This window comes from Drepanopeziza brunnea (genome assembly GCF_022702325.1).
Source record: "Drepanopeziza brunnea f. sp. 'multigermtubi' strain 214-2 chromosome Unknown ctg7, whole genome shotgun sequence".
NCBI classification, from domain to species: Eukaryota; Fungi; Ascomycota; class Leotiomycetes; order Helotiales; family Drepanopezizaceae; genus Drepanopeziza; species Drepanopeziza brunnea.
The window spans coordinates 2,609,604-2,677,149 of NW_027094070.1; the positions used below are offsets into that span (position 1 = coordinate 2,609,604).

The following is a 67,546-nucleotide window of genomic DNA, read 5'->3' on the forward strand; positions in this document are numbered from 1 at the left end:
TTTTCGATTAACGCGCGAGCGTCTTATAAATTTAAAAGCTTAATAAAGCTTTTAAACTTCTATCGAGTTAAATTCTTAATAAGACTATTAGCGTGCATTTTTTTAGTAAGGAGATATTGAACTTGAAAGCTCTTTTTAAAGTGTTCTTAGCGCAGCTATATATTATAAATATCGACGTAGCGAAGCTTAATAGAAATACGCTTCTTTTTACTAGTTATAAGCTTGATTGTTTATTAATTATTATAATAGATTACCTAAGGCGCCGCAAATCGAAGGTGCAGCTTTTTAAAAAATCGTTAAAGCGCCATGATCTTTTTTATTATAAGGGCCATGCTAAAAAGCTTCGCTTTAATAGATAATATAGTAACTGTATCTTGCTTTAAAGCTTTTTAAAAGATCGCACCTTCGAATAAAAATATAATATATTCTTAAAAAGATCGCTTTGTCTCTTCGTTATCGGCGTAAAAAGCGTTAAAAGCTATTATTAACTCCGACTTGCTAAACTAGCTGTATTAAATACCTTTAAAGCGCGAGCTAAATAAGTATCGCAAATATTAATTTATAACTCGGAAATGCTTTACGCTTAAATTAATATTAAAATAAAAGAGTTAAAAGGCTGCAAAAGCTATATTTAAGCGTAGCATGATCGCTATATATAATACGAATTTAATCTTCTTTTAATACTTTTTCACTTGCTTTCGCGAAGCTATTTTTTTATTCTTAATTAAATTATAAAACGGTAATAAAGTCGCTAAGCAGCGTCCGTTTATAAGTTCGAATTTCTTAGCTATTTTTTTAATATAAGCGTCGTATATAAGCGTTAGCGTTCTTCGCTAACGATCTCGAGCGACTTTCATATTAAAAAACTATTTAATATCTTTTATCGCTTCGATCTTATACGCTTTATTAAAACTGTTAATAATCTTTTATGCAATAGAAAAATTAAAGTAATAATATATAATTTAAATATCGTTTACGTAAAACGCTATAAAGACCGTCTTATTTAAATTCGTAAAAATACACGGTTCTTTATCGAGTAATATAAGCTTCAATTTGTCGAGTGTACTTATAAAGTCGAAATATTATAAAGCTAGCGAGTCTTTAAATCTATATAAAGCTTTATCGACTTTTACGAGCATACTTTTTTGCTTAAAACCGTTAAAGAGATAATACGTAATTAAGACGCTGTTCGTATATTTTATAGCGTTAATAAAAGCGTTAACGACATCGAATTGTTTTACTTTTAAATCAAATTCGGCTGCTATAGCTATTATAATCTTAAAAGATCTAGCTGCTAGCGTAGCCGCGTAAATTAAATAAATAATAGATTCGTTTTAAAAGTTACTTTTAATAATAATCTTCGATCTAAACTTTACGATCTCTTCGGACGAGCTAGTCTTATATATAAACACTTATTTAAAAAGTATAAGTTTTAATTTAGCTTCGCTCTCGGGAATCACTTTTTAATAATTCCTTTTTTCTAGATTATTTAGCTTTATAAAAGCTTCGTCTTTAAATTCTTTGCTATATAAGTATCGTTATAATTCTTTTTAATAAGTAAAAAGTTTTAAATGTTTTCGTTCTTACGAGTTAAGTTGTTTTAATAATAGCTTAAACGAAGTAGCAGCTATTATAATAACGTATAATATTTCGTAATCTTTGCTATCTTCGCGCACGAGTTCGTTATTAGCTTAAAAAGTTAATATAAAATCTAAAACGCGCGAATAGCGGTTCGAATTAGCGCGAAAATTATTTAAAAGAAGCTTATTAATACTTGCGTATATCTTCGCGCGTTTTTTAATGCGGCTATTAATAAGTAAGTGCTTTTTATTAAAGTCGGAATTTTATTTAAAGTATTTATAATCTAATTTCTTAATATTAATGCTCGCTTTAAAAAGGTCTAAAAGCTTTTCTTTAATTATTCGGTTTAAATCTCCGCCGGTTATTAACGTAAAAGCTCTTATTGGTCGGCTTATAGCTTAGCTTTCCGGGCCTCGGCTTTAAATAATAACTTAAAAGTATAATTTGCGCGCTCTTTTATTAAAGCTAGGTTTTTGCTTATCTACGATGCTCTTCTTTGCTTTTAGCAGTTTTAAAGCACCTTCGCCTTTGCTTTTAATTAAAGAGCTAGCGAAACGTTTAACGGTATAGTTCGAATCGTTAAGATTTATTAGATCGTCTCGTAAAGCAATTGCTTTTAATATAAACGTATTTATAAAGTCTTTAATTAAAGTTAAAGCTTTTAACGTTTATGCATCGCTCGAATTAAATAAGATCGCATTTTTTAAGCTTTAATTAGATTTTTTTAAATCAACTTTTATAAAGTTTAACGGTTAATTACTTTTTATATTAATTGCATTCGTCTCTTTTAAGCGATCCTTTACAACGTTTTTTATATTAAATAAAGCGTCTTTTATTTGACTAAAGTCTTTAATATTTTTTAATTTAATAACGATGCTTTTAATCTCGTTAATCGATTAGCCGATCGATTTTTTTTCGTTTTTAAAATAAAATTAAGTTTTATCAAACGTTACGTTGCGTATAACAATCACTTTATAAAGTATAAAAATATAAATTTTATATATATTAAAAGCTATATATCTAATTAAGTAGCTTATATATCTTTTCGATATAATCTTAAAAGCTCTTTTATTGCGAAAAGCTTTTCGGTCTTTAATTATTAAGTACGCACGAGCGCTATACGCAATCAAACCGCTATAATCTAATCTTAAATCGGTGTCGATTCGTATAAAGATCGTTAGATCGTACCACTTAAAATATTGCTTAAACTAAAATTATAATATTTTATTCGGACTTTTTATAAAGCTCTTCGCTTTCGGTGTTATATTATAAAAGTAAATAGCGGCTAATATAATCTTAAGCCAAAGCTTTTTTAAAAGCCTTGCTTTTATTTTTATTTTGATAGACCGTTTTATCACTTCTTTTTTAGCCCTTTTAGCTCCTTTATTAAGTTCGTAATTAAAAGATAATAAGAGCTTTAATTCGATTTTAACCTTCTTCGCTTATCTTTAATATTCGATAAAGCCGATTACGTTAATTGCGATTATCGAAGAATCGTTATTATAACGCATAATAGCTATTAAAAGACCGTATTTGCGTTTCGTTTATATTTTAAATTCTTTTAGCACCTTTATAACAGTTAATTATAACTTGTCTTTTAATATAAAGCCGAATAGCTTTTTATTATATTTATTTTTAATTATTAATAACTATTTGCTTTCGTTAAAACCGTTAAAGAAGTCAAATAGATTTTAAGCGATTTTATAAAATAGCTTAGCTGCTTTATTATTTAACGTGCGGCGAAATATGATTTATTAAGCGTGCGTAATAATATATGCTTTATATTTAACTTTAATAATTCTTTTAAGTCTTATTTTTTTAGCGTTATAAGCTAGCGCTTCGAGCGCTTTTTTACTTAAATAACTTGTTTATAAATGCTAAAATATCAATAAATCTTTTCTTAAAGCTCGAAAGACATTGCTTTTTTAAAATTTATAGCGTATTTACAAGCGCTTTTAAATTATAAAGAACATTATTAAGCAAAGAAAGCTACGAATCAATTAAAGTAAAGAATAATTAAATAGCTTATATTTAAAAAACGTAAAGTTGAATTTCCTTTTTAACTTTTTTAATACAACGCTTTTCTTAACTTTCTCGTAACGGAAAGTTGCGTTATATTTAAAGTATTATACGCTAGCCTTGCTTAAAAAAGCTTTTGAAATGATATTGATATTAAACCTTTTAATAATAGCGACGTTTTTTAATTTTAAATCTTTCGTTTTAGCTTTATTTAATTCGTTTAAAGCTTTTTTAAAGACTTTAATACTTCGCTCGACGATTAAAAGATTATTCGTTTTAGCTTCGATAAAGTCGATTAAGCGAAAGCGTTAAATTAACTTTAGCTTTAAAAAATTCTTATCGTTAATAAAATAAGTAGCGCCGTAATTATCGAAAAAAGTGCTATTAAATAGCTAATGCTTATTATTAGCCGTGCTATAAAAACCGTTAAAAGCAAGATTATCGAGCGTGCTAAAAAGCTCGAGATCGATAATAGCTATTAATACTTTTTTAAAGTATTTTAATTTATCGCTATTATTCGATTGATTTTCTTTGCTTTTTAAAACGATCTTATCGATTTAAATTTATACTTAACCTTCTTTCGTAATCTCTTTTCGAAGCGCTTTAAACTTAAGCTTTTAAAGCCTTTTCTTTATAGCGACGATATTATTTCGATTCGGCTTTGCGAATCCACTTTCGTTAAGATCGTTAAAGCAATAGCGAAAGATCTTGCATTTGATTGCGTTTTAATAATAGTTTTTCTTTTTAAAGCATAAGCACTTAAAACCTTTAGCAAGTCTTTTAAAGCTATCGAAGCGTTTACCGGACTGCTTAAAAGCAATATCGTTAGCTTTATCACTTTCGAAAATACTACGAGTAGTTTAATCTTCGAAAGTAGCGAATACGTTAAAAAGATTAAAGTTCGGATTGCTAGTCTTCTTTTCGATTTAGCTTTTGTATTAATTAAAGTAATTATAAAAGGTGCGCTTTTAAAGCAATAATAGCTCGTCGTTTCGAATAACTTTTGCGAGCTTTAACGACGCTTAAATTAATAATTATTTTTCGCTAATAGCTTTTAAAAATGCTTTTATTACAAGTATATTCGTCGTTTCATAAAAGTTGTTTATTTTCGTTAACTTATAAATAGCTTAATGTTTTTTAATTTATACCGCTAAAAAGACGCTCTTTTGCTTAACTGCTTATAAGGATTTATTATAATTTCGTGCTATCGATAGCTTAAAGCTCGAATCAAATAGACGGCATATTTCTTAAAGCTTTTTTATTAAGAATTAAATAAAAGTATTATCTTTTTTTAAAGCCGTTAAAATCGCTTTCTCGAGAATAAAGCTCTTAACCGTCTTTTTGATTCAGTTTATAATTTGATTGCTTTTATTATTTAAAACCTTTTAATTATTTATAGCGAAGTTGTATTTTTTTATATTATCGTTATACGCTTTTCGAACGTTTTCGAATTTAACGTTTTTTAGTTTTAAAAGTCTATTAAAATCGTTTGCAAAAGCTTTTAAATGCAATTCTTTTTAAGCCTTTCGTTAGCGGTCTTATTCTTAAAACTATTCGTTATTAAGCTCCGTTATTATCTTTATAGCAAACTTCGTTTTTAATTTAATCTGCTCGATAAAAAAAGCAAATTCTTTTACGTTAATATAAAGAAATGCGTATTGTTTTATGCTAAAGCGCTTAATAAAGTATTTGTAATTCGTAATCCATTTTAAAAAGTCGTTACGACTTATAAAGTTCGTTTTATTAATTAAGAAAACCTCTTTTACTTTATCGTTTATTATTATAATAATTGACTTTATAACTAGAGCTTTTGAAAATTAGTTAAAGTTCTTAAGAGTAATAGGTATTAGTTATAAGGAATAAATATAATTGAAAAAGGACAGATTGCAAAATGAAAGTTATAGCAAAATAGCGTTAAAATGACTTGCAAAATCCGCTTTCGATTAATTCGAAAGTTGTTAAAGACTAATTAAATAGCTCGTGAGTGCGAATATAGCTTTTAATTATAATGCTTACTAATATTAAAATCAAAAAAAGATTTTATAAATTGAATAAAGCTTGGTATATTCTATTTAAAAAGCTCGTTAAGATCTATATACATATACCTAAGAGCTCTAGTATGCCAAAGGCGCTATTAAGCGAGGTCATATGACATATCATATATAGCTTGGGTGAAACCATGCCTATTCCGCACAACAAAGTGCTATAGCTTTAGTTTAAGTAATATTTTAAATAATACGATCCGGCGATCTTTATACGGATCGATATCGATTTAAAACCAGATTATAGCGGTTTGGTTGCGTATAGCGCTCGTGCGTACTTAATAATTAAAAACCAAGAAGCTTTTCGTAATAAAAAAGCTTTTAAAGTTAAATCGAAAGGATATATAAGCTACTTGGTTAAATATATAGCTTTTAATATATATAAGGTTTATATTTTTATGCTTGATAAAATGACTATTATATATAACGTAACGTTCGATAAAACTCGATTTTATCTTAAAAACAAAGAAAAATCGGTCGGCTAATCGATTAGCGAGATTAAAAGCATCGTTATTAAATTAAAAGATATTAAGGACTTTAATTAAATAAAGGACGCTTTGCTTAATATAAAAAAAGTTGCAAAAGATCGCTTAAAAGAGACGAATGCAGCTGATATAAAAGGTAAGCAGCCGTTAAACCTTATAAAGGTTAAGCTAAAGAGATCTAATCAAAGCTTAAAGAATACGACTTTATTTAATCCGAGCGATATATAAACGTTAAAAGCTTTAATTTTAATTAAAGACTCGATAAATACGTCTTTATTAAAAGCAATTGCTTTACGAAACGATTTATTAGACTTTAACGATTCGAATTATATTGCTAAACGTTTCGCTAGTTTTTTAGCTAAAAGCAAAAGCGAAGGTGCCTTAAGACTGCTAAAAGCAAAGAAAAGTATCGTAAACGAATAAAAACTTGGCTTTAATAAAAGAGCGCGCAAATCATACTTTTAAATTGTTATTTAAAGCCGAGGCTCGGAAAGCTAAGCTATAAGCCGATTAACGAGAGCTTTTACGTTAATAATCGGCGGAGATTTAAACCGAATAATCAAAAAGGAACTTTTAGATCTTTTTAAAGCGAGCATTAATAATAAGAAATTAAATTATAAACACTTTAGATAAGATTTCGACTTTAATAAAAAGCACTCACTTATTAATAGCCGCATTAAAAAACGCGCGAAAATATACGCAAGTATTAATAAGCTTTTTTTAAATAATTCTCGCGTCGATTCGAACTGCTATTCGCGCGTTTTAAATTTTATATCGACTTTCTAAGCTAATAACGAACCCGTGCGCGAAGATAACAAAGATTACAAAACATTATACGCTATTATAATAGCTGCTACTTCGTTTAAGCTATTATTAAAATAGCTTAACTCGTAAGAACGAAAACATTTAAAACTTTTTACTTATTAGAAAAAGCTATAACGGCATTTATATAGCAAAGAGTTTATAAACGAAGCTTTTATAAAGCTAAATAATCTAAAAAAAAAGAATTACTAAAGAATGATTTTCGAGAGCGAAGCTAAATTAAAACTTATACTTTTTAAATAAGTATTTATATATAAGACTAGCTCGTCCGAAAAGATCGTAAAGTTTAAATCGAAAATTATTATTAAAGATAACCTTTAAAACGAATCTATTATTTATTTAATTTACGCTGCTACGCTAATAGCTAGATCTTTTAAAATTATAATAGCTATAGCAGTAAAATTTAATTTAAAAATAAAACAGTTCGACGTCGTTAACGCTTTTATTAACGCCTTAAGACATATAAATAGCGTTTTAATTACGTATTATCTTTTTAACGGTTTTAAGCAAAAAGGTATGCTTGTAAAAGTCGATAAAGCTTTATATAAACTTAAAGATTCGCTAGCTTTATAATATTTCGATTTTATAAGCATACTCGATAAATTAAAGCTTACGCTACTTAATAAAGAACCGTATATTTTTACGAATCTAAATAAAACGATCTTTATAGCGTTTTATATAAACGATATTCAAGTTATATATTATCACTTTAACTTTTTTAAAGCGTAAGAGATTATTAACGGTCTTAATAAAGCGTATAAGATCGAAGCGATAAAAGATATTAAATAGTTTTTTAATATAAAAGTCGTCCGCGACCGTTAGCGAAAAACGCTAACGCTTATATACGACGCTTATATTAAAAAAATAGCTAAGAAATTCGAACTTACGGACGGACGCTGCTTAGCAACTCTATTATTATTTTATAATTTAATTAAGAATAAAAGGATAGCTTCGCGAAAGCAAGTGAAAAAGTATTAAGAAAAAGTTGAATCCGTGCTATATATAGCGATTATGCTACGCTTAAATATAGCTTTTATAGCTTCTTAACTCTTTCATTTTAATACTAATTCAAGCGCGGAGCATCTTCGAATTATAAATTAATATTTGCGATATTTATTTAGCTCGCGCTTTAAAAGTATTTAATATAATTAATTTAGCAAGTCGGAGCTAATAATAGCCTTTAACGCTTCTTACGCCGATGACGAAAAGATAAAGCGATTTTTTTAAAAGTATATTATGTTTTTATTCGAAAGTGCGATCTTTTAAAAAGCTTTAAAGCAAAATATAATTATTATATCATTTATTAAAGCGAAGCTTTTTAGCATAGCTCTTACGGTAAAAGAGATTATAGCGCTTTAACGATTTTTTAAAGAGCTGCACTTTCGATTCGCGGCGCTTTAAATAATCTATTATAATAATTAATAAATAATTAAGCTTATAACTAATAAAAAGGAGCGTATCTTTATTAAGCTTCGCTACGTCGATATTTATAATATATAATTGCGCTAAAAGCACTTCAAAAAGAGCTTTTAAGTTTAATATCTTTTTATTAACAAGATGCACGCTAATAATCTTATTAAAAACTTAATTCGATAAAAATTTAAAAGCTTTATTAAGCTTTTAAATTTATAAGACGCTCGCGCGTCCGTCGAAAAGCTTTAATAGCACGTATATGCTATTTACTTATTACATTTTTTTTTTTTTTCATTTGCACGTAATTTAAAAAAAAACATTTATTTAGCAATCTTAATTATTATTTTACTTTATTTTATATGCTTTTACTTTTCGCTTTTTATAATAAAAGATTAATTAAAGCTCTTAGCAATCTTTTTACTTTAGCTCGGCGCTTCGCAAAAGTTATAGCAATAGCGGGCGCCGCTGCGAGAGCGGCAAGCGCAATAATTAGCGCAAAAAAAGCGACGATAATAAGTGCGACGAAAGCGACGAGAGCTGCGAAAGCGACGAGAGCAATAAAAGCGGCTAGCGCAAGCGCAAGAGCTGCTATAGCAGCAGATTAAAGCTTTTGCATAAAGTCCGAAAAGAAGTTTTGATTAAAAAAAGCTATTTAAATTAGTTTATTTCGAAAATCAAAAAGCTTGACTTACGAAAAAGTAATATGCTCGAAGCGCTTCGTATCACCGGACTACGGTTCGCTATTACAAGACTATTTAATCTAATAAAGGCTATATTTAAATTAAAAGTCTTAAAAGCAAAAGCAAAACCTGCAAGGCTATCGAGATTACTTTTAAAACCTTTATTTTTATTTGCTAAACCGCTTAGACTGTTAGCAATACTTTTTAAAAAGGCAGCATCTAAAGCGAGCTATTATCGCATAGCATTTCGAAGATTTCGGCGAACTCTTTATATAGTACTATTGTTTTTAACGCTTACGAAGTTTTCGAAAGCGGTATTAGCAGCGGCAAAAGCAGCGGTGCAATTGCTATAGCTACTTTTAATATATCGGAGATAGCGAATAGCGCTCGTATCGCAATTATAACAATCTTTATTAAACTTCGATATAATCTTATTATTAATGCATTTAATGCATTTTAAAGCCTTAACGATCGTTAGCATAAGCAAGCGCTTAGTAAAAAGGTTTAAAAGAAAAGGCGAAGGTTCGAAGATAAAAGTGCGAAGTATAGCAGCCGCCGTAGCTATAGCAGCAGTAATAATTAAAGCAGATAAAGGATTCTTTTAATAATTAGCATAGAAATATTAATCTATTAAAAGCACTTACTTTTAAACGGCCTCGGCCGCGCTTAACGATTTTATTAAATTAAGTTACTTGCTTAAAAGGCATTATATAGATAAATAAAAGTTAAGTATTTATTATAATAAAAAAAGACGCGCTTTTACTTATATAGCAACGCAATAAAAACGGCGTTAAAGATCTCCGTTACGTAATAAGACCGATTTAAAAAAGAATTGCATTCTTAATTAACACTTAATCAATAATAACAACCGCTATTTATTTGTTTTGGATTGCGATGACAATCTCTTTTATTTATATCGAGTTTAAAAAGCTTAGTCACTCATTTTTTTTTTCTTTTTTATTTGCTTATAGCTTAGCAGCTACTTTGCTAACTTAAAGGGTATATTATGCGGAATAAGCATGGTTTCACTTAAGCTATATATAATATATTATATGACCTCGCTTAATAGCGCTCTTAGCACACTAGAGCTTCCAAGTACATATACATAAATCTTAACGAGCTTCTTAGATAGAATATACCAAGCTTTATTTAATCTATAGAATCTCCTCTTGATCTTAGTGCTGGTAAGCACTACATCTAGCGAAAGGAAAAAAAAATAACATTACCACCCTTTTATTATATTATCATTCTTATCGGTCGCGGACGCCCAATCACTAAAACATTTCATATCTATCATCATTTATCATCACATTACGACGTCATCATCATCATCATCATCATCATCATTATTATCATCATCATTATCATTATCATCATCATCTTCTTCTTCTTCTTCTTCATCTTCTTCTTCTTTCTTTAAACAACAAAGAACTCAGCCCAGCTCAGCTCAGCCAAGCTGCCCTACCCTGCCCTGCCCTGCCCTACCCTGCCAGTAACATAAACAGATAGATAGATACCTCTACCAAAGAGTGCCATGCTAGGCTGAGCTAGGCTGGCGAAGATGCCTACACGCCTACCCACCTACCTACCTACCTATGCATGCATGCAAAGGGGGAGAGCAAAGCAGAGCAATCTCCTACGGAGTAGCGGTAAGCTAGCGAGCTACCCTGGGAGCGAGGAGGGTGTGGGTGCCTACACCACGTGGGAATTTTTCTTTTCCCAATTGTCGGGCGCAGTTACTAGAGGGAAGGGAGGTACAGGGAAGGGTAGGAAGGGGAAGAAGAAGACTACCCTCCGTACTCCGTAATGCTGAATGAGAATTGCTTGCTAGAAAGCTGCTGCCCTCATGAATGAATGACCGCGAAATGTTCTGACTATTGCTTCGATCATAAACGATGCTGTCACCGATATATGGATGCCGTCGTGTCTAGGCAGAGAATACCTAGTGTGCACGCATACCTTTATGTGCAACGTCACCCGCACGTGGAGACCGCACGCGTGCTCTCTCTCGTATCGACACGAGACGATTCAGAGAATAAACGGAAGACGTATAAGGTCGTCGCATCGATGCCCTCCGGAAGTTGAATCCAGAGATGGCAGCAAAGACTCGCTGCGAGTAAGTTGTGTCCAAGGAAGACGTCATGTTGCTAGATCAACACTTTAACCAACCGAAGTTTCTTTTACAGTTAAGAGCAAAAAGATGAGGATAAAACCAAAGGTGAAGGATAATTATGAATTTCTAATAGGAAAAGCACGAGCCATTACAGCATCTCTATGTACATCGCTGTCGTCAACATGAGGGGGAACCTTAACCGAGGTCGCCCATCTACTTCATGAAACCGGCCTTTCCATCTCCATCCGCATCCTTCATGGGATTTATCTTGTCCATCAAGCTCGGCTTCTCCTTGGCAGCGCCAACGGTAGTCCCGGTGGCAGCCGAACCAGTGTTGTGATGGCGAGACCCGTGCGTGGAGGAAGAGACTCCTCCCTCAGAATCGGTCATCCCGGTGGAAGCTGAACTAGTGTTATGATGGCGAGACCCGTGCGTGGAGGAAGAGACTCCTCCCTCGGGCTCGGTCAAGGAAGTAGTACCATGAGCACCAGCACCACCGAGGGTACCTCCCACCGAGCGAGGCTCACCTCCGAATGCATCGGTGCGCTCCTCACGGCCAGAAAGAGATCCGCCCTGGCTTCGGAACTCGTCCATGGTGACCGCGGGAAGAGCAGTGGCTGTGTGATGCTTGGCCTCGTTCTGGTGGACCTCGTGGACGGGGATGGTGGTGTGGACCACAGAGGGTTGGATAGTCTCCTTCTGGATCACGGGTTGAATGGTCTAGAAACGGGTGTTAGAAAAGATCTTGACGTAGGGATAGGCTAAGTTGAGGCAACATGGGGAAGTCTTACTTCATGGACGTGGTGGTGGACGTGCTCGCCCGCCACGGTGGCGTTGGCAGAAGAGCTGTGCTGCGTCTCGCCGACGGTTCGGGTATCTCTGAACTGGGCTTGCTCGGCCGCGAGGCGCTCCTTGACGTGATCGTCATTGCCATGCTTGAAGCTGCGGTGCTCGACACCGGCCATCTGGTGGGTGTGTTGCTCGGGGAGAACTTGCTTGTCCAGGATAGGCTGGACGGAGGTGTGGTGATGGTCCTGGTGCACCTCACGGTCGACAGCCTTTTGGACTTCCTCGTGTTGCGTGCGGGTTACATGCTCCTGAGTCACGGCCGCGTTGACAGTCTATCACGGCGTCTGCGTCAACGATGAAGGGTCTAACGGAGAAGATGAAAGGCAAACTCACCTCGTGGACGGTGGTGTCATGCTTGCCATCCTTTGACAGGAAGCTCCCGACTGCAGCCTTTGCCTTCTCCATGTTGGTAGATGGGGGTATATGTGAGTGGTAGGTTCGGGGAGGTTGAAGATTGAAGTTTTGGTTGGAGGTTGAAGCTTGGGTTGGAGGTTGAAGTTTAAGCAAGATTGAGTATAAAGCAGCAAACAGAGCTGAGGAGGAGAAGGATGGTGATGAAGATGTAGAAAACAAGTGACATCTCTCGACATAATATAGCAACTGAAGCTAGCTAGCTAGCTAAGCTCAGCGTAGCTTAGCTTAGCTTAGCTTTGATCATTACGTCGGTCGTCTTTCGTCATCGAGAGAGAGGAAGGAGAAAGAAGAAGGTTCAAACAGAGAAAAGCAGAGAACACAGCAGGATCTTTCCCGGCCGGCTGCTGGCATGTGCTTGGTATGCGGTTTCGTTCGTTCGCTCCTTCGTTCCTGGCGTCTCGGGCTGGAAACGGCATAAGGCAAGTGGCGGGGAGAATCATGGGGTAACCGCCCGAGCCTACATTCCTTGTTTTGACAGCAGAAGTGGCCAGCCAGGGGCGCCAGGCCGGCCATGGAATGATCCCACTCCACTTCACCATCGAACCCGCTTACCCAAACATCATCTCTCCACGAGACGACTCGTGGCTGTCCCGATGACATCGATGTGCATTGGGCAGCAGCAGCAGCATGAGCTCGCCTAAATTGAGCAGAACCGTCACTACCGTACATGATGCGCAAAGTAAACAAAAAACAAACGTGTCTCACCTTTTGGCTGGCGGTATACAATCATGAGACAAAGCCCGCGCCGAGAGACGACACCGCTCCCGGATAGACGCCACAGCCGCCCGCCGAGAATGAGGTGCGATGTGAATGATGGCTTGATCGGTCGGATCGGATCAGATCAGCGGGTAGCAATCGTGGATGATGACGATTGTAGGGATTTCAATCCGTCTCGGGGAGCTTTCAGAGCACGCAGAGGTGGACGAGAGGGACGAGAGGGACGAGAGGGACGAGAGACTTTTCCACGACACCGGATGCGGTGCGTCAGTTCAGTCTGAGTAGAGAGGCCGCGGGAGGCCAGACTACGGTAGGTTGACGATGATGACTAGGTGGACGGACTAGCTGGACTAGCTTGACTAGGTCTGGGGACGGCGGGATGTGCCTAGACCGACGACGATCAGTGGGGACGAATCGCCAACCGTGTTCCCAGCCACACCATCACAGGTCGGTCGGTCGGTCGGTCGGTCGGTCGGTCGGTCGGTAGATTCTGGTATTGAGCTGATCGAGATAGAATCGAATCGAGAAATAGAGCATACATAGGTCGGACAGGACGCGCGAGTGAATGGGTAAATCCCCCCGTGATCATAGAGATTCTTGATCGAAGATCAAAAAGATATTCACCCAGCTGCGGAGCCCATGAATTTCTGAATTTCTATCGAGATTCCTCTCTCCGATCCTGCGAGGCAAGCAAGCCACCAGGTCAGAGCATCCGGTAGGCGGCGGCACGGCCTCATGCGATCAATAATGCCATCACAGACCGCCCACAAATGGCCGTGGGCTCAGGCAGAGACAGCCACTCAATTTAACTGCGGATGTGATTATAATGGCTGATGAGATTGTTGCTGTCGAAATGGTCGCTTGTGTCCTTGATGTGGATTATTATTATTGTTGTTGTTGTTGCTGTCGTTATTATTGTTGCTATCGTGTACAGAGTAGTTTGACATCCCCAGCTCTCGCTCTCGGGCTCTCCCCTGTGCGGATCTCAACTTAACCCTCCCCACTCCACTCCACTCTACTGGCAAGGGAACCCACATCCCTAACCCCCGCCATGGCATCTTTCCTCAGGGGTCTCTTTTCGAGCAAGTCGACTACCGGTACTACCGGTACATCAACCTCAACATCAACATCTGCATCGTCACCACCACCACCCACCAACAACAGCCGGGTCCAGGGCCACGCCTACGACTCGGCCGTCGCATTAGATCCGCCCGTCCGCGGATCCTTTCCGGTGGCCGGCAATGGTCCCAACGTGCTCGACGACATCCAGAAAACCCGGGCTCGAAGAGACTCGCGAAGATACCCCCGGCAATCCATCGTGGTCGTCCCCACCCCCCGACCAGAGATCCGAAGTGAGGGACCGCGAACGACAACGCACAATGATGGTCCTACCGCCGTCGACGGAGAGAAGAGGGCGAAAAGGATGAGTTGGACGGGCGGAATGGGCAGGGCACGCTTGGAGTCCGCGACAGGGTCACCGTCGAGTCTTCTCAGGCGCCGCAGCGACAGCAAAGGCACAAACAAGAACAAAAACTGCAGCAGCAGAAGCAGCAAACGGGCCAGCAGACCCGGCTTGTTCCGCGCGCCCTCCGAAGAGCCCCCTCCGGTGCCTCCCCTCCCGACTGCAATGGCCATTGAAAATGCGGTGCAAGCATACAAGCTGGAGAAGGGCATCACGGATGGCACGACACGGCACGACCGACATGGCTCGCACACCACCCACCAGTCTTATCTGGATGTCCTGGAAGCACATTCCTCTACTACGCGGAGGCATCGGCCTTCTCGAGAGCATTCTCATCAGAGGACACGCGATGGAGGAGCAGACCAGAACCAGAACCAGAACCAGAACCAGAACCAGAACCAGAACCAGAACCAGAACCAGAACCAGAACCGGAGCCGGAGCCGGAGCCGGAGCCGGAACCTCGACGGATCCGGATCTGAGACGGCTCCCCTTCGTCTGGGTGGCAGCTCTCCACCACCACCAGTACGACCAGCACGACAGCTCCATCATCCGCGGAAAGTCCCAACGCTCTCGGCCCCACCCAAGGACCGTGCCTCGTCGGGATTAGGGCTCGGAATCGGACCCGGACTTGGTCTGGGCCTGGGCCTGGGCTTGGAATCCCATCCACCGGGTCGCGAGGGCCCGAGTGACGACATGATGGCTCTCCGACCCCGCCACCACCACCATCAACAGGGTGCTAGCAGGGGTAAACCCACTCGTTATGCGTCATCCGCATCATCATTTCCACGTGTACCTCCACTTTCCCCTCCACTTTCGCCTCCACTTCCATTGGCACTTCGACCTGTACTTCCCCTTTCTCCCCGCCTTCCACTCCCCCGTGCCCTCTCCCATCCCCACACGACCGACCTCGTCGTCGACGACCACGCCGCCGCCGCCGCCGCCGCCGCCGACGACGACGACGTCAACAACCATCTCATCATGCGTGAGTCGATTCGCCGGCTCATCAGGTCCAAGTCGTTGTCCTCTAAGGCTCGACACCGGGATCGCATGGCCAAGGAGCCCCCGCCTGCGGCTCCAGCCGTCCCGAGCGCCGATGCACCTGCACCTGCACCGGTACCTGCATCTACATCTGCACCTACCCCAACCCCAACCCCGGCCCCGGCCCCGGCCCCGGGCCCGGCTGCCAAAGCCCAAGATCCTCCTCCTCAACCACTCCCCCCCGCGACGCCCTCCGCGCCCGAGGTCAATGGCAAGGCGACGACGAGTCCAGAAGACACCGCCGCGACCACCACTGCCACTACCACCAGCGGCCATGGGCACACCAAGTCAAAGACTGGATCTGTAAGCTATTTCACCTCCCCCAGCATCTGCAGACGTCCGTTATCCCAGCGTTCGATGGAGCATGTACACTCTGCTGTGCGCTCGCGTCTACGCTCTTCCACAGCTACCAAAGCCAACAAGCGACAGGGAATGGTCATTGCGAACTCGAGCACCCCGGTCGACCTCGACGGCGTGGTAGACTTGACCAATACGGTCGACCTGGATGTCACTGAAACAATGATGCCGGGTACGACATTCATGTCCTCTTCTATACAACCTCCCAGGCGTCTCGCCTGTGCTAACGCGCGCTCCTAGCTGTCACCCACGAGCATATCACTCCCGTTCAGAAAAGCATCCGAGAGGAACGCATCTACCGCGAGATCCATACGCACGAAGTCCGCCATCGCATTCTCCCCGTCCTCGATACCCAATTCCTGCCCACCAAACATTACATCGTAAGTGCAGATGGAAAGACTCTGCTCGAGATTCCCGAGCCGGAAGTATACAAACATAAAGTCACAAATGCCATGAACGATACCTGGTCGCTGTCCAAGAAGGCCCCGCCCTCCCGGCCCCGGGGCGCCTCTCTGGCTGCCACGCAGCCGCCCAACTACGTTGCCCTCGTTGCAGACGAAGCAGCCGACAGTCCAGTCCTGGGCCTTGCTCGCGGCGAGCCCGGCCGACCCCCGGCGAGTTCGAAGGCCGCCAAGTTACGAACAGTCAACATGTCCACCGAGCCCATCCTCACCAGCAAGAAAGAGTATGTGACGGCGGAAGGGATTCCCCGCACGGAGTACGTTTGGCACCATCCGCCCGTCTATAAGGATGCCATTGGCCGCGAGCAGCCGGTGTATGCTGGCGCCGGACTCGGGGACGTCACCTCCCCCCACAACCGTTACCACGACGCCCCGGGCACCACGTTCAAGCCTCAGGACGGCGAGGATATGCTTTTCCGGGAAGGAGGATATTGGTCCAAGGGTGCGCTGCCTGGTCTTCCGGAGAGGGCAACTACGTATAAGGATGGTGTGAGCCGGTATGGGCAGGTAGACGAGTTGACGGATGGTGTTAATGGGCTGCAGATGTGAAGTATAACGTTAACTACCCCGCGATTATGTCCTGTATTGATCCCATCCATAGTTAGAGAGATGATAGTGATTTCCCGTCTCTTCCGGGCGGTTCGTATCCATGTACAAATACGTAACACCCCTTTCCATATGATTGTTTCTGCCGCGCTTGCATTTATGATGATTGCGCATGGCTGGTTCATGGTTCTTGCGTGGAATGAATTCTAAAACAACGAAAGCCGCGACTCCCTGCTGAAGTGACACCGGGGGCGTTGTGTCGCAGCCAGTGTCAGTACCCTTATGCTAACTGACTGCGCTCTGGGCCTGGGCCAGGCAGATCCCCGGCGGCAATCGCGAGCAGGCGAGCAAAGATAAAAGGTGAAAAGTTGAATCGAGGCACTGACCTGACCTGACCTGACGTAGCCAGGTGCTGGCTCAAATGTAATACGGCGGGGGACGAGGGACGAGGTTGATTTGGCGATGCGGTTCGCGGTTGGTGACGGTGCAGCAGCGGTGTTTGGATACGAGCACGAATAAAGGAGTCTTGTTTGATTAGACGGTAGAGAAAGGGAGGATCAGGTGGGTAATTATTGACTGACTGGGCTTAGGAAGGGAAAGAAGAGGAGAGGAGAGGAGAGGAGAGGAGAGGAGAGGAGAGGAGAGGAGAGGAGAGGAGAGGAGAGGAGAGCAGTGCAGAACAGAGCAATGGCTAGCTATAGTACGCTTGGAGGAGTCAGAGGATAAGGTAGAACCGCGAGCAAAAGAAGCATGCCAGGCAGGCATGATGACTGACCAGACGGATGCATCAGAAGGTGAATTTCAAGAATTGGACTTCATATCCACTAGGAAAGGTATATTCGGAAAATAAGAATAACTTGGGCAACACCAAAATCTTGCTTGATACACAATAAAGCTGCTTTTATTTCCCTTCCCAACCCTGATTCCCAACTCCTGAGCGCCATTTCCCACCCCCCTTCGCTTGTGCCCCCTTCGCTTTTGCCTTCATGGGGCCAGGACCAAGGCCAAAAGGGCCATGCGAGTATACAGTCCGTATCTCATCTATTCAAGTTAACCAGGATCCACGCGTGTCACGAGAGCGAGAGGACATACCTGTCTGAAATACGCCGCCCGTTGATCGAAATCAACCTCCTCTGCGATTTCATTGTTGCGTGGCAGCGGGTGCATCACAATCATCTGGGGCTTTGCACTCCTCAGAGTCCGGTTGTCGATAACATAGCTATCCTTCAACAGCTCGTACTCCTTTAGATCAGCGAAGCGCTCCTTCTGTACGCGAGTGCAGTACAAGACATCGCTGCGGGCGATGATCTCGGGCGTCAGCTCGGTGGCTTCCACAATCAGTTGTCCACGCTTCTCCATGATAACCTTTCGGATCTCAGCAGGAATGGACAACGCCTTGGCGGAAACGAGCTGGATAGTGACGTCGTAGTACTGGAGTAACTTGATGAGAGAGTGCACGGTACGGCCGTATTTCAGATCACCCGTGAAAGTGATCGTCAGGCCGGTAACGGTTCCAAGCTCCTCGCGAATTGTGAAGAGATCCAAGAAGGCCTGTGTTGGGTGCTCCTTCGATCCGTTGCCGCCGTTGATAACGGGGACTGGGGAGAATTTCCTCGCGACATCGACGCTGCTTTCATCAGGATGGCGAAGGACGATGCCGTCTCCGTAACAGGCCAAGGTACGAATAGAGTCAGCGAGAGATTCGCCCTTTGTGGTGCTGGAGTGCGAAGTTGTGATGGCCACTGTGCGGCCACCCAGACGCTGCATTGCGGCGTCGAAGGAGGCTGATGTGCGGGTTGAGGGTTCGTAGAACATGGTCATGAGGACACGGCCCTTGAGAACTGACAGCACACCTTCACGCTGAACACCGAGGCGCATCTCTTGTGCCACAGTGAAGAGAAGATGGAGATCCTGGCGAGTAAAGTGGTCTACGGATAAGACGTGTTGATTCTTGAAAGGCGAAGAACCAAGCAGATGTTGAAGGGTGGGGGCGAGCGTAGGTTGGAGATAGAGAGGGGTCTCTAGGTCCTCTACCATAGCAGAGCTGCTCTTGTAATGTTGCCGATGAACATTGGCTCCGTCGAGGAACCGTGCTCTGTTCGCAGCACTGGCGGGTGTGCCGAGCTCGGCAAGTCCATGTCCGTAAGAGCTCTCTGAGCTTGGATCCAGAACAGGTGAGCCGGGGAGGGCCTTGACCAGAGCATCAATGGAACTAATCTCCATATCGAAGCGACGAGCAATTGCCTCGATCAAAATCTTGGCGTTCTTGACGTTAGTAACAAGAGGAGTTTGGTAGTCGACAGCCATTCGTCTTGTGCGGTATCCCTTACTCATGTAGTTGGCCGGACGCCGGTAGCGGTTACTAGATGGACAGTTGATATACAAATCGATCATGTTGTTAGCAAGATGCTGCGTCAGTGAGTACTCCGATTTTTGGTCATCGGTGTCCTCCGCGCCCAGGATTTCTAGGTACTGGACAGGGACATTGTGCTCTTGCAGAAAATCAGCAGTTCCAGCAGTGGCGAAGAGCTTGTAACCCATCTTCTGGAGCTTGAATACAGATGGTAACATCTCCTTTTTGTCCTTGTAAGCACCGATAGAGAGGAGGATGTTTCGCTTGGGTAGCTTGAATCCGGTAGAGATCAGAGCCTTGAGATACGCTTCGTACTTGTCGATACCGAAACATGCGACTTCTCCAGTGGAAGCCATCTCGACACCCAACACGGGATCGGCTCCAGACAAGCGAGAGAAACTGAATTGAGGAACCTTGCAGGCAACCGTGTTGGGAGGAAGGGTCGTAGGAGGGTATTCGGCGAATGGAACACCCATGATAGCCTGCGCGTATTGTTATTCATGGCGCAATCAAGAAAATTTCAGGAGAGAATTGTGTACCTTGGTCGCCATAGCGATGACTGTAGGACCCGAGACAGTCAGTAATTGCCAGCTTGGGGGTCATGTTGGGAGGTGGATTATATATTACGTACGATCGACACCCATTACCTTCGAAACAAATGGGAAAGACCTTGAGGCTCGAACATTACACTCGATGACCTTGATATCGTTATCCTTGGCAATGAATTGGATGTTGAAAGGGCCAGTGACATTCAAAGCATCCCCGATCTTGCGGGTGGCTTCTTCAATCCGGCGGATGGTGGTAAGCTCAAGATCTTGGGGAGGCAAGATGAGGGTAGCGTCGCCGGAATGAACACCGGCATTTTCGACGTGTTCTGAGATGAAATGGCCCACCATTTTCTACAATAAATTAGTCCGCGTATGATTCAAACAACGGGAGGCTGTAAAGTCCAGGTTTAGACAGCGAAAAAAGTGCCAGCCACATATCGGTGCCAGCCACATATCGGCGGGAAGTTGGTAACTGCACGCACGCGACATCAAGGACTCTCTTTAGTCTATTCGCTGAGACGAGGGCCAGAGTGCCACGACAGTCCAAGTACATGACTAATAGGAGAAGCAATTTTAAGAAAGGAGCAGTTATGTGACGGCCCCTAGCAATCATCCTTGGAAGGGAGACTTGCGTGACTGCGTGAAAGCAGATAACTTAGGCAAGGCTGGTGCGGTCCGTCCAGGGACGGGTTCGGTGGAAAGGGAGGGGGAAGAGGGAAAAAAAGATACTCACCCCGCGATTCGCAACAGCGTCCATCTCAATCTCCTTGGCGTTCTCGATGTACTTGGTAATGACAACTGGGTGCTCGCGAGAGACTTCAGCAGCCTGCTGGAGATATGACTCCAAATCCGCCTCGGAGTATACGGTATTCATCGCAGCACCGGAAAGCACGTATGACGGACGTACGAGCACTGGATAGGAAACTTTGTCGCAAAATTCCTTCGCCTCCTCAAAGCTAGTCAACTCCTTCCAGGTTGGCTGATCCACCCCAACTGCGAAAAATCTGTTCAGTATACTAATAACCAGAGTTCAGTACGGGGGTTTGAACATACTTCGATCCAGCATTCTGGAAAATTTGTATCTATTCTCGGCAGTGTCAATCATTTCAGGTGAGGTACCGAGGATCTTGACATTAAGACGGTGAAGAGGCAAGGCGATGTTGTTTGGTGTTTGACCACCCATTGCAATAAGGACACCGCTCGAGTGCTCGAGTTGGTAGATGTCGAGAATGGTCTCCAGGTTGATGTTTTCAAAGTAAAGACGATCTGCTTCATCGTAATCGGTACTGACCGTCTCGGGATTGTAGTTCACCATGACTGTCTTGTGCCCAGTCTCACGGAGGGTTCTGATAGCGCGAACAGAGCACCTAGAGTTGTTAGTAGATTCTGGGGAATGGCAGGAGAGAGGGCCTACCAGTCAAACTCCACGGAACTTCCAATGCGGCTGTCTGAGGTCAGCTTCTGAATCCGATATAGTGGAAAAAGGGCCATACTATACACCGGAGCCCAAAACCATGACTCCATGATCGTTGAATGTTACATCGTTCTCGGATCCGTTATAGGTCAGGTACAGGTAGTCTAATGACCCACAGTATTAGCCATGTTTCGATGTCGAAGTCATCATCAAAGACGTGGGATTCTCAAGAACTTACTGGTCCACGCTGGGTACTCTGCAGCTACTGTATCGATCTGCTTGACCACAGGAACGATTCCAGCTTCGACTCGCATGCGCCTGACAGCCAGCTCGTTGGAGCTCCAGAATTTCGCCAGTTGCCGATCGCAGAAACCCAGCTGCTTAGCCTGTCTTAACAGACTCATGGGAACAGTGCCAGCAGTGAACGTTCTCATCGTAGCACCAAAGTCATTGAGACCCTTCAGTCTGCTCAAGAACCACTTGTCGATCTTGGTCATCTCGTAGATCTTGTCGACGGTGTACCCGGCATGCATGGCGTTTGCGATCGCAAAGAGACGTTGATCGGAAGGAGTCTGTAGTTCATCATCGATGGACATGAGAGCTTTGGTGTCGTTGAATCCCAAATTGTGGAAGTCAATGGCTCGTATAGCCTTTTGAATCGCTTCTTCGAATGTCCGACCGATGCTCATGACTTCTCCGACACTTTTCATAGAGGAACCTAACTGGGTGGAGACACGAGTGAACTTTTTCAAATCCCACCGGGGCATTTTGACAACGACGTAGTCAAGAGATGGCTCGAAGCAAGCACATGTGACTTTCGTGACCGAGTTCTTGATCTCGTTGAGTGGGATCCCAAGGCCAAGCTTGGCAGCGATGAAAGCTAATGGGTATCCTGTAGCCTTCGAGGCGAGCGCGGAGGAACGGGACAGTCGAGCATTGACCTCGATAATGCAATATTCCTTCGAGAACGGGTTGAGCGCATACTGAATGTTGCATTCTCCCACAACTCCTAAATGGCGGATAACGTTCACAGCTGTCGTTCTCAGCATGTTGTAGTCCTCGTCGGAGAGAGTTTGGGATGGCGCAACAACGATCGAATCTCCAGTGTGGATGCCAAGAGGATCGAAGTTCTCCATGTTACAAACGGTGATGCAATTATCTCTGCAATCACGCACAACTTCGTATTCGATCTCCTTCCAGCCCTTCATGCTGCGCTCGATCAGAACTTGAGGACTCGCAGCGAAAGCCTTGTTGCAAAGATCCATCAGCTCTTTCTCGTTGTCGGCGAAGCCGCTTCCAAGTCCGCCCAGAGCGTAGGCAGCTCGCACAATCACTGGGAAACCGATGTCCTTGACGACGCGCATCGCCTCTTCGACGGTGCTAGCCGAGGCGGATTTCGCGCACTTCTCGCCAATCGACTCCATGCTCCGTGCGAACATTTCACGATCTTCGGTTGTGATGATTGTATCGATCGGGGTGCCAAGTACCCGAACACCAAGGCCCTCAAACTCGTCTCTGAGTTGAATACCAACTTGTAACGCAGTCTGACCTCCGAAAGTGACATAAATGGCATCTGGCCGTTCGTGTGCAATCACTTTGCGCACGAATTCCGCAGTGACAGGCAAGAAGTAGACCTTGTCAGCCAGGCCCTCGGAGGTTTGGATGGTGGCGATGTTCGGGTTGATCAAGACGGTGTAGATGCCCTCTTCCTTGAGCGCCTTGATGGCTTGACTTCCCGAGTAATCGAATTCTCCTGCTTGTCCAATGGACAAGCCTCCGGATCCCAAAACTAAAACCTTCTTGACATCAACTTTGGGGTGAAGCGTTGCGTTCTCGGCCGCATCTCCACCCGGGAAGTGCACTGGCTCCAGAAGAAGTTGCTTGTTGCCCAAAGCCGCAACAACCGTCTGGACAAACACATCGAACAGAAATTCGGTATCTCGAGGTCCCGGAGTGCTCTCCGGGTGAAATTGCACACTAAAGTAGGGTCTACTCTTGTGTCGGATACCCTCGTTGCTTCCATCATTCGCGTTGACGAACAACTCAGCCCAGTCTTCGGAGAGAGTTTGTGCATCAACTGCGAAACCATGGTTCTGCGATGTTATGTGGCATTTTCCAGTCACCATGCTTGTGCAGGGGATGTTATGCCCACGGTTTCCAAACTTCATCTTGAGCGTACTTGCGCCAGAGGCTCTAGCCAAGAGTTGATGTCCCAAACAGATACCGAAGATGGGTGTTCTGTTCGCTGCCATGGCTGTAGAGATGTGCTTGACCGTCTTGTCCATCATGATGGGATCACCGGGACCGTTGGAGATGAATAGGCCATCGTAATCCTCGCCTGCAAGAGCCGGAAAGTCGTAGTCCCACGGGCAGACCAGAACCTCCACCCCTCGGCGCAAGAGACATCTCAATTGGTTGTACTTCAGCCCTACATCGAGACAGAGTATCCGAATCGGTCGCCCAGAGGGATGCTTCAGGGCCGTGTCGGGGGCGGGGGTATATAGTTTGGGCTTGCGGATAGAGACTGGGACGAATTAGACCCAGGTCCTTCGTTTGGCCATGTCAAATTTCAGGGCAGGGAGGAGACAAAAAGTTAAGGAGGATGCAAGCGTACCATCGGCGACCAAGTTCTGAGTATTGGGATCCGCCCAGTCGATAGTCTCATACAAGTTTCTCCAGCTTTCTGTAGAGGCAGCGGTCCCATTGGTATGTCCATTCGTTTGACCATTGGTCCAGCTTCCCTTTTTCGCCAATAGCCGTCCGAGCATGCTGCCCTCCTCTCGAATCCTCTTGGTGAGAGCTCTGGTATCGATACCGTAGATAGCCGGCACTCCCTGTTCCTTCAACCATGTACCCAGCGAAGAGGACGCCAGGTGGTGGGAGAAGTCGTCTCCTGCGTACGAGGCTGTCACCAGACCAGCAATGTGGATCTGAGAAGATTCGAAATGGGCCGGCAGATCTTCGAGGAGCTCGTCCATGGTCTCTCGAGAGGGAACGCCATAGTTGCCGACCAGAGGGAAGGTGATGACGAGAATTTGGCCGCGATAGGAGGGGTCGGTGATGGACTCTGGGTAGCCCACCATGCCGGTCTGGAAGACCAGCTCACCGGCAATGCTCTTACCTTCGGCACCAAAACTGTAGCCCTGGTACACGGAGCCATCCTGGAGCTCCAAGGCCATGATCTTGTCACCGCCCAATGGCGCGGCTACCGGCTGGTACCGACATGGCTGTCCGGGCATTGCGGCGGAGATGGTGGTGAAGAGGATGATCTGGAGAAAGTACAATCAGCGCAGATGAGGTACAATCAAGAGAGAGAGTACGTTCAGCGAAGATGAGGTACAATCTGGAGAAAGAAGAATCCGCGAGGAGGAAGTAAGACTTGGACTTGGAGCGAGAGTCCCATCGATTGGCGAAGAGGCAGAAGATAAGTATGGGAGGGAGAAAAAAAATGCGAATTTTTTAAAGTTTTGGGACCGGGATCATTGGCGGGGTGTTGGCGTTCTTGAGGTCAACCCTACAGTACCGGTACCGTAGCCCTCAATTACTAGAGTACCATAGCGTATGGCTAATGCGATAGCATGTGGCTACAGCGCATGTGACTCGCTACTCGCTGTACCAATAGCGCAGCGAAGGTTCCGTAATATCATGATTGTTATCATTATTAGGCCTTGAGGGGATAGGAAGTTGGGGATACACCTAACTTCGGAGGTACAAGATGCACCAAATGAAAGTGATCACCTTTGCTGTACGGAATTTATACTGTAGCGTTTGGCGCTCCTCCAACGGTGGCCTAAGGCACTTAAGGCACTTCGGCTATCTTGTTGACACCGATTTAGTCACATTTCCTCCGTAGTGGTACCGGTAATGCTACGGAGTATAACAATTTGATCGTGAACGCACTCGATTAAAGCTTTTGCAAATGGTCCCACCCCGATTTATGATAACAAGTCTTTTTCTACCTATCCATTCCGAGTTGATTGCAATAGAAAGGTTGGTGGTACGTCAACTGAGCACGGAATGGTCGCAGGAGAGAGTTTTGTTATTGATTTAGCAGAGCGTTCACCAAGAGAATCCGAGAGGAGGGAAGCATGCGGGGACGGCTATTAGCGCAAAAAGGAAGCTTGATCAATAGTCATACGATTAGATACATTAATTAATGGGACCGCTGCCTTTATTAAAAACCGGAGGAACTTTTATGAGATTCTCGATTAAGTGGATTCCAATGCTTAGAGCTTGGCTGACTAATCCCCATCTGACCCATGCTGACCCACCATGATCTACGTCAACTTTCGACCGCCAATCATTTTTTAAACTTCAGAAAAAGATTTTCCTTTCAAATTTTTCAAATGCATATTTTTTTTCGTTTTTTTCTCCCCAAGAATCGAACCTTTCCGCTTTAGCTTGCGCCATATGGAGGTTATGGGGTTAGTGATGTCACCGCCTTTACCCTTGCTTTACAAAGCAGAATCGATAGCAGAATATTTCACTATAAAAACTCGTCCTGGCGGAAGTGAATCCGCTAACGCCCATGATGCAAAAGAAGTAAATTTGATTATAAACTAATTATAGGGAGCTTCCCATCGATATATACCGCTTTAGAATACGGTCCTCGGACGTATTACCGCCCTGAGCCGACGGCGGTGCTTCGTCAACATCTCTCGCGCTTATACTTCTTCCCCGATCAATTTGCGCAAAGTCGACTTCACTTATCGACCTTGGCAAGTCTTTGCGTTTCTGCCTATGTCGATTCTCCTTCTCCCTGCCCTTACCCTTTTCTCTTCTGTAGTCGAAGGGATCGTTCTCGACGGAGCTGTTGCCTGCTGTACGCATACCCCTGAACTCGCGGACGACCTCTTGGAAGCCCTCTTCCAGTGTTTTCATTCGTGCTAACATCAGTCGGCCCATCATCCTCTCGGTATCCTCTTCCCTACTATTACTCTTCCCTTTGCCGAAACCTTTTAGACCTCCGGTGGCCAACGCCATCTGCGTTGCGAAAGAACTCGGTACAGCGCCAAGGGCACCCGGTGCGTTATGATCGAGTCCAATCTCGGACAGACCCATATCGAGGCTCGACCTCCGATGGCGGATTTGTCGTGTGCGGGTACCCTTTCCGGCGAGTTGGGAGTTCATATTGAAGTTCGGAACGGACTGGAAGTCGTTTCGGTTCGGCATGATAGGACGGGGTTTCGTTTTGGTAGCGAGGGCGTAGACGGATTGCTTGGGTGTTCCGTGAATGGGCGTAGGAGTTACAGTATTGGTGGTGGAGCGGAACTTTGCTGTCAAGGGTCGGGATTTGGGTGGAGACGCCGAAGATTGGCTGTCCGAGATGGGATTGAATAATATAGTGCCAGTCGACATGGTACGATCATGTGAGCGGTGTTGTAGAGGCGGAGAGGACCTTGGTGGGGCCGGATTCTGTCTTCGCGAAGAAGCAGACGAGGAGAGATGAGGCTCGAGGAATCGACTTGCTTTAGGCGTGGTAAAGTAGCTTTCGAGGTCCCGCTCTTTGTAGGATGTTGCCATGCGGCTTCGCGAACGTGTAGTCTGTCTCTCCAACTCGTTCTCGTCGGCTGTAGCAAGCTCGTCGTCTCCGTCCTCGTCTGACTCGTTCTCGTTCTCGTGACCCGGAGTGGTGTCAATATCGTTGAAGCCACTTCTGGAAATGAAGTCGGCAGGATCGCTCGCCACAGATCTGGTCCCGGAAATGCCACGTTGCCGCAACATAGTTGCCTTCCTCGCCCTCCTCCGCATCTCGAGTCGATCAACGATGGAGCGATCCTGCTCTTGGGGCGGGCTCGCATTCGACCCTTGATCCATCCAGTTGTTGACTACATTTTGAGTCTGTCTCCTTTCAAAACTCTTTCGATGGGAGCGGATGGTATCAGGACGAGGGGCGAGTCTGAAAACATCATCTAGAGCATTGTCTTTCTGGTATCCAACAACAGACCCGTGGCGCATGCGCACCGAGGGACTGAACAAGGCCATCTTCGCATCCTGGAATGAGACTAGTCTCTTGCGCCCTTGATGCTCCACGAGATCGGTGGGCTGGAAGACGGAGCGGGCGAGGAACATCTGCTCGTAGGCGTATATTGTAAAGAGTAGCGGAAAATGGGTGACTTTGATCACAGTCCTGTTTAGTCGGATAAATGATCGGAATGGAAGGACGTATCTCAGCGGGGTCAATAGCCAAGCAGCAATGTTGCTCGGCGCCACGTAGGAGAACAGTGCATCGTTCTTGACCATGCTGATGGTGTTGACAGCAAAGACAAACTGGTGTTCTTGGTCGGCATTCGAGACAATGGCCATGAACGAATTGGTGAGCACTGTGATGAGGATGGTGACGACCAGGAAGTGACAGATGAACAAGAAGAGCACCAGCAGGGCCTTTCCTAGTGGATTGTAGGTCGGCCAGGCCTCCCAGGCCGCGGGAGTGAATCCCATGAGGATTTGAAAAATCTTGTATGCAACGCCGGCAGCATCGTATTCGGAATCTCCAAACGACAGAGTGAACGCAACGAAGAAACCACTGCAGGCAATTAGAATCAACACGAAAACCGCCACAAGATCTATGGCCATCAGGCGGAAGGCGATCAGCAGCTGCGAGAAGTATCGGTAGTGGTCAAGCACGCTGAACAGCCGAGGGAAGAGCAGGATAGCGTTGGTCGCAAGAACATCATAAGCCATGCTGTTCCACTGCTGCCGTCCAACACCGACCAGCAAAACGCCGTACAGTCGCATACAGTAGTATATCGATAGCAGGAACAGTATTCCCAGGTCGAAAGCATTCCAGAAACTCATGATGTAGAGGCCGAAACCTTGCTCGTTGAATCCCACCACCTCGTCTAACATGAACCCTGCGCTCCAGAACCAGAAGACAACTTCAAGGGTCGTGATCTCGGTGGACCTCTGGGCCAGTACGGCAACGAAGAGACACAGGAGGATGAATAGGGAGCACGTCGAGAAGAACTGACGATATCGAGGGACTCGGAGTCTGGACAGCTTGAAGAGGGAGGCGTCTCGAGGGTCGTACAGGGTGACTGTCCGCCTCGCCTGGACCGCTTGTTCGTGGTGTTGCTGCATTGCCTTATCCAGGGGCTTGGGCGCATTGGTGGTCCCATAACCCGTGGTCACTTTGATGAGCGGCGTTTCGCTATCGGTCGGCCTCGACTGTGGTATCCGGGGACTCACCGGCCGTGATCTATGCAGATGGTCCGCCACCGAGTGGAAGACAATCGTACCGGCCCAGATCGCCTCCAGTTGCTGCACCACCAACGGATGGGCCAGGAATCGTTTCGCCGATGCTCGAATGGCCACCTCCAGAGTCGAAATTCGCGCAGCCGCCGGGCGAGGTCGCTGCTGCCCTCCATTTTGCCCCGGAGTGAGGATCACAGGCGTTGCCAGTCCTTGGAGGGGGAAGAAGTCGTATGACAGGGCATCGATCAGCTCCCTGGTATTATACTCCTTCAGCAATTTGATGGCGATCAGCTCGCAGACCAAGGCCCTCGTCTTGCTGTTACCCGCATTCCCGGGATTTGCCTGGCTCTCTTTCTGGAACTGCAGAGAGTTTGCCATTAAAGCGTAGAGAGTTGCGCGGTTGAAATGGGATGTCCGGATCTGCTGCTGCATCGGCTTGACCAGGAACTGCGAGACCTGGGGCGAACGCAGCTGATCCCAGGTCAGGGTGGTTTCCGTTCGGGGGAGAACGATCAGGCGGATGGCATGCGTGAGGTTGTATATTGGGAGGGCGTCTGTGTCGTGGGATTGGGATTAGCAATAGGCGTAGCAACCACACCGAAGAGGATATTGACTTTTCATCTTCCAAAAGGACATGGTGAAAACCCAGCGTCTCTGCGACCATGAGACAATCACAATAGGGGAGGCCAACCTAGATGCGCGGCCGAGAAGATGGGCAGCAGAGGAGAATGCGAGTCTCCGTCTTCATGCTCCGCGTCCCCATCATCGTCTTCGCCTTCGTCCCCTTCCCCGTCCGCATCCGCGTCCTCCTCACCCTCATCAACAGTATCCTGCTCTTCTTCTTCTTGTTCTTCTTCTTCGCTATGCTCGTCCTCGTCGTCGTCCTCGGTGAAGTCTGCTGCGGCGTGCCCGGCGTAGGGCGAGGAAAAGGGCGATGATTGTTCGGCGCGACGACGTGCTCTCTGGGGCCGCAGCAGAGAAGAAAGCATATCTGGAATTGACTGCAGTGACTCTGGTTCGTGTCCGGCTTCTTGCCCATATGTCCCGGTGGAGTTGCAGATACCGACAATGAACGATCAGAGGGGAGTTGGTGGAGTAATTTGTAGGCAAGTACGGAGGTACTTTCCGTACGGTACTTTCCGTACTGACTAGTACTGCGATTGAAGTAGCTAAACAAGGCGGCGGGCTCGGTTCGAAGTAAATAAATCAAACTCCGTCAGTGACTAATGGTCACTGCAGGGAGATTTGAAGTGGAGTAGGAGTGGGGGCAGTGGATGGTCGATGCTGATCATGGATCTTGGCCACGTCCAAGGCTTGTTAGTACAAACATATGGACTTGTGGTAAGGCGGGAATAGCCTCATTCATGCATTCATGAATTGGAATGGGTGAGTGGGTGAGTACCGGTAGGTGAGTGGGTGTGTAGGTGTGTGGGTTGTGTGGGTGTATGGGTGTGTCGGTGAGTGGATTGATGGAATGGGACGGGATGGAGTGGCACATGATCTACTCGATAATGCGGGATGGACCCGAACGAGGAAGATGGGATACAGCCATAGTAATAAGGGACATACTGTATAATTGTAATAAGTAATTGTATATCATAATGCAGATGCAGATGCAGATGCAGATGCATATAAACTGTGAATGCACGCAAGACAGGCATCTGTGCCGATCTGATAAGAGTATCGGGAAGAAAAGTGCCAATTATATCGGGCGTGTGGATCACCCAGCTCACCGCTTATTAGGTATGATTACTGCTTTTACAGAAAGCTAGAGGAGCTTAATCGTTGGCTCGCAGTTGAACGAATGGTCTCAAAGGTGAAAAGATCGATGTATTAGCTGTATGACAATACGCCAGATCTCTTGGATATTATTCTCGCGTGCGCCAAGCTACTGTCAAAAGGTAGCTTTGAAGACAGGCAAAGATAGAACAATAAGAGTATAGAAGTATGTATTGGTAGTGAACTGATTTCTGGGGCTCTAAAGAACACCTTCGGATCAGTGTATATAATTCTACGCTATTATCAAAATAGAACTCCTTAATATCCTAGACTTAAATACGATGCGAGATTATAATACGCATTATTAGAATCTTTAACTTATCGGATCCTCATCTTAATTATAAGTGAACGAGGGCTTTCCGATAATTAAACGGATATTGAATACCCGAGTAAAGTATTCTTGTCGAGCGTAACATGGTAAACCTATAAGGTATTATTATCACGCATGACAGCTACCTTAAAGGGGAATGCAGGGGCTTTTAGACGGTCAGCTGATCGTTTGATAACCATCTCTTTTAGGGACGATTTTAATAGGTTGGCATGGCTGGTAGATCACCTTAGGCCGATACTTAAGGGTGTGTATGGCTCGCAGATGCAAGGCAAGTTGCATTACCAAAATATTCTTGCATTTCCAAGTTGCACGTTAAGATGCAAGAATTAAGGAATCTATATGGCTCGTGCACGTAAATCTTGCAAAGTGTGTATCTGACCTTGCAATTGCAATTGCACTATACAAATCGAAGTTGCAGTAAAAAGCTTTAATCGTCGGCTCGCTTAGGTGGGCTTTCTTTCATCCTTTTAATAGTGGGCCTTGACGTCGCAACTTTTGGGGCCCTTCCCTAAAGTGGGCGAAAAAATTATGTCCCGCTTCAAGCTTCAGCGTAAAAAACGGCGAAAAACGTTGATAATCTAATATAATATTTTTAAGAAAAATAAATTAAAATCTTTTTAGCGTTAGTTTTAATCTTAATTAAAAAGGATTTTTTTTTTTCGTCCTTTTTTTTCTTTTTCTTTTCTTTTTCTTTTCTTCTTTTCTTCTTTTCTTTTTTTTTAAATATATATATATTGTGGTGGAGTTAGGGGTCTGTATTTGTTTTGTCCATGTATATAATACTGATGCTAGGCACCTTTATTACGTGGGTGCACCGCATGCTCTGGCCTTGCTAAGCACGTAGTTAGGTTACGTGCAGGCTTTTATATAAACGAGTAATTGGTTTTTCTTTAAACTAGCATCATATTATTATATCAATATAATACGCATATATATAAAACACAATCGAGTGTCCTCGAACGTCCTTCTTCTTTTCTTTTATTTATTTACGATTTTATTATAGTTATATATATATATATATCTTTTGATTTAACGTTAAATATATATCAAAGCTCTTTTTCTTTATATATATTTAATGATTTACGCAAGGAATCGAACTAAAAGTTGGTCTTTATACTTCTTTTAGACTTGTTTTCTTTACGAAAAGCTATATATTCGGAATTCACGTCATACGCTAAGCTATTGATTATATGCTTTTGCGATATACTCTTAAAGAGTATTCGATATACGCTAAGCTAATAATTATGGTGACAGATGGCGTATACCTAAGTAGGTGGAGCAGATCAAGAGTCCAAGAGATGGCGATAGAAGTGTCTAATCTATTCAAGGGAGCACGGGAGCAACTGTAGATATATATATATGATACGTGGCCTCTAAAGAGCTTGGCAGCACGTGCAAAGGAGCACGTGCGGGCACGTAAGGAGCACGTAAGGTAAGGACTATATTATACAACACACCTTTTAATTGCGAAACTATTGCTCAACTGAAAAAAGGCTCGCCTAAAGAAAAAGGGAAAAAAAACAAACGAAAAAACCCAAGAAAAATTTAACTAAAAGATGAACGAAGCTTATAAGCTCCTAAACAAAAGGTAGACCAAAAATAGGAGCACGCTAGCGCTAGTAAGCTGCAACGAGCCTTCTTAAAGCGGCAATAGCTAATAGCCTTTAAGGTAAGGTGCAAAGTAAGTCCGCTTGCCGTCGTAAAGACTCGTTAACTTAAACCTCTACCTCTTAAGAGCGACTCAAACAAAAGAACTTATAATTAAGGCAAGCGTCTTAATTCTTTATACTACACCTCTTTTTCGCAAGCTCTAATACAGTTTCTAAGCTTTAATAAGCTTTTAGCAGCGCTAAGGCTGCGGCTTAATCTATTCTTTTAGCTTGCGCGAGCGGCTTTAAGCCTTTTATAAACCTCCTTTTAAGTGGCCTTTCTTAAGCAATTATACTTTTAAAGTATTTAAGCTTGCTTTCGCTAATAAAAGCTTCATTCTCTTTTTATTGAAGCTTTAAGCTTGCTTTTAACTTTTCGTAGCTAAGCATAAAGAATCGCTTTTTAATAGCTTAAAGCTTCGGCTCCGATACTATAAGATTCTTCGAGTTTTAATTAATAAAAGCAAGTCTTAATAAATCGCAAAAAAAAAGCTATTAAAAGTAAGTACGCATATAAAAGCAAACCTTTTTTTTAAAAGCTCGCTAAGTATAGCGAATATACTTTTACGAGCTCCTTTTTATTATAAATGCCTTTTAAATATCTTTACGTAATCTCTTAAGCTTTTTAACTTAAAAGCTTTTCTTATATTAATAGCGTCGATCATAAGTCTTAAGTAGCGACTCTTTTAAGTAAAGTTTAACTTTTAAGCAATTGCTTTTAAGAAATTCTTTATAGCAAAAGAACCGATAACATTTTGCAATTCGAGCTTTAAAGCGATAGCTTTAAAGTGCACGAGCTTTTAATTTCGAATCTATTGCTAAGGTTTAATAGTCCTCGCAGCTTTTTTATTAAAGATCCGACGGTATTTGTTTCGCATATGCTTTTTCGTCGATTCGTTGTCTTCCGCGTATTAATCTCGTAAAGACCTTATTAGCTTTTAAAGTGAAAACTTCTTTTTCTTAATTAAACGAGTTTTATAAAGCTGCAATAGCTTTTTGAAGACCGTTTGATTCACTTACTTTAGCATATACTAATATTTAACGTTTAAAGCGCTTTAGCGCGCTTTTTTCTTAAAATACTCTCTCGACCGATATGCAAACTCTTTTTTAACGTCTTAAAAACTCGCACCTTTTAATATTAAGCGGTTTTTACGAATAGCTAAAAGCGCCTTTTTCTATTCCTTTATAAGATTATCTTTTCGCTCGTTCTTTTTAACGATCAAGTCGTTAATCGTAAATAGCGCCGGCGGTTTTAAAAAAAGGATATAAAGCTAAGTTTCTTTCGAATAAAAGTCTGCAAGCTTTTAAACGCTTTTTATTATCGCAACGGCTTTATAATCGATAAACCAATCGACTTATAACGCTCGGTCCGTAAAGTATTAAGCGCTTTAAAATAATATATCGTGAATAAAAGGTAGCTCGAAGTAAAATATAAAATAAAGTAAAATAAAGTTTAAAAAGCTTTTACCGAACGCTTTAAGCGTTAAAAAGAAGAACAACTTCTATCGATCGAAAAAAAAAAACGATAATAATAATCTTACAGCTACTAAGGCAGTCTATACCGTATTAACGATAATTAAAGGAGCTCGTAAAGGCGTGTGGCTCTTAATTATAATGATAGATAGCGTATACTATGGTGGAGTTGGGGCTCTGTATTTGTTTTGTCCATATATATAGTACTGATGCTAGGCACCTTTGTTACGTAGGTGCGCTGCATGCTTTAGCCTTGCTAGGCACGTGGTTAAGTCACGTGCAGGCTTTTATATAGACGAGTAATTGATTCCTCTTTAAACTAGCACTATATTATTATACAATACAATACACGTATTTATAAAGCATATTCGAGTGTCTTTCGATCGTCTTCTTTTTTTCCTTTTTATTCATTTACGATTCTATTATAGCTATATATATATATATATCTTTTGATTTAACGTTAAGTATATATCGGAGCTCTTCCTTTTTATATATATTTAATAACTTACGTAAAGAATCGAACTAAAGGTTGGTTTCCATATCTTTTTTAAACTTGCTTTTCTTACGAAAAGCTATATATTCGGAGTTTACGTTATACGCTAAGCTATTAATTATATGCGTTTACGATGCACTTTCAAAGAGTATTCGATATACGCTAAGCTAATAATTAAATGCTTTTGCATATAAGCTTTAAGGTTATTGCTTTAAAAGCGATCTTTTTTCGATTTGTATTCGTCGAGTATGCTATTCGGTATACTCGATAAGTATTATTTAAAATATCGTTATTTTAATTCGAAGATCGAGCTAGCTAAAGTTCAATTCGGTATTTATAAAATTCTATTTACTTAAGCTATTTTGCACGGCGATACGCTCGAAATATTATTCGTTTAATATACTTTACCTTTTCGATTTAATATCGCTTTTAATGCGAATCTATTGCTTTTTCTTTTTTAAAAAAGTAAGCAATAACTAAGTATCGGAAATACTACGCTAAGCTTAAAAATTTAAGATTTAATACTTATTTCGCAACGAAAATTACGAGTAAAAGCTTCGAATTGCTTTCGAATATCTTTCGCTTTAATAAATAAAAGATACGACGAGCGGAAATAAATATTATGCAATTCGAAATCGTTTCGATATCGCATTATATTAAAAGCAAGCTATATGCTTGCACGAAAGCTCGATTATTATTCGGTTTCGTTTTTATTTCGATATATTTAATTTCGGCAATTACTTTTCCGCTTATTATAAATCTTACGTTATAAAATTAAACGTATTATTAATATTATTTATTATATCGATTTAATTTCGATTATCTAGCTCGAAGCGATCGATACCTTTTCGACTCTTTAATGAATCACTTTCGAGGCATCGAGATCTTATATCTTTATAACATTTTCTTATATATTTAATATTTATTATAAAATTATACTTATTTTATTTTTATTATTTATTTATATTTATATTATTTTCGTTTTTTTTTCGCATCCGTTTCGAAATACTTTTATATTATAATAAAGTTAAAGCTTTATATTTGTTTTATCTATATATATAGTATTAATACTAAGCACTTTCATCACGTAAGTGCGCTGCATGCTTTAGCTTTGCTAAGCACGTAGCTAAGTCACGTGCAAGCTTTTATATAAACGAGTAATTGGTTTCTTTTTAAACTAGCATTATATTATTATATAATATAATATACGTATTTATAAAACATATTCGAATGTCCTTCGATCGTCTTTCTTTTTTTTTTTTTTATTTACTTACGATTCTATTATAGCTATATTTATATATATCTTTTGATTTAACGTTAAGTATATATCGAAGCTCTTTCTTTTTATATATATTTAATAACTTACGCAAAGAATCGAATTAAAAGTTGATTTTTATACTTTTTTTAAATTTGCTTTTTTTACGAGAAGCTATATATTCGGAGTTTACGTTATACGCTAAGCTATTAATTATATGCTTTTGCGATGCACTTTCAAAGAGTATTCGATATACGCTAAGCTAATAATTTAATGCTTTTGCATATAAGCTTTAAAGTTATTGCTTTAAAAGCGATCTTTTTTCGATTTGTATTCGTCGAGTATGCTATTCGATATACTCGATAAGTATTATTTAAAATATCGTTACTTTAATTCGAAGATCGAGCTAGCCAAAGTTTAATTCGGTATTTATAAAATTTTATTTACTTAAGCTATTTTGCACGGCGATACGCTCGAAATACTATTCGTTTAATATACTTTACTTTTTCGATTTAATATCGCTTTTAATACGAGTTTATTGCTTTTTTTTTAAAAAAAAAATAAGCAATAGCTAAGTATCGGAAATATTACGCTAAGCTTAAAAGGTTAAGATTTAATACTTATTTCGCAACGAAAATTACAAATAAAAACTTTAAATTGCTTTCGAATATCTTTCGCTTTAGCAAATAAAAGATACGACGAGCGGAAATAAGTATTATGCAATTCGAAACCGTTTTAATATCGTATTATATTAAAAGCAAAATATATGCTTGTACGAAAGCTCGGCTATTATTCGATTTCGTTTCTATTTCGATATATTTAATTTCGGCAATTACTCTTTCGCTTATTACGAATCTTACATTATAAAGTTAAACGTATTATTAATATTATTTATTATATGTAACGACCTTAAGCGATTACCTAAAGGAACTCACGAGAGCGCGGGGGTTCATATAGGAGCTTAGGAGAATCTCAAAGTAATGACTTAGAATTAATAATTATCGAGTGTAAAGGTCGAAGGTAGCTAAGGTTTATATATACGAAGGTAAGAGCGCCAAGGACTCGTGAACTATAGTTTATAAGTTAAAAGCGGGGAATAAGAAAATACGAAGAATACGAAAGAAAAAAGGAAGGAAGTAGCTTAGCGCATATAAGGTGCGTTCAAGAGACTTAGCGTATTATTATACTACTTTTTCGTTCGAAAAAAGCTCGTCTTCGAGCGTTTATCTATTGCTTTATTATTGCTTAAGTAATCGTAGTTATTAATACCGTTCGAATAAGCTTTGATTTATTCGAAAAGCTTCGCAAAAGGGCCGAAGAGCTCTTTATATTTCAAATAGAAGTTATATATTTTAAAAAGAGCGTATATAAAGTCGAAGGCGAAGTATTAAGTAAAGTTAATATCGCGGCCGAGCTAAGAAGCGCGGTATTTAAAGTGCTTTTTAATTTGGCGTACGGCTAAGATATTCTCTATTTCGTATTTAAATTCGCTAGTGATATTAATCGAGTTAGGTTTAAAAATGATTTGCTCGAAAATAAAGTTATTAAAAGCTTTTCGTAGCCGTCCGAAGTAAAAAATTAAGTGAACTTTTATTAATTCGAAAAGCTTAAGTTTAAAGCTATTATAAACGTTATTAATAACTTCGAACGGTTCGTTCGTAAAGTTATCGAGCTTTTTTAATAGTCGAGAAATAAAAAACGAGCGCATATTTAATTAAACTTTATTATTAACGTCGAAGTCAATCGAGCGCTTTGATTTATTAGCTTATTTAGCTATACGGTCTTAAGCGCGCTAAAAGTGCTTTTTAGCGAGGTTTCAAGCTTCGAGATAGCGGTTAGCGTAAGCGCGAGCTTCGTTTTAATTAAGCTTGCGAAAAAGGGTTTAGTTGTTAAGTCGTTTTAAGCTTTAATTTTAAGTAGTTCGAAAAGCGTAGCCGTAGATTACTTCGAAAAAAGAAAGACCGCCGAAAGAGTCGTAAAAGAAAGTCAATTAAGCGAAGTCTATTATAAAGAGGAACTCGCTTTAATCGTTTTAATAATAGCTTACGAAAGAACGGAAGCGCTTTTGCAAATATTAATTATAAATTTCGATTTAACCGTTAATCTTAAAGTGTGCGGCGATATTAAAGATTAGTTTAATGCCGAAGATTTTATTAAATTTTTTTTAAAACTCGAACTAATATTAAGGTCTTTTATTAAAAGTTAATATTAAAAGAGCTTTAAAATACTTATAAATATAATAAATATAAAGCTTAGCAAAGCTTTTAGCATCGATAGACTTATGATAAAAGATTAAGATTGCTTGCTTAAAAAAGCGGTCGATTATTATAAAGACGTTATCGTAGCTATGTTTATTTTTATTAAAGTTATAAAAATCTATAATAACGTGCTTTTAAAAGCGCGAAAAAATCGGAAAAAGTTAAAGCAAATTAAGTTTTTTATCGCGAAGCATTAAAGCTCGTTTGCAAGCGTAGCAATTGCGGTAATACTAATTAACGAATTTAGCTATATCGTGCTAATAGTATTATGCTGCAAAAAGCTTATAAGTTTTGCGAAAGCTAAAATGTATTATAAATACTTAATCGTAAACTTTTCGAACGAGTAACGAGCGCAAGTTTTAAATGTTAAAAATTAATAAGCGGCCGTTATAAAGCAATAAGTCGCTTTTTATAATAAGTTTGGCTCGTAAATTATAGTTTACAAGTAAAAGCTTAGCTTTAAAAGCTTGAATTCGAAGTGCTATGAAATTAAAAGCGGTTCGATTAGCTTTTAAAACTTGATTAATAACTTTAAATATTAGTAAAAGCTTTGCGATCTTTTTGATAATAACGGCGGTTTCCGAAAGCGTAAGTTAGCGTAGCTTTTCGATTAAAAGTCGTAAGTTAACGTTATCGGCGCGGAGCAGCGTTTATAAGCGCTAAGTGCACTTAAAGCTATTTTAAAAAAAGAGCTTTTCGATACGACGTATTAGCGCGTTAGTTAAAAAGTTGTTTTTACTTAGTTTATATATAATAATAAAGTTGTAATCGAAAAAGAGCTTTGCTTAGCGCGCTTAACGAGCGTTAAAAGTCTTAAAAGTTATAAAGTATTTTAAAGCTTTATAGTCGGTGATTACTTAAACTTAATAAAAAGAATCGGCAAGTTCGGCGCGGAAGTTATTAAAAGAGCGTATAATAGCTAATATCTTTTTATCGTAGACGACGTAATTAAGCTTAGCGGAAATTATAGTTTTAAAATAATAAGCGATTAATAGCTAGTCGAGACTATGCTTTTAAAAAAGGACTAAAGCGATTACGCCGTCGAAAGCGTTAATCTTTAATATATAAAAGAAGTTATAGTTATAATGCTATAAGATTAGCGCAATAGTTAAAGCGAGCTTTAAAAGGTCGAAGCTCTTTTAGCATTAAGAATTAAATAAAAAAAGAACGTTAGCTTTAATCAAGTGTATTAAAAGCTTTACGATTACGCCGTAGTTTCGAATAAATCGGCGGTAAAAGTTACAAAATCTAAAAAAGCTTTAAACGCTTTTGACGGTTATAAAAAGCGCTTAATGCTTTATTATCGAAGTTTTATCCGGATTTACTTTTAAACTTTCGATAAAAATAATAAAGCTTAAGTATTTTATTTTAGTAATATTAAATTCGCATTTTTTAATATTAACTTAAAAGCTAGCGTCGTCGAATCGTTAAAGAACTTAGCGGACGTAGCTAACGTGCTTTAAAAAGTCGGAGGAATAGATTAAGATATCGTTTAAATATGCTATATAAAAGATATTTAAAAAGTCGAAGAAAAGGTTATTTATATAGCGTTAATAAATAGCGGGTCTATTAGTTAGTCCGAATAAAAGAATTTTGCATTTATAAGCATTATAGCGTATTTTAAATATTATAAGCTCTTTTAAAGCTAAGTTTATTTGTATTTTATAAAAAGCTTGCCGAATATCGAGTTTCGTAAAGATTTTAGCTTTTAAGAGACGTGCGAAGGTCTTATCGATTAAAAGGAAAGGATATCGATCTTTACGAATAAGATTATTTAGCGCGCGAAAGTTAATATAAAAGCGAAAGGAATCGTTTTGCTTTTTAGCAAAAAGGATTAGAGCTGCAAATAGCGCTATTAAAAGTTCGATAAAACTTTTATTAAGATTATCGATAAGATAAGCTTTAGTAAGCTTTAGCTTAAGGATCGATATCTTATATAATAATAAGTATCGAAGCGCTTTCTTTCTTCTTTCGAAAAGCTCGATTTTATAGTCGTAAGGCTTATATAATGCTAGCACGTTGCTAGCGGCTTTAAAAAATACGTATGCGTAATCGCAATATTCGAAAAAAATAAAAGGGTCGTTAATAAGTTTTAATAGTTCCGCTGCAAAGTTAATAGCAAAGATGGAGCCGTTAATAAAGCGTATTAGCGCTGCTTAATAATCAACTTAAGTAAAAGCAATCGTTTAACGTTTAGAAATTAAGTAATCGAGTTCGTAAAAGGACGTAAAAAATAGTTTTACGTCTTTTTAACGAGCGATTATATAAAAAGCGTGTTCGAAGACGCCGTTGATTTTAAGGTTTTTATTGATTTTGTGCTTAAATGTTTAATAAAAGCGCTTAACGGATAAAAAAGGTTTTACGAAAGCGATATCGATTAATATAAGCTTACGGTTTATTTAAAATATTAATTTAACGTAGTATTTAAAAAAAGTGTTTTTCGTAAAGCGAAAAAGTGACGGCTTTACGAAAGAGTAAATAAAAGAAAAGGGTTTAACGATCTTAAAAGAAAAAGCGAAAAGAAAACGATTTCGAAGAAAAGGAAATGATTTTGCGATTATCGTAATTGCTTAATCTATTCGTAAATTATAATTTATAAGTGAATTAGCGTCGTAAGCTTTTTAAAAGCGATTTAAAGCTCGATTACGTTTATTAGCGTCGTGTTAATAACGAGCGTTTACTTTACGTTAATTAAAGTGTATAATCTTAATAAGTTTAGCGTAGATAGCGGTCGAAAGGTTAAAACGAAGCTAATAAAGCTTGCGGCGAGCGCAATTAAAGAGAATCTAGCGCTTAGCTAGCTATGCTCGTTCGAAAATCACGCTATGATTTTTAAAATTAGTAATAAGAAAAAGAATAAAAGATTAAACGCGCTTATTAATCGTAAAGTTAAGAAGTGCAAAATATAAGATAATAGCTTTACGAGCTTTATTATATAATTTAATAAGAAATAAGGCCGAGAAAAGTTAAATTAAAAGTTTAAGAAAAAAAGAAAGTGATTTAAATAGCGCGAAGTTAATTAGCGCGTATTTATTAGCTTTTGAGTCGAGCAAAGCAAATACTTTATACGAAAGGCCGTTTTTAATAAAAGTGACGGGTATAGTTATAGCTTTATCGTTAAAGAGCTTCGTAAGGTCGAAGTATCGTATATTTCGAAGCTGGCTTAAGAAAAAAGCTTTGCTTAAGCTTCGACGTTTCTTTTATTATCGAAAGCGTCGGAGTTAATAAGAAGAAGCTTTTGGTGGTCTTTAAGAGCGTCGGAATAAAGCTTATCGTTCGAGTTATTCGAATAAGGGCCGTATTTAAGTCTAGCGCCGTATTTTATTTCGTTGATTAAATAGTAGCGGAAGATCTTTAGCGTATTCGAATCTTTGCGAGACGTTTTAAAAGTCTTAATCGTTGATTTAAAAGCGTTTTTAAGAAAAAAGAATTTATTAAATCGATTAAATCGATTTGCATTAGCGCTAAAGCTATTAAAGGTTTAGCGTTAAAAAGTAAAGAAAAAGACGAGAATTAAGCTATTTTAGCGGCTCTTGTAATAAGTAATTTGCTTGACCGCTGCTCTTTAAGCCGAGCGGGATTCGTTACGAGCTTTATTATAAAAGCTCTTTGCGAATTAAGTATTATATTTAGTTTATAGAGCATCGTAAAGCCTTGCAAACGCGTATTAGCTAATAGCTAATTGCTAAACGGCGGTTTGAAAGTCTTTAAAAATTATAGTTTTAGCAAATTCCAAATGAAGCTGGTCGCGCAGCGTTTTAATGATTTTAAAACGCAAAGCTTTACGTAATCGGTTTTCGTCCTTAATTTCGGCGATAGCGGCCAGCTCCGAGAAAACAAAATAGAAGTCTTAGAATTGCTAGTTAAGCTTTATATAAAGTTTTTCGAACTTAATTAACGCTTTAGCCTTTTTAACGAAGTCGTTTAAGAATTCGAAAGCGATTTAAACGAATTTCGAAGCGATTACGGAGTTGCTACGATTTATAATTAAAAAGGTTAGAAATAAATAAGCTATCTTTTCGGTTTGGTTTAAAACGTAGTTCTTGCGCTAGCGTTTTATAAGAAAGTATTTTTTAAAAGCTTTTAAATTATCGAAGACGCGGGCTTGCTAATAGCGTACTCGATAGCTTATACCGTTTAAAAGCTTTTGCTTAAGGTTAAAGATCCGCTTGATACGAGCTCGACTTTAAGAAGCTAAAGAAGAGGCTTTAAAGGTGTTGAATTTAATTAGAGTGCGGAAATTAATTAGCTTATAAAAAAAAGGTAATTTATCGTCGTCGGCGAAAAGGCGGCGAAAGTTAACGGTTTTATAAGTAAAAGGAATAGTTTAAAGGATCGAAAGCTTGTATAGCTCTTTGCTTTTAAAGTTATCTTTAAAAGAGACTTAAAGAGGCTTTGACGGGCGTTTCGTAATTGGCAAGACCGCTTAAAGCTGATTTAGTTTCTTTCGAGCTCGACGGGCCTTTTTTTTAGCTTTATCGGCGAAGGTTTTTTGCTCGCTAGCGCTTTTATCGAGCTTTTCGTTACGGGTTTTTATATTTGCGAAAAGCTTTTTAAGCTTAACGGCCTTTCGTTAAGACTAAAAGAGAGCTTGATATTGGGCTAAAGCTTTCTCGAAGTTAGTAAAGGCCGAGGGATTATCTTCGTCGTTTTGTTTACTAATAGCTTCTTTTTAAGTAAAAGGAATTATTAGTTGGGCCGTGGAAAAGAAGGAAGGAGCTGCTAAAGCAGCTTTAGAAGGTGTGCGAAGGATTTTGCTCGCGGAGCGAAAGTTGCTGTATTATGTAGGTGCTATCTTTTAAGTTGTACTTGGAATAGGCTTTCTCGTGACCGTTGGAATCGTTTGAGTGTTTTTTTTTTTTTTTTTTTTGACGTCTAATTATTAAGGAATTCTAAAGAAGAGGAATATTATTAAAGCCGTTCTCGGCGGAGTAAAGTAGTTGTTAATAATATAACGACTTTAAGCGATTACTTGAAGGAACTTACGGAAGCGCGAAGGTTTATATAAGAGCTTAGGAGAATCTTAAAGTAATGACTTAAAATTAATAACTATCGAGTGTAAAGGTTGAAGGTAGCTAAAGTTTATATACACGAAGGTAAGAGCGTTAAAGACTCGTGAACTATGGTTTATGGGTCAAAAGCGGGGAATGAGAGAATACGAAAAATACGAAGGAAAAAAGGAGGGAAGTAGCTTGGCGCATGTAAGGTGCGTCCAAGAGACCTGGCGTGTCGTCATATTATATCGATTTAATTTCGATTATTTAACTCGAAACGATCGATATCCGACTCTTTAATAAATCACTTTCGACGCATCGAGATCTTATATCTTTATAACATTTCTTTATATATTTAATATTTATTATAAAATTATACTTATTTTATTTTTATTATTTATTTATATTTATATTATTTTTGTTTGCTTTTCGTATCCGTTTCGAAATACTTTTATATTTTAATCGATATCTATTAACTTAATTTAACGGGCTTACGTTAAAGCTTTCGGAAATCAAAAAGAGCTATGACTTCTTCGATTTAAAAGGATTTCGGATTTAGCGAAGATACTACTCGCAAGCTAATCGAAAACGAAATAAAAAGAATTTAAATTCTTTTATTTTTTATAAATGCTTCGAATTACGTAAGTATCCGTAAACTTCTTTTTAGATTTAAAGCTCTTAAAATGCTTGCTTTCGATAAAGCTAATATTACGGATTATATTCGCTAGCTCGAACGAGCGTTTAAAGATTACGATATCGTTAGCGATTCGGAAAAAAAGCAATGCTTTATTAAATATAATATTTTTAATTTTTTCGAATATAATATACATTATAATATCAAAAGCCTCGAAAGCTTTTCGGATCCGAAAGTGATTTAAAACGAATTTATATCGATAATTAAAAAAAAATACAAAGCATTCGACTTAGCTAAGTAAAAAAATATTATTAAATTCTTAAATAACTTAAGCAATAAGTAGATAGCAAAAGAAAAAGCTTTTAAAGCGAAGCTTTTATAATTCACTCGATAATTTAACTTTACGAGCTTTACTTGCTTAGCTAATAAAAATATTATTAATAAGCAGCTAAAATGGAAGTTCTTCGAGTGCTTATCGCTATCGATGCAAAATCGAATTTAAAAAAACGTTAAACTTAAAAAAGATCACTTGCAATCTTATAATATAATATATATTATATTAAGCGATTTAATTAAATAAAAATAAATTATTACGAAACGGATTAAAAAATACGGCTACGTTAAAATCCTGTCGTGCGGGAGTATAGGGTTATAAGACTGGTTATTGCAATGTGCATTGCAGGTCTGCTTTTGCACATCATTTAAGAGCTATATTCGCTCCGATAGCTTAGTTGGTCGATCGATCGCTGGCTGTCATTGAGCTATGCTGAGCGCAGAACAAAGTTTTCTTAGCCGAAAACCCGATACCACCCCGCTATCGTTAGCTGCGGGGCATTCTTATCGATAAAACATAGTAACTCAATAAGTAGTCAGGCTGCGATGCCGCATTTAAGCAAATAAAATCGCTAACCAAAAATCCATTTTCGATAAATGATAGAGATGCTATTAACCGCAACGTGGTTTACAGAGCAGTCGGTAAGTCAACCGGCCAGCTCTAGAGGGTGTGTCGTGCGGGAGTATAGGGTTATAAGACTGGTTACTGCAATGTGCATTGCAGGTCTGCTTTTGCATATCAAATCCTTAAAGCTTTTTTTCGTTATGATCTTTATTAAAACGAAAACTCTCGTTTTTAAGTACCGTTTATTATTCTTAAAAGCAAGCGAAACTTATACGTTTTACTTTTTTATAACATTTACTTTAATAATACTTATACTTTTTTTTTATTACGCAAGTATTACCGCTACGAATTCGATTATTTTATTTATCGATCTTGACTTAAAAATCAAGGCTTTTATAAAATAACTAGCGAAAGTTAATATTTATTTAAAACTTATCGATAGCTTCGCACTTATATCGAAAGAAGCTTATATAAACTTATTAAAAGCAGCTTAATACGAAAAGACTTAAAAGATCGCTTTACATCGGGTTTACGAGATTAATGCGGCTAATACTTATTTAAGCCGAAGTTACGCAATATCGAAAAGGAAACGGTTATTAAACGATTTTACGTGCATTTTCTATTAGTGCTAGCAAATTACTAATTTACTTAGCTATTAATAAAAGCTTTATAAATATTAAAATCAATGCTATTTGTTTATGCTTTAATATAAATTAGCTTTTTACTTTAACGAAGCGGACTTAATATATATCGGATTATATCGAAAAAAAATATTATCGATTTGGTTTTAATTTCGAAACGATACTTTTAAATACAAATAAGTTTTAAAAAAGGTTCGTAAAACGATAAATGATCTTAATTTAAAGCGACGTCAAAAAGCTTTAAAAGCATAACGAAAATTGTCGGTATATCTATATCGACCTTATCTAGTAATAGTAGTAGTAGTAGTAGTAGTTAAGGAGTTCACCCATGAACCCTGGTTTACGGGCCACTTGGCATGCCTCGCTTAGCATGTCAGCAGTCAAAAGACTTCTAACTTGATAAGTAAACTTATTAGCTAGCTAGTGCACGTGATTCCTTTTAATCATATGTTGTGCGGAACAGGCATGGTTCCACCCAAGCTATATATGACATATCATATAACCTCGCTTAATAGCGCCCTTAGCATATTAGAGCTCTTAAGTATATATATATAAATCCTAACGAGCTTTTTAAAACATAATATACCAAGCTTTATTTAATCTATAGAATCTTCTTTTAATATTAATATTAGTAAGCATTATAATTAAGAGCTATATTCGCATTTACGAGCTATTTAGTTAGTCTTTAATAATTTCCGAATTAATCGAGAGCGGATTCTGCAAGTTACTTTAACGTTACTTCGCTATAATTTTCATTTTTGCAATTTATCTTTTTTAATTATATTCACTTTTTATAACTAATACTTATTACTTTTAAGAACTTTAATTAATTTTCAAAAGCTTTAATCATAAAATCAATTGCTATAATAATAAACGATAAAGTAAAAGAGGTTCTTTTAATTAATAAAACGAACTTTATAAGTCGTAGCGACTTTTTAAAATAGATTACGAATTACAAATACTTTATCAAGCGCTTTAGCATAAAACAATACGCAGCTTTTCGTATTAGCGTAAAAGAACTTGCTCTTTTTATTAAGTAAATTAAACTAAAAACGAAGTTTGCTATAAAAATAGTAACGGAGCTTAATAACGAATATTATTAAAATTAAGAACGCTAACGAAAAGCTTAAGATAAACAGCACTTAAGAGCTCTTATAAACGATTTTAATAAACTTTTACGATTACGCGAAGTTAAGTTCGAAGACGTTCGAAAAGCGTATAATAATAATATAAAAGAATATAACTTCGCTATCGTTAACTAAAAGATCTTAAATAATAAAAGCAATCAAATTATAAATTAAATCAAACAAACGGTTAAAAGCTTTATTCTCGAAAAGGCGATCTTAGCGGTTATAAAAGCGGATAATACTTTTATTTAATTCTTGATAAAAAAGCTTTAAAAAATATGCCGTTTATCCGACTCGAGCTTTAAGCTATCGATAGCACGAGACTATAATAAATCCTTATAAGTAGCTAAGTAAAAGAGCGTCTTTTTGGCGGTTTAAATTAAAAAACATTAAGCTATTTATAAATTAGCGAAAATAAACGAGATTTACGAAACGACGAGCATATTAGCGATATAAGTATTTTTAAAAGCTATTAGCGAAAAATAGTTATTAATTTAAGCGTCGTTAAAGCTCGCAAAGGTTATTCGAAACAACGAGCTATTAAAGCTTTAAAAGCGAACTTTTTACGATTACTTTAATTAATACGAAAGCTAGATCAACGAAAAGACTAGCAATCCGAACTTTAATCTTTTTAATATATTCGCTATTTTCGAAGATTAAACGACTCGTAACATTTTTAAAAGTAATAAAGCTAACGATATTGCTTTTAAGCAATCCGGTAAACGCTTCGATAGCTTTAAAAGACTTGCTAAAGGTTTTAAATGCTCGTATTTTAAAAAGAAAATATATTATTAAGATGCAATCAAGTGCAAGGTCTTTCGCTATTGCTTTAACGGTCTTAACGAAAGTGGATTCTTAAAGCCGAGCCGAGATAATATCGTCGTTATAAAAAAAAAGCTTTAAAAGCTTAAATTCAAAGCGCTTCGAAAAGAGATTACGAAAAAAAGTTAAGCATAAATTCAAGTCGATAAGATCGTTTTAAAAAGCAAAGAAAAGCAATCGAATAATAGCGATAAATTAAAATACTTTAAAAAAGTATTAGCAGCTATTATCGATTTTAAGCTTTTTAATACGCTCGATAATCTTATCTTTAATAGTCTTTATAATACGGCTAATAATAAGCATTAGCTATTTAATAATACTTTTTTCGATAATTGCGGCGTTATTTACTTTATTAACGATAAAAATCTTTTTATATTAAAGTTAATTTAACGCTTTCGCTTAACCGACTTTATCGAAGCTAAAACGAATAGTCTTTTAATCGTCGGGCGAAGTATTAAAGTCTTTAAAAAAGCTTTAATCGGACTAAATAAAATTAAAACAAAAAATTTAAAATTAAATAACGTCGCTATTATTAAAAGGTTTAATATTAATATCATTTCGAAAGCTCTTTTAAGCAAAGCTAGCGTATAATACTCGAGATATAACGCAACTCTTCGCTACGAAAAAGTTAAAAAAAGCGTCGTATTAAGAAAGTTAAAAAAGAAGTTCAACTTTACGTTTTTTAAATATAAGCTATTTAATTATTCTTTGCTTTAATTAATTCGTAATTCTTTTTGCTTAATAATATTCTTTATAACTTAAAAGCGCTTGCAAATACGTTATAAATTTTAAAAAAGCAATGTCTTTCGAGCTTTAAAAGAAGATTTATCGATATTTTAGTATTTACGAACAAATCATTTAAGCAAAAAAGCGCTCGAAGCGCTAGCTTATAACGTTAAAAAAGTGAGATTTAAAAGAATTATTAAAGTTAAATATAAAGCATATGCTTTTACGCACGCTTAACAAGTTATATTTCGCCGCACGTTAAATAATAAAGCAGCTAAGCTATTTTATAAGATCGCTTAAGATTTATTCGATTTTCTTAACGGTTTTAACGAAAGCAAATGGTTATTAATAATTAAAGATAAATATAATAAAAAGCTATTCGGCTTTATATTAAAAGATAAATTGCAATTAACGGTTATAAAAGTGCTAAAAGAATTTAAAGTATAAACGAGACGCAAATACGAGCTTTTAATAGCTATTATGCGCTATAATAACGATTCTTTAATAATCGCAATTAACGTTATCGGCTTTATCGAATATTAAAAATAAGCTAAGAAGGTTAAGATAAAATTAAAGCTCTTATTATTTTTTAATTACGAACTTAATAAAAGAACTAAAAAGGTTAAAAGAAAAGTGATAAAACAATCTATTAAAATAAAAATAAAAGCAAAGCTTTTAAAAAAGCTTTAACTTAAGATTATATTAGCCGCTATCTACTTTTATTAGGCTGCTCCATAGGGCCCCATGGGGCCCCACGGAGTTTTGAGTCCTCCTCACGGGGGAACCTACGGGGGGTACAAAATTCTGCCCTTCTGATAGGGAAACCCCATGGGGCGTGGGGTTACTCTATAGGGTTTATATATATAAAAATATGCATATGCATAATTACTAATCAGGTTTACTAATCATATTTACTAATCATATTTATTAATTACATTTACTAATTATATTTATTAATCATATTTACTAATCATATTTACTAATTAGAGATTTAAAGTATTAGTTAAATTTACTAGTTATAAAGGCTTAAGGGTTAGTAAAGACCCGTTCTTTAGCCCAAGTCTATTAGTTATAAAGAGTTGATAAAGACCCGTCCTTTTGCAATTACGTAGAATACCTTTAACTCGGTCTCCGCCTTTGGCCCAAGTTCTTGCTTGTAAGCATAGTTTAGATGAATCTCGTTTGACTTAAGTAGCTCTTTTAGCTTTTAGCACTTATTGCTTTACTTAAACTCATTTTCATTCGAGAACTTAAAGGTAAAGCGTTTATATGCTAAAGTGCTATCGATAGTAAAAGGGTATAGCATTAATAGCTCTTTTAAAATGCTTTTAGCTTTAGCATAATCGCTATCGAAAAGCTTAAGAGTAAGATCAATTAAGATCAATCGAACCTTAATATCTTTATAAGTGAATTACTTTTTAATTTGATTAAGGAAAGAGACAAAGTGGTCGAGAAGACAAAGGACTTAAGCGCTTTTTTTTTAAATAAAAAATCAATTAGTGATTATAATATATAGATGTTATTATTAACTTTGTTAGCATCGTAATGCTTAATGCCGAACTCGTTGATAAAACTTTTGCGACCTTTTTATTCGTAATCGAGGCCGATTGGTCTTAGAAACAAAGCGGTATCCTTTTCGTTATAATAAGTAAACATTGAATTAATAACGTTATTATTAGTATAAACGATTACGAAATCTTTATAACGATTAAGTATCTCGTTGATTAGCTTGTTGCTATCGGTGCTAAAAGAGTTGACCTCGACTATAGCGTTATAAAGGAAGGGAATCGATATTGCTAAATAAAGAAAATAATTAGCTTAAAGCAAAGAATCAAAAAGCAAGGAATTAAAAGGAAAATAATTACTTAAGTTGAATATAATTGTAGTTAAGTGTTAAAGTTGGTTAAGAAGTTGAGTATTAAAGTTAAGAAGTTGAGTGTTAAGGTTGAGAAGTTAAGTGTTGAAGTTAAAGTTAAGAAGTTGAGTATTAAGGTTGAGGTTGAGAAGTTAAGTATTAAGGTTGAGAAATTAAATGGAATGTAATTGTAATGATAATGAAAAAAAAAAAAGGAAACGGAAGGGGAGCGAGTATTTATATAAAAATAAAAGTGTAGCTTAATCGTAATCGAAGCATTGCTTCGATTTATTAAAGGTGAATTATAATATTTAAAATAATAAATCGACGCGGAATAAAGAAAATAACGATGCAATGCCTCGATTTATTAAAAGTGAATTATAATATTTAAAATAATAAATCGATGCGAAATAAAGAAAATAACGCGTCGCTTAATAATAATCGATGCAATACTTCGATTTATTAAAAGTGAATTATAATATTTGAAATAATAAATCGACGCGGAATAAAGAAAATAACGCGTCGCTTAATAATAATCGATGCAATGCTTCGATTCAATAAAAGTGAATTATAATATTTAAAATACGAACTCGACGCGGAACAAAAAAAGAACGCTTCGCTTAATAAATCTAATTAGTAAATTTGATTAATAAATCTAATTAATAAATGCTATACGAAAAGAAACCTTGCATGCTGCACGTCCTTTTGCTATACGTGCTTAGCTCGGCTATAGCTCGGCTATAGCTCGGCTATAGCACGTGCTTTACCGTACGTAATTTGATTAGTAAATCTAATTAGTAAATCTAATTAGTAAATCTAATTAGTAAATCTAATTAGTAAATCTAATTAGTAAATGCTGCACGGAAAGAAACTTTGCTTGCTGCACGTCCTTTTGCTATACGTGCTTAGCTCGGCTATAGCTCGGCTATAGCACGTGCTTTATCGTACGTAATTTAATTAATAAATTTAATTAGTAAATCTAATTAATAAATCTAATTAATAAATGCTGCATAAAAAGAATTAACGTACTTAAGGTTGCTATACGTAACTTACGTAAAGCTGCTATACGTAATTTACGTAAGGTTATTATACGTAACCTACGTAAGGCTGCTATACTTAACGTACTTAAGGCTGCTATACGTAACTTACGTAAGGCTGCTATACGTAACCTACGTAAGGCTGCTACACTTAACGTACTTAAGGCTGCTATACGTAAACTACGTAAAGCTGCTATACGTAACTTACGTAAGGCTACTATACTTAACGTACTTAAGGCTGCTATACGTAACTTACGTAAGGCTACTATACGTAACTTACGTAAGGCTGCTATACCTAACGTACTGCTATACGTAAATTACGTAAGGCTGCTATACGTAACCTACGTAAGGCTGCTATATTTAACGTACTTAAGGCTGCTATACGTAACCTACGTAAGGCTGCTATACGTAGCGTACGTAAAGCTGTTATACGTAACTTATTCGTAAACTATAATTTACGGGTTATATAGCTTTACGAATAACTTAATTTTATTAAAAAACTTAATAATTATAAAAAGAATTAGCTCTTTTAAAGTTTAGTAAAAGTAATACTTATAATTAAAAGAATTACGTGCATTAGCTAACTAAAAGGTTTTATAATTAAGTTAAAGGTCCTTTGATTAATATAACATTTTAAGCGAAGCATGCTAATTGACCCGTGAACTATAATTTACGGGTAAACTTTTCTTTTAATTATTATTACCGGTATTTTTAGCTAGCTAATTAAGGTCGATATAAATATATTAATAATAATAAAAAAACTAAAGATATCGATAAAAAAAAGTTTAATTAATTATTGCAATTAATTATAAATAAGTAAATATAAAAACTTAATAATATAAAAAAAGCAATTTAGTAAAAGTCGTTAATTATAAAACCTAGCAAAAGCGATACTCTTTGCAATTAAACGCTTGATTTTAAAAGAAGCTTCTTTTTTTTTATTTTATACTAATCTCGCTTTATTATTTTCTTTTTCTTTTATTTATTTGCGCTTTAAAGTTGATAATAGATTTATAATTCGTTCGCTTATAAAAGTATTAGATTTAAAATCGTTAAACTTATATATAATAATTGATTTACTTTGATTTTAAATAACGATTAAAAGAGTTTTAAGTTTCGAAATATTAAATTTCGAAGTTTAAGCGGCATTTAAGGTTCTATAAGATAGCGAAGCCGAGTTCGGTATTCTATCAGCTTCCTTTTTATTTATTATCTTTTTATCACTTTGCTTAAGGCTTAATATTTCTTTCGCGTTAAAATAATTTTATTAAGAAATATTATTCGAATCGTTTTGATCGCATAAATTTGCTATCGCTAATTGTTGTGCGGAACAGGCATGGTTCCACCCAAGCTACATGTAACATGTTATGTGACCTCGCTTAATAGCGCCTTTGGCATACTAAAGCTCCTAGGTACATATACATAGATCTTGACGAGCTTTTTAAATAGAATATACTAAGCTTTATTTAATCTATAAAATCTCCTTTTGATCTTAATGCTAATAAGCATTATAATTAAAAGCTATATTCGCACTTACGAGCTATTCAATTAATCTTTAACAACCTTCGAATTAATCGAAAGCGGATTCTGTAAGTCACTTCAACGCTACCTTGCTATAACTTTTATTTTTGCAATCTATCTTTTTTTAATTATATTTATTTTTTATAACTAACACTTATCACCTTTAAGAATTTTAACCAATTTTTAAAAGCTTTAGTTACAAAGTCAACTGCTATAACAATAGACGACAAAGTAAAAGAAGTTCTTTTAATTAACAAAACGAACTTTATAAATCGTAGCGACTTCTTAAGATAAATTACGAATTATAAATACTTTATTAAGCGCTTTAGCATAAAATAATACGCAGCTCTTCGTATTAACGTAAAAGAGCTTGCTTTTTTTATCGAGCAGATTAAACTAAAAACGAAGTTTGCTATAAAGATAATAACGGAGCTTAATAACGAATGATTCTAAAAATAAGACCGTTGACGAAAGGCTTAAAAAGAACTACACTTAAAAGCTTTTGCAAACGATCTTAATAGACCTTTAAAGCTAAAAGACGCTAAGTTCGAAAACGTCCGAAAAGCGTATAACGATAATATAAAGGAATACAACTTCGCTATAAACAATTAAAAGGTCTTAAATAATAAAAGCAATTAAATTATAGATTGAATTAAAAAAACGATTAAAAGCTTTATTCTCGAGAAAGCGATCTTGGCGGCTTTAAAAAAAAACAATACTTTTATTTAATTCTTAATAAAAAAGCTTTAAGAAATATACTGTTTATTCGACTCGAGCTTTAAGCTATCGATAGCACGAAATTATAACAAATCTTTGCAAGCAGCTAAGCAAAAAAGCGTCTTTTTAACGGTATAAATTAAAAAACACCGAGCTATCTACAAGTTAGCGAAGATAAATAACTTTTATAAAACGACGAGTACACTCGCGATAAAAGCATTTTTAAAAGCTATTAGCGAAAAATAATTATTAATTTAAGCGTCGCTAAAGCTCGCAAAAGTCATTCGAAACGACGAGCTATTATTGCTTTAAAAACGCACCTTTTACGACTACCTTAATTAATACGAAAGCTAAGTCGAAAAAAAAACTAGCAATCCGAACTCCAACTTTTTTAATATATTCGCCACTTTCGAAAATCAAACGATTCGCAGCACTTTCGAAAGTAATAAAGCTAACGATATTGCTTTTAAGCAATCCGATAAACGCTTCGATAGCTTTAAAAGACTTGCTAAAAGTTTTAAATGCTCGTGCTTTAAAAAAAGAAACTATTACTAAGACGTAATTAAGTGCAAGATCTTTCGCTATTGCTTTAACGGTCTTAACGAAAGTAGATTCGCAAAGCCGAATCGAAATGATATCGTCGCTATAAAAAAAAAGCTTTAAAAGCTTAAGTTTAAAGCGCTTTAAAAAAAGATTACGAAAGAAGGTTAAGCACAAATTCAAGTCGATAAGATCGTTTTAAAAAGCAAAAAGAAGCAATCGAACGATAGCGATAAATTAAAATACTTTAAAAAAGTATTAATAACTATTATCGATCTTAAGCTTTTTAGCACGCTTGATAATTTTATTTTTAACGGTCTTTATAATACGGCTAATAATAAGCATTAGCTATCTAATAGTACTTTTCTCGATAATTGCGGCGCTATTTACTTTATTAATGATAAAAATCTTTTAATACTAAAGTTAATTTAGCGCTTTCGCTTAACCGACTTTATCGAAGCTAAAACGAATAGTTTATTAATCGTCGAGCGAAAGACTAAAGTTTTTAAAAGAGCTTTAAACGGATCAAATAAAATTAAAACGAAGGATTTAAAATTAAAGAACGTCGCTATCGTTAAAAGGTTTAATATTAATATTATTTCGGAAGCTCTTTTAAGTAAGGCTAGCGTATAATACTCGAAATATAACGCAACTTTCCGCTACGAAAAAGTTAAAAAAAGCGTTATATTAAAAAAGTTGAAAAGGAAATTTAACTTTACGTTTTTTAAATACAAGCTATTTAATTATTCTTTGCCTTAATTGATTCGTAGCTCCTTTTGCTTAATAATGTTCTTTATAACTTAAAAGCGCTTATAAATACGCTATAAATTCTAAAAGAGCAATGTCTTCCGATCTTTAAAAAAGGATTTATTAATACTTTAGCATTTACGAATAGGTCATTTAAGCAAAAAAGCGCTCGAAGCGCTGATTTATAACGTTAAAAAAGTAAAACTTAAAAGAATCATTAAGGTTAAATATAAAGCATATGCTATTACGCACGCTTAACAAATTATATCTCGCTGCACGTTAAATAATAAAGCAGCTAAGCTATTTTATAAGATCGCTTAAAATCTATTCGACTTTTTTAACGGTTTTAACGAAAGCAAATGATTATTAATAATTAAAAATAAATATAATAAAAAGCTATTCGGCTTTACATTAAAAGACAAATTATAATTAACGGTTATAAAAGTGCTAAAAGAATTTAAAGCATAAACGAAACGCAAATACGATCTTTTAATAGCTATTATGCGTTATAATAACGATTTTTCGATAATCGTAATTAACGTAATCGGCTTTACCGAATATTAAAGATAAGCGAAAAAAGTTAAGATCGAGTTAAAGCTTTTATTATCTTTTAATTACGAACTTAATAAAAGAGCTAAAAAGGCTAAGAAAAAAGTGATAAAACGGTTTATTAAAATAAAAGTAAAAGCAAAGCTTTTAGAAAAGCTTTAGCTTAAAACCATATTAGCCGCTATCTACTTTTACAATATAATACTAAAAGCGAAAAGCTTTATAAAAAGTTCGAATGAAATGCTATAGCTTTAATTTAAGCAATATTTTAAGTAGTACGATCCGGCGATCTTTATACGGATCGATACCGATTTAAAACTAAATTATAACGGTTTGGTTGCGTATAGCGCCCGTGCGTACTTAATAATTAAAAACCGAAAAGCTTTTCGCAATAAAAAAGCTTTTAAAGTCAAACCGAAAAAATATATAAGCTACTTAATTAAATATATAGCTTTTAATATATATAAGATCTATATTCTTATGCTTTATAAAATGATTATCATACGCAACGTAACGTTCGATAAGACTTAATTTTATTTTAAAGACGAAAAAAAATCGGTCGGCTAATCGATTAACGAGATTAAAAGTATCGTTATTAAATTAAAAGATATTAAAGACTTTAGTTAAACAAAAAACGCTTTGTTTAATATAAAAAACGTTATAAAAGATCGCTTAAAAAAAACGAATGCAGCTAATATAAAAAGTGACTAGCCGTTAAACTTTATAAAAATTGACTTAAAAAGATCTAATCAAAGCTTAAAAGATGCGACCTTATTTAATTTAAGCGATACATAAACGTTAAAAGCTTTAACTCTAATTAAAAACCTTATAAATACGTTTATATTAAAAGCAATTGCTTTACGAGACGATCTAATAAACCTTAACGATTCGAATTACACCGTTAACCGTCTCGCTAGCTTTTTAGCTAAAAGCAAAAGCGAAGATGCCTTAAAATTGTTAAAAGCAAAAAAGAGCATCGTAAACGAGCAAAAACCTAGCTTTAATAAAAGAGCGCGCAAATCATACCCTTAAGTTATTATTTAAAGCTCAAGTTCGAAAAGCCAAGCTATAAGCCGACCAACGAAAGCTTTTACGTTAATAATCGGCGGAGATTTAAATCGAATAATTAAAAAAGAGCCTTTAAACCCTTTTAAAGCGAGCATTAATAATAAGAAATTAAACTATAAATACTTTAAATAAAATTCCGATTTTAATAAAAAGCTTTCACTTATTAATAGCCGCATTAAAAAACGCGCGAAGATATACGCAAGTATTAATAAGCTTCTCTTAAACAACTCTCTCGCCGATTCGAACCGCTATTCGCGCGTTTTAAATTTTATATCGACTTTTTAAATTAATAGCGATCTCGTGCGCAAAGATAGCAAAGATTACGAAATATTATACGCTATTATAGCAGCTGCTATTTCGTTTAAGCTATTATTAAAATAGCTTAATCCGCAAAAACGGAAATATTTAAAACCTTTTATTTATTAGAAAAAGCTATAACGATACTTATACGGCAAAGAGTTCAAGGACAAAGCTTTTATAAAGCTAAATAATTTAAAAAAAAGGAACTATTAAAAAGTAATTCTCGAAAGCGAAGCTAAATCAAGACTTATACTTTTTAAATAAATATTTATATACAAAACTAGCTCGTTTAAAGAGATCGTAAAGTTTAGATCGAAGATTATAATTAAAAGCGACCTTTAAAACGAATTTATTATTTATTTAACTTACGCTATTACGCTAGCAGCTAAATCGTTTAAGATAATAATAGCTATAGTAGCCGAATTTAATTTAAAAGTAAAGCAATTCGATATCGTTAACGCTTTTATTAACGCTATAAGACATACGGATAGCGTCTTAATTACGTATTATTTTTTTAACGGTTTTAAGCAAAAAGATATACTCGTAAAAATCGATAAAGCTTTATATAAACTTAAAAACTCGCTAGCTTTATAATATTTCGACTTTACAAGCACACTCGACAAATTAAAGCTTACGCTATTCGATAAGAAACCGTATATTTTTACGAATCTAAACAAAACGATCTTTATAACGTTTTACGTAAACGATATTTAAGTTATATATTATCACTTTAATCTTTTTAAAGCGCAAGAGATTATTAACGGTCTTAATAAAGCGTACGAGATCGAAGCGATAAAAAATATTAAATAGTTTTTTAATATAAAAGTCGCTCGAAACCGTTAGCGAAAAACGCTAACGCTTATATACGACGCGTATATTAAAAAAATAGCTAAGAAATTCGAACTTACGGACGAACGCTGCTTAGCAATTTTATTATCGTTTTATAACTTAATTAAAAATAAAAAGATAACTTCGCGAAAGCAAGTAAAAGAGTACTAAAAAAAGGTTAGATCCGTGCTATATATAGCGATTATGCTACGCTTAAATATAGCTTTTGCAGCTTCTTAACTCTTTCATTTTAATATTAATTTAAGCGCGAAGCACTTCCGAGCTATAAACTAATGTTTACGATATTTATTTAGCTCGCGCTTTAAAGATATTTAATATAGCTAGTTTAGCAAATCAAAGCTAATAATAGCCTTTAACGCTTCTTACGCCGATAACGAAAAGATAAAGCGATCTTTTTAAAGGTATATTATGTTTTATTTCGAAAGTGCGATCCTTTAAAAAGCTTTAAAGCAAAATACAATCATTATATTATCTATTGAAACGGAGCTTCTTAGCATAGCCTTTATAATAAAAGAGATTATAGCGCTTTAACGGTTTTTTAAAGAGCTGCATCTTCGTTTTGCGGCGCCTTAAATAATCTATTATAATAATCAATAAATAATCAAGCTTATAACTAGTAAAAAGGAGCGTATCTTTACCAAGCTTCGTTACGTCGATATTCATAATATATAGCTGCGCTAAAAGCACTTTAAAAAGAGCTTTTAAGTTTAATATCTTTTTATTAAAAAGATGCACGCTAATAATCTTATTAAAAATTTGATTCGATAAAAGTTTAAAAGCTTTATTAAGCTTTTAAATTTATAAGACGCTCGCGCGTTAATCGAGAAGCTTTAATAGCACGCATATACTATTTACTTATTATATTTTATTTTTTTTTATTTATACGTGATTTAAAAAAAAACAATTATTTAGCAATCTTAACCGTTATTTTATCTTATCTTATACGCTTTTATCTTTCGCCTTTTATAATAAAAGATTTATTAAAGCTCTTAATAATCTTTTCACTTTAGCTCGGCGCTTCGCAAGAGTTATAGCAACGGCGGGCGCCGCCGTAAAAGCGGCTAGCGCAACGATTAACGCAAAAAGAGCGACGATAATAAGTGCGACGGAAGCTGCGGAAGCGACGAGAGCAATAAGGGCGGCTAGCGCAAGCGCAAGAGCTATTATAGCAGCAGATTAAAGCCTTTGTATAAAGTTCGAAAGGAAGTTTTAATTAAAAAGAGCTGCTTAAATTAAATTATTTCGAAAATTAAAAAGCTTGACTTACGAAAAAGTGATATGCCCGAAGCGCTTCGCGTTACCGGACTACGATTTACTGCTATAAAACTATTCAATTTAATAAAGGCTATATTCAAATTAAAAGTCTTAAGAGCAAAAGCAAAACCTGCAAGGCCATCGGGACTACTTTTAAAACCTCTACTTCCATTCGCTAAACCGCTCGGACTACTAGCAGCACTTCTTAAAAGGGCAGCATCTAAAGCGAGCTATTATCGCATAGCATCTCGAAGACCCCGGCGAACTTTTTATATAGCATTATTATCTTTAGCGCTTACGAAATTATCGAAAGCGGTATTAGCAGCGGCAAAAGCAGCGGTGCAATTGCTATAGCTACTTTTAGCACACCGAAGACAGCGAATAACGCTCGTATCGCAATTATAATAGTCTTTATTAAACCTCGATATGATCTTATTATTAATGCATTTAATGCACTTTAAGGCTTTAACGGTCGTTAATATAAGCAAGCGCTTAATAAAAAGATCTAAAAGAAAAAGCGAAGCTTCGAAAGTAAGAATGCGTAATATAGCCGCCGCAGCCGCCGCAACTGCAGCAATAGCAATAGCTAAAGCAAAGAAAGGATTCTCTTAATAATTAGCATAAATATATTAATCTATTAAAAGCACTTACTTTTAAACGGCCTCGGCCGCGCTTAACGATTTTATTAAACTAAATTACTTACTTAAAAAGCATTATATAAATAAATAAAAGTTGAATGTTTATTATAATAAAAAAGAACGCGCTTCTACTTATATAACAACGCAATAAAAACGGCGCTAAAGACTTCCGCCACGTAATAAAACCGACTTAAAAAGGAATTGCATTCTTAATTAATACTCAATTAATAATAATAATCGCTATTTATTTATTTAAACTGCGATAATAATCTCTTTTATTTATATTAAGTTTAAAAAGCTTAATCACTCTTTTTTTTTTCTTTTTTTATTTGCTTGCAGCTTAGCAGCTACGCTGCTAACTTAAAAGGTGTATTATGCGGAACAAGCATAATTTCACCCAAGCTATATATAACATATCATATGACTTCGCTTAATAGCGCCTTTAGCATACTAAAGCTCCCAGGTATATATACATAGATCCTGACGAGCTTCTTAAATAAAATATACCAAGCTTTATTCAATCCACAGAATCTCCTCCTGATCTTAGTGCTAGTAAGCACTACACTAATATTTAAGTTAGAATTTATATTTAAATAAAAGCGTATATTATATAATATCGTATTTCGTTGCACTTTATTTTTGTGGTTTATATAGCGTTTAAAGCTAGTCGATTCGTTCGTACCGTTCGAATTTAAATTTTTTAAATCGTTTTCGTTTTCTATATTATTAAGAACGTTTCAATTTATATCATTTTAAGTTTGCTTATTAAAAGGTAAATCCGTAGCTACTTTCGATTAATTTATTTTGCTTGGTTTTTTTTATAAAAAATATAATCGATTTGCTACGACTTTGCTTTAAGAAGCGAAAGAATGCGCTTTATATAATCTTATATAATAGTTAATATATCGATTAATAAATCGATTAGTAAATCGATTAATAAATCGATAAAAAGTAAAAATATCGCAAGTAAATTAATTTACTTTTTAAATGCCTTTCGTAATTTAAAAACGTTCCGTATCGTAGCTATCGCATTTTAAACGAAATATCTTTATTAATATCTTGAAACTTATTTAAGTTCTTTTTTATTTAATATAATTAATAAATATTTATAAAATCAATATTATTTAAACTTACGTGATTTTCGCACTTTAGCTTTTAATATTATTAACTTAGCTTTTCGTTGCTTAAAACTTATTATTCGAAGGTTTTAATCGATCGCAAGATTATCGCAAGCAAAGATATATTCAAAATAAAATAAGCTTTAAAATTAACGATTTTGCTATTCTTAAAACTTTTATACTTTTTATTCGAATTTTTTTTAAGCTAATCTTTATTTAAATTATTATAATTTATTAAAATCGATTCGAATAAATGCCGAGCTTTATTTAAGCGAGTATTATATATCTTAAAATATAAAGCAATTATTTCTTTTGCGATTATTAATAGCGATCAATTACCGCGACGATAATCGCAAATATCTTTTGCAATATTAAATACTTTTTTTACGCAAATACTAATTAAAGAAATGCATAGAAAATCTTTAGCTATTCGAGTTAAATTAAAGTACCGAAGCTTAAGGTTTCGCCAAGAAATTAAAATCTTTCGTCCGTCGACCGCTAAACTTAATTAATAAAAATCAATAAAATTAAGGTTTTGAATTAAAATTTCAAACTTACGAGCTAAAAGATAATTATGCATTTTCGACGACTCGTAATTTGTATTTTCGAAAGAAGCTTATAAAAAAGAACTTAGCATTAATTTGCCGCGGAATAATAAAACGGCTATCGGTTGACGATCGATTGCTTTAATATTATTAATACGTTGAGCTATAGATATTAAAAACTTATAATATTCGTTAAAAAGCTTTTCGAATCTCGCTCGATATATTGCAAACTAATCTTTACTTTCGTAAAGCTAAAAAAAATTTAAGTCGAAAGTCTTTAGCTTAATAGCAAGATATAAGATTATCGCGAAAGCAAAAATATCTTTTAGCGGCTCTTGCGTTTTCTTATAATACTTATTTAATTTCTCGATAGTATTAATAACGCTTTCTTTTAATTGCAAGATTTATTTAAAATTATTGCAATCTTTTTTCGAAATCTTTATATATTTAAACTTTAATCGTGCTTATGCTTTATTTAAACGTTCGAATATTTTATCGAATATTAAAAATTCGTATTAAATAATAAGATTAAGCTTTTTATTTAAGTGCATAATTAAAAAGTAAAACGGTCGAAAGATATCGATTAGCTATAAGATTTACTTTTATTAAGTATTAAATAATTTGAAAATATTTATTTTATCGATTTTTATATAATATCTTTAAATAATATCATTAAAAGTTATAAATCGATTAAGCATATAAAATATAGAATCTTATTTTATAATAATATTTAAAATAAGCTTTAAGCTTTTCGTTAAAAGATGCTTTAAATTATCGATAAAAGCTTTTATCGTTTTATTAAATTGCGATTTTCGAAATTAGCTAGCCGTTATACACTTGATAAACTTTCGAACTTAAATACATTGATTAATAATTAGTAAATATAATTAATAAATATTTTTTTTTAAAAAAAAAAACTTATAATCGCAAGTATATATGCAATCCTTCGTTTATCGCGTTTTTTTGCTTCTTTTAGCTCGTTTATATCAAAATCTTTTTTTTAATACTTTTTTAAGCTTTCGTTCGTTAGCGATAATCGCGGTTCGAGCAACGCTTTAAAAGATAATTGCAAGACGTAAGCTATATACGGAACGTATAAAATCTCTTAGCTTATAAAAAGCTTTTTCTTAAACGTATTTTCGACGCATTTAAGCAACTCTTTTATTATTATATTATTTAAAGATGCGTTATCCGTTATAATCGCGATTATCTTTTCTATTAAGCTTAATTTAATAAAGCGTTCGTAAATAATTCTTGCTAATTCTTTTCTTATATAATTAAACTTAACGTATATAAATCTAAGCATAAGCTAAATTATATGCTAATCTTTTGTAATTGCAGTTTCGATTATATATATAAAAGAATAGCGCTTAATGCTAAACTAATAATCTAATAAAATGCTAAGTTTTTAATTAGCTAATAAATTATTTAATAGATGGCGATCAATTTTTAAAATCTTATTATCGAAGTTTCGCTTAATAATTAAAGCACTAAAGAGCTTAAGATATAGGTTTTATAATTCGTAAAGAGATTTCTAATTCGAGTTATTAACTATTCGAAACGAGCTTCGCATAGATAATATAATATCTAAAATACTTTTTCGAAATGTTGATTTTAAGTCTTAATGCGAAAGCGTTTTTCGTAATAAATATGTTTATTTAATATTAGTTTTATTATTTATTAATCAAATTTATTAATCCGATTTATTAATTAGATTTACTAATTAGATTTACTAATTAGATTTATTAATTAGATTTATTAATTAGATTTACTAATTAAATTTACTAATTAAATTTATTAATTAGATTTATTAATTAGATTTATTAATTAGATTTACTAGATTTATTAATCGAATTTATAAATAAAAACAAACGTATTAAATTGCGTTAAAGAGATTTAGATTTTAATTAAGTTTGCCGAAGCTTTTGTTTTAGCTTACTTACGACGCGTTTGCAAACGTTCGTTTTTTAATGATCGGCTAATGCTTTCGTTCTAAAAGCCTTTAGCTTCGAATACTTTAAAGCTCGGTCGCACTTTTTATAGCATATTATAAGCTCTTTTATTGATTTCTTAGCTGCTTAAACGAATCTAATTTATATAAAAGAAGTTTTCTTTTTATTTTAATCGATTCGCAAAAGATTTTAATTAGCTTTTATTGCTGGTATTAATCTGATGATAGTACCAGGTCACGAGGAAGCTTTGCTGATGTTGTGGTTGATTAACTTGTATTATTTAAGACTAAGAATTAAGGGCGAGATTATAGTAAGAGCGTGCTAAGGCTAAGGTTCGTGCGTGCACGTATACGTGCACGTGCACCGTATACTATACTTTTACCTTACACTTTACTTAGTAACACACCTTTTTATCGAGGCCTTAAAAGCTTTCGGCAGTACCTTAATTGTATTTAAATTAATATATCTTTTTTATAAAGTAAAAGTAAAAACACTTCTAAAAGCATAATTTATTTAATTTCTATCGAATATAGCAAGTACGATTTCTAAAAGGAGAAAAAATCTTTTATAATACACCCTTATCACTTTTTGCTAAGAAAACACCTTTTGCTAAGCTTTATAGCTTTAGCACCTTCATTCGAAGCAATTGTATAAAGGCAGCGTGATTTATATTATTCAATAGCTTTGTCATACCGTGGGCGACGTTTTTTTTGCTAAGAATATACTATAAGTCGAGTCGTCTTTTTACCACTTTATAGCGTACGTAATAGAACTTGATATCGATATGCTTAGGGTTAGGGTTAGGTTAGGGTTAGGGTTAGGGTTAGGGAGTAGCTGGAAGGCAGATTGAAATCAAGAAGAGTAGGAGTCCGACAGTCAGTTGCAAAGAATCAAACTGTTTCGCCTGGCTCTTCAGGGACTCGTACGGCGGCTAGGTATTATATACCTAGGCTTCGGCGTAAGCTCGGTATAGGCCGAGTAAGTCATACAATCAATACCCTTGCTCACCCGTAAACCCTAGTCCTCGATCTGAGGGATTTATGCAGGTGTATCAATATCGAAGGATTCGAGTTATATTAATCGCGCAAACTTAAACTAGACGCGCGGCCTTCCAAGGTTTCGCATATTTAATACGACGATAAGCGTGCATATATGCGCGCATGCGCGCATATATGCGCGCATAAAGTCTATTAAATACCTCGCCAAGGTAGGCTGTGCACCTAGTTAGCAAAGTGCAAAACTTTAACTTCTACGTTCCGAGTAAACCTTGCGGCGTAGCCGGACACGATAAGCGAAGGTATATACGCGATGCTACTAAGTCTACGGTCTATATATATGACCCGATATCCCCTTCTATTGTATACTATAGCAGTATGCAAGGGGCAAGATTCTTGATTGTCGCTTCTCATTCCTTTCATCGAAGGTATTGCGCCGTTTCTATCGTGAGCTCCACTTCTTTTCCTAGGTCAGTTTTCCCCTTGTATTGAGTGACTCCACGGTTCTGCTTGGTAGTGCTAACGGGACCCCTTAAAATAGGTTCTTTCCGAGGGTCTCCGAAAAAGTCCCGCAAATACCCCGAAGGGTGTTCGCTTTCTCGTAAGTCCCCTTCTCTCAAGGTAGTCTCCGTAAGCAACGACCACGTGAAGTTTCCAAGGCTGACTAATGTAGTAGGGTAAGCTCAAACCAGGGTCCGGGTTAGGGTTCTGGTTAGGGTCAGGGTTGGGTTAGGTTTAGGGTTAGGGGTTAGGGTGGGGAAAAGGTTTGAACTTCTCACTTTCCTAGAGCCCCTTAACCTTTTTTGTTCCTATCCTGTATTCCTGTCTCGATAGATCGTATTGGAATCTATTAAAATATAATATGGCCGGCGTCTATTAGTTAGCGAGGGCGTTATCACTACCCTCGCTACTCGTCACTGACGTCACCGCACCAACGCTTTTCAGCGCCACGGGCGTCGAGCCGTTTGTTACTCAGGCAGTATACAAACGCGCCTCGCTTTTAACAAGAGTAGACAGCTCTCGTACCTCTTTTCAGAGGCCTAAACTGGAGTTCAATAATAAAAGAAATCGCTAAGAATACGGCGTTTCGAGTATTATATTCCTTCTTTCGGCTCATACGCATTTAATAGCGTTAGATTATGGAGATTGAAAGAGTCGTATAGACTTCTCCCCGCTTTAGCGAGGTTACGATGTTATCCAAATCATCGAAATCCTCGGTAGACATTTTTCGTAAGATGTCTTTCAGCGGACCAATACGTATATATTCCCATACTGGATTATACTCGGAGGGGAGTATTAGCTTAGGGATAGGCCGCTCGATCACCCTAAGGGTCTCGCTAAACCATTCATTCAGCATCTTTTGAGGATAACCTCGTCTCAAAAGATTCAAATACAATTTGCGTTCGCACGCTTTCGCTTCCTCAGGTCGCGTGCAAATTGTATTGTATCTCACTCGCTCGGCCTTAACGAAGGCTCTCTTGGTTGCAAGAGGGTGAGCACTGGAGAAGGGAATATACATATGACGATTGAGTGCTTTCTCGTAGATTCTCGTGACCAATCGATCTTTTACGATTAATAGCTCAACGTCCAGAAAGTGAGCTGAATGTTTAGAATATTCCCACGTAATATCTAAGCCTGGTAGCTTCCATTCGCTTAACCAGGTGTTCAGCTCGCTTTCTGTGCCTTTATAAATAAGACAGATATCGTCAATAAAGCGACCGTAGAATTTAATCTTGTTGTTGCGATATTTGAAACGACCTTTCTCGTACAATCCACAATAGAGGTTTGCTAAAATCGGAGCGCAAGCGACGCCCATAGCTAAACCACTGCGTTGTTGATAGATCTTATCTTGGCATTTAAAGAAGTTGTTTAATAAGACGAATTCCATCATCTTCGTCAAATCACTCTTCCGAATACCTTTCGACGCTCGTCCGATTATTGTTTTAATCGAATCGATAGCCCGGAAAGGGTCTATATTGGTATACATGGCTGTAACGTCACCTGTTACAATCCAGCACCCGTCGAAGGAATCGACCTTTCTAATCTTTGTTAAGAAATCTTGTGTCGAAGTCAAAACGCTTGGAAAGTTAGGAAGTTCTGGTTGTAGAGCGTAATCTATTACTTCCGCTACCCGCGACGTTATCCAGCTATGGCTTGGGATGATTGGTCTAGAGGCCCACGGGTGCTTGTGTACCTTAGGTATCACATAGAACGTGGGCAAATCATTCGTGCTAGCGCGAATATACTTCTTAATAGAAGCAGGCAAGTAAGGGGATTCATAGATTTCCTCTAGCTGTTTACCAAGTGATATAGGTATGAAATCTAGTAGAGTATACGCTTTCGTATTACTCATGTGGATTGCAACTTGTTCCTTATACCAATCAAGCGAAATAACGCTTAAGCCCAGATTTTTATCAGTTATTTTAACGAGGTAATTCTTCTCGGTTAAATACTGCTTTAAATCTCGCAAATTGGGGTTATGGCGTGGAGTTAACTTCGGCAAAGCATTGATCTGTTTATACAGTGCATGTTTGATTTCTATTAACCCACTCTCTAATTCATCAGAAGCTTTGGGTGGATCCCAATCGTCTTGCTTGATATGGAACTGAGGTATATAACTTGGGTTTACTGGTCGATCTTTGAAGTAGAATTTAGTTCTAATAGATCGTTGGAGCTTTAGCCAAGCTTCGCGTACCAGTTGTGGTCTCATTTTATCGTGTAAAATAAATTTCCCGTTTAGTGATAGCGTTTGCCGTATATTTTCTGGGAGAAATACGTTAGGCCCTTGAAATATATCTGATTGAGTACTTGAAATACTATCAAGATATTCAGGTTTACTATAGGGTAGTAACCATTGGGCTCTAATATCTACGGGTTTTTCAAACCACGTGCGAGGGTAAGAAGACAAATCATTCAACCGAAATTGTTTTGATTGAGAAGCTAGCTGATTATCTAATCCCGCTAATTCTTCTTTGGTTTCTTCTTCCCACTCCCATTTCCTTTTCCTCCCTTCCCTGAGTTTGGTTGGGGTTTCTTTGGTTTGGGGCCACCCTTGGCCTTGTTCGGCTTGGGGTTGGACTTTTTGGCACCTATCTCTTGAATTAGTTAAGACCTTAGTGCGGAGACTAAAGGACTTACCTTTCGGAGGTGCGCTTTTCGCTTTACCAGACTTGTTCAAGGCCTTGGCAACCGCGAGCTCAACTACGCGAGTGATATCGTTTGCCCCATAATTGCTCATGTGGGTATCCGTATCCTCTTTAAGCTTCAGCTTACTCAGCTTTACGGCAAGCTCATTTTGATGTTTCATCAGTCCGAGGCCAAAAGACCTTCGGAGCCAAGTCACACCTAGTTGCGAGCACGTACGAGTCTCATCTCTGAGATAATCGTTCGATTTGTTTGCCGTACTTGAAAAAGAAGGGCCGAGTGATTCGGTGACCTTCTTAATCGTGAGTTCTTTTGCAGTCTCAGCTGCTTTATCGTCGGCCAAGGATTCGAGATGCTTAAGCTCTTGTTCCTTGACCGCGATACACTCTTTATGTACCTTGAGACGGTATTCAGAGGTGGCGGTAATAAGACTTGCTTCCCATGCGTTCCACGAGTCTGTTCCCTTGAACTCTTTAGACACTTGAACTGCTGGCACCTTTAGCGCACCTTGAATGGAAGGGGGAAGGGTGTGGACAGAGAGGTGTTCCTTAAGCGAACCAATAGCGTGAGAGCAGTGTGAGACTTTCACGCCGATGTCGAACCACTCTTTGAAGATCAAGCGAAAGTGGGCTTGAAAAGGGCGGGGAACGCAGGCTGCAAGCTCGTCGATAGAGCCCGCAACCGCCACGTTGTCGGCGTTGTATTTGGCGGTAGGTGCCTGGATGGAGACAACGGTGGAAGGCATGGTTGGATTGAGTGCAAACAATCAATGAAGGGTTAGGGTTAGGGAGTAGCTGGAAGGCAGATTGAAATCAAGAAGAGTAGGAGTCCGACAGTCAGTTGCAAAGAATCAAACTGTTTCGCCTGGCTCTTCAGGGACTCGTACGGCGGCTAGGTATTATATACCTAGGCTTCGGCGTAAGCTCGGTATAGGCCGAGTAAGTCATACAATCAATACCCTTGCTCACCCGTAAACCCTAGTCCTCGATCTGAGGGATTTATGCAGGTGTATCAATATCGAAGGATTCGAGTTATATTAATCGCGCAAACTTAAACTAGACGCGCGGCCTTCCAAGGTATGAGTTCTCGTAACAGGACGCAATTAACCTTAGCAATACGTAACTGAACG

General features: G+C 37.5%; 5 protein-coding genes across 5 annotated transcripts; 1 reads left to right on the forward strand and 4 right to left on the reverse strand.

Moving 5' to 3' along the window:
* Positions 1-11,368: 11,368 nt before the first annotated feature.
* Positions 11,369-12,409, reverse strand: L3040_005076 (uncharacterized protein; the record flags this gene model as incomplete). Its single annotated transcript, XM_066156444.1, has 4 exons — positions 11,369-11,556; positions 11,635-11,875; positions 11,947-12,276; positions 12,338-12,409. 4 exons carry the CDS (start codon positions 12,407-12,409, stop codon positions 11,369-11,371), a joined length of 831 nt encoding a protein of 276 aa, XP_066011847.1.
* A 1,777-nt stretch (positions 12,410-14,186) lies between these two features.
* On the forward strand, positions 14,187-17,002 carry L3040_005077 (uncharacterized protein; the record flags this gene model as incomplete). Its single annotated transcript, XM_066156445.1, has 3 exons — positions 14,187-15,938; positions 16,065-16,164; positions 16,233-17,002. 3 exons carry the CDS (start codon positions 14,187-14,189, stop codon positions 17,000-17,002), a joined length of 2,622 nt encoding a protein of 873 aa, XP_066011848.1.
* Positions 17,003-17,983: 981 nt separating this feature from the next.
* On the reverse strand, positions 17,984-24,553 carry L3040_005078 (uncharacterized protein; the record flags this gene model as incomplete). Its single annotated transcript, XM_007292163.1, has 10 exons — positions 17,984-18,040; positions 18,092-19,834; positions 19,892-19,911; positions 19,984-20,251; positions 20,634-20,893; positions 20,954-21,267; positions 21,315-21,344; positions 21,394-21,478; positions 21,553-23,838; positions 23,929-24,553. 10 exons carry the CDS (start codon positions 24,551-24,553, stop codon positions 17,984-17,986), a joined length of 5,688 nt encoding a protein of 1,895 aa, XP_007292225.1.
* Positions 24,554-25,877: 1,324 nt separating this feature from the next.
* On the reverse strand, positions 25,878-29,497 carry L3040_005079 (uncharacterized protein; the record flags this gene model as incomplete). Its single annotated transcript, XM_007292164.1, has 2 exons — positions 25,878-29,062; positions 29,200-29,497. The coding sequence occupies 2 exons, from the start codon at positions 29,495-29,497 to the stop codon at positions 25,878-25,880; spliced, it is 3,483 nt and encodes a 1,160-aa protein (XP_007292226.1).
* Positions 29,498-66,234: 36,737 nt separating this feature from the next.
* On the reverse strand, positions 66,235-67,162 carry L3040_005080 (uncharacterized protein; the record flags this gene model as incomplete). Its single annotated transcript, XM_066156446.1, has 2 exons — positions 66,235-66,362; positions 66,412-67,162. 2 exons carry the CDS (start codon positions 67,160-67,162, stop codon positions 66,235-66,237), a joined length of 879 nt encoding a protein of 292 aa, XP_066011849.1.
* Between the last annotated feature and the right edge of the window lie 384 nt (positions 67,163-67,546).